This window comes from Brugia malayi, assembly GCF_000002995.4.
Source record: "Brugia malayi strain FR3 genome assembly, contig: Bm_v4_Chr2_contig_001, whole genome shotgun sequence".
Classification (NCBI taxonomy): domain Eukaryota; kingdom Metazoa; phylum Nematoda; class Chromadorea; order Rhabditida; family Onchocercidae; genus Brugia; species Brugia malayi.
The window spans coordinates 13,044,662-13,107,898 of record NW_025062476.1 but is presented as its reverse complement, the minus strand read 5'-3'; the positions used below and the strand labels follow the sequence as shown (position 1 = coordinate 13,107,898).

Sequence of the window (63,237 nt, the reverse complement as noted above, 5' to 3'; positions counted from 1 at the left end):
GAAATAATAATAAATAATTGATTTCTTGAATGGTTTATAATTTAGAGATATATCATTGTAAATTTATAAATGAACAAATATATGGGTGTAATTACTAGGTAAAAGTAAATAATATGCAAAAGAAAATGTTAGCTAATCGATTAGCATAAATTACTTTCATACAAATTATAAATTAATTCCATGCATTTACTCAAATTTACCTTTGATTATATTAAATTTTATATATTGCATGCAACTTATTTATATTTTACATATTTATTTCAAAATATTTCAAAAAAAAAAAAAACATTTCAAAACATTTCAAAATAATAAACGAAGGAAAAGGAAGAAAGAAGTAAAAATAGAACAAAAATGAAAAGAATTTAATTAAACTTTTGATTTGTTACATTTTGAAAAGGAAATTTTTCTTTATCAATAATCATATCAATTATTGATAAAAAATAAATTGAAAAAAATTAAATATTCATTTTATTATGAATCACATTTTCTTAACACCTATTCAAATTGTTAAATTTTCATTTTTTCATAAAACTATTTGAAAATTTCATATTGTCAAATGTGTTTACCTAAAAAAAAAAAAAGAAAAATTTTGCAAATTTTATTTCTAAAGAAAATTTTTCTTAATGCAAAATGTATTATTTGCAAAATATATAAAATACATCGATGAAAAAAAAAAAAAAAAAAGAAAAAATATGTTATTAACATTATATTTAGCTTTTTTTTTCCACAAATATGCACAAAATGAATTAATATTATTGCTAAGAGAGAAAAAGCTGCAAAAAAAGTGAAAAAATTTTAATTAATTTTATTTTGTCTTTTCTTTTGCAAAAATGAAAAAAAACTTTAATTATTAAAGTTTATAACAACTAAATACTTAAATATAATAAATGAATGAATGTAAAAAATGAAAATATAATTTATTGATTTCCTATTTTTTTTTTTTTTTTTTTTGCAATTTGTGGTTTAGCTCAATTTCATTGCAATGATTGAAATAATACTCATTGTTTATTTTTTTTTTATTATTTGATGCCTTAATTAATAGTGTGATCAAAGATTACTAAATAATTGAAATATTACTTATTGTTATATTTACGATTCATTAATTAATGTGTTATTAAATATTACTCAATGATAGAATTATTATTTATTATTTTATTATGTAATTTATCAATTAATATATTTAAATGACAAATTTATAGAGCATGTATAATATTAGTAATAATTAATTTTAAAAAAGAAAATCAAATTTTTTAAAATATTTTTTTTAATGAGCATTCACTATTTCCATTGCTAATTAATTAGCTGTGTGGATACAAATATTTCTTATCTATGTTATCATTATCATTAATATGTTAAAATGATAAAATTATAGAGTGTGCATAAAAAAGTTCCAAAATTTAATCTCAATTTTAGGTTTTTTTTTTTCTCTGTTAAAATTTGTATTTCATAAATGAAAAAAATATGTTTTTTAATTGTGACATCATTGGGACAAAAAAGCAACAAATATTGCTCAATTATAATAATAATTAAATAATTAACAAAATCTAAAGCTAAAATTTACAAAATATTAATGTCTAAATGAATTTGAATTTTTATTAATTGTATAAATAATAAATCAAAAATGATTAAAATTTGCATTTGTATTGGTATAATGAATAAAATTAAGTTTAAAAGTTAATACAATTAATTGTATTCACTTAGACGAATTTAAATTTGAAAATGAAAAGGATAAAAGGTTAAAAGAAATTTGTGCAAATATGAAAATAAGATATGAAAAAAGCTTTTGAAGTGCTATTTGAATAAATTCTAATAGCTTTTTAGCTTTTGCGAAAAAAAAAAGAGTAGAAGTAGAAGTAATAGTAGTAGCATTTGCTTTAATCGATCTCTCATAATTAGCAGATTTAATTGGAATAAAAAAAAAAAAAAGAAAATTTTAGAAGTATTTACGCATTTTTTTTTTTTTTTAATATTAAGCATATAACTATTAAAAATTAAACTGGTAGGGAAAATTCTAAAATTTAATTATTAAAAAAAATAATTAGTATAATGTTAAAATGTTATTTTATAAATATTTTAAATTGATATAATTTTTTTTTTATTAAATAAAATTTTATAATTTTGAAGAATTTTCATTGCTTTAATTTTTTGTATAACAATCATATTAAATTATTACAATTTCTATATAATATATTATATTTCTCATTTATTTCAAACTTTTATTGCAATTTTTTTTTTTGCTTTTTAGATTTAAATATTAATATGAAGAAAATGAAAATTTTTACACAAATAATAATCGAATGCTAAAAAAAAAAAGGAAGAAAAGAAAATGAACATTAATATTTTAAAAGTATGAAAAGTAAAGTTGAATTAAAAATTAAAATAATCTTTTTAAAAAAAAAAAATAAAAATTAAAATAATCTTTTTTAAAAGAAAAAAAAATAGAAAGAAATCAAAATTTTTGAATAAAGATTTAACAAAACTGAAAAAATTTTCCATTTGCAAAAATGCATGAAAAAGTAAAACTAAAATTTTGAAAGATTGAATGAAAAAAAAATTTTTTTTTGATTTTATCAGTATATTTTTGATAAAAAAGAAAGCTCTTATCATGCTGTAATCAAGCAGCCATAATCGGTTCATCAAACTGATAAACGAATGATTGCTTTGGGTCTATTTGTCGCTTTAGCTTTTGTTGACACTTTTTGATCGTTAACTTTTTAGCATAATCAATTCATTCGCTATCACATTATCAGTTTGCTTTTAAAATATGCAATAGCAATAATTGTATTTCTGTGGCAAAAAAAAAAAAAATGTGCAAACGGGTGTAATGCGTCCTTATGCAGTACACGTTCACGTGATGCGTCTTTATCCAGTACACGTTCACGTGATGCGTCTTTATGCAGTTTAGTGATGCGTCCCTATGTAGTTCATGCTTACGCATCATGTAATCACGTAATGTGTCACGTAATGTTTCCATATGTAGCGCTTGCTTACGTGACTTTCCTTATGTAGTTCATGCTTACGTGATGCCTCCTTACAGAGTGTATGCTTACGTGATACGTCCTTATCTGGTGCATGCGTACGTGATATGCCCTTTCGGAGTGCATGCTTACGTGATGCTTCCTTACAGAATGCATGATTGCGTGATGCTTTCTTACATAATGCATTCTTACGTGATGCTTCCTTATAGAGTGCATGATTACGTCATGCTTTCTTACGTAATTCATGCTTACGTGATGGTGATAAGTACATTCGTGTCCATACGTGAGTAAATGGATTATTTATATAGCGTCTGGTTATGATTTTGGAAATTTTAGTGCATTTTTCAATTAAATTAACTTACAAAATGTTAATGATTTAAATAAGTTAACGCTAGAAATTATAGTTTCAAATTTGAATTGTCATTTAAATGGATGAATTAATTGTAAAATTAATGCAAAACATAAATGATATGAATAATTTCATTTTACTTTTCCTTCCTTTTTCATTTTTTTTTTTTAAATTCAGAAATATCATTAATATATACAATGTTTGTTAATTAGCACAACAAACAATTTATTTTTATTCAATGCATTAAACTTGAATAACATTTGCTATCTTATCATTAATTAGTATTAATTACATGCAAAAAATAATAGCGAAAAATCCAAAGAATTATTTGACAATTTTATATAATTTAAAATACTTAACTTAATTTCATCAATGATACTTAAACGCTTTTTGTTGTAACATTAAAATAAATACACTTAAGTGAATTAAAATTAATGATATATTCGATTGAAGGGCAGTTAAAATGTAAATAATTATGAATAATTCAAATTTTTTTTTTCGATTAAATTTTATTTACTTCATTCTGTAATATTACTTCTAATAAAATTTGAAATCAATAAATGATTCATAGTGATAATAAGAAAAGAAGAAATGTCATTTATTATAAACAAACAATGAAATATGATATATATGAAAATGAAATTGAAATTGAGCTAAGAATTGTAAGAATTTCCTGCAAGTTCTCAATTTCAGACTTTATCATTATCATTATCATTACTATCATTATTATAATCATTATCAGTGCTTCTTTTTAAAATAAATTCAGCAAGAAAACCAGGAAATTTTCAATGTATAAAATCAACTAATGCATACAAATGGACAATAATATATGAATATGCAAATTTGATATTTTATTAAATTGAAATGATACAAATGATCATTGATCAATTAGTATTAGTTTAAAATTTTATCACTTTTTACAATTAAATATGATAATACCTTATTATATTATAATAAAATGATAGGAAAGTAATTGTATTGCAATTAGTAATTTATTTAAAGAATATATTTGAATTGAAGAAAATAAATTGTCAAAAGTTAATTGTTAAATTACCTGGTTTTTACAGGTAGACTAAGCTTATTTTAGTATGATTATAAGTTATTTGGTAATAAGCTTATTTATTTATTTAGAAAAAGAAAATATTAATCTATGAAAATTAATCGAGAATATATGCAAGAGAGAGGGAGAGAGAAGGAGAGAGAGAGGTAGATAGTTTGATCAGCTGAAAGTATTTGCTAGAAGTATCTATTATAGTAATAAATTGTGAGCATTTTATTTATTAAAAACAATAATTCCACTTGCTCCCATAATTTTATTTACATAAACCGTAATCAATAATAATACTGATAAAATATCAAATAATAACTGATAGGAAGCAATTAATTATGATAATATTTAGATGGATAAAATAATTATATTAACTTAGTATGCCTTTTTAATTTTTTAAAATATTTTATAAATTTAAACTATTTTACAAACTTTGAATTTTTGTAATTTATGTAAAGTTATTTAAAAAAAAATGGTTGGAATTTTTGTGTTATGAATTTTATTCAAAACAAAAAAAAACATTCATTTGACTAAATTTGATAATAACAAAAAAAAATCCATGAAATTTTTTATAATATTTTAATCGTAAAAATTTAGTTTAAAAAATATGATTACAAAAGATTAGGGAATTTTTTGAGAAAAAAAAATGTTTTATAAAAGTTAACAAATAAAACTTAGAAAATTTCAGAGTTTTATGTTTTTCTGTTTGTTAGCATTATTCATAACAAATAACAAATTTGAAATGAGAACAAAAAAAAAATTTTTTTTTCTTTTGAAACATGCAAAATTCAATGGCAATTAATAATCAGTGATTTAAATTAATGAAAACAAAAATTATAGAACTAATTAATTTAGACAAAAGTAAGAAGTAATTAATAAACAATGAAAGAATAGTGAAATTTGATCTATTTATTAATTTTTTGTTATTTATTTAATTTATTGTTTTGATCATTTTAATTTACTTTTTACAACTGCTTTTGTCAATTTTATTTTTACAATTATTTCATTTTACTATTTTTTTTTTTTTTTTATTTTGATCACTTCATTTTAGTATTATTTAAATATGATAATGCATTTAGCAAATTACAATTTTGCAATTAATTTTAACTAATTGAAATGTGCACAGATTATTAGATTATTTATTTATAACTATTAATAATTCCTTTTTATATTTCTTAAACTTAAAATAAAATTTTTTTATAATAATATTTGCAGAAAAGAAATGAAATTTGTATAATTTTGCAAATTTTATCTTTCAAAATTTTTTAAAGTTTTAATTTTCTTCGTTTCTTCTTTTTTTCTTTCCTTTTTTTTTTCTTTTTTCAAAAAGAAGCAATTAAACATTGCAATCAGTTTCTAAAACATCGTTTATTTGTTGCTATAAGTTTTTTCTTTTTTTCTTTCTTGTTAAATTTTATTTTTATTTTTTTTTTCTTTGTGATATTTCATTTTTGTGAGCTTATTTAAACTTTAAAAGTTCGCTCTTTTTTTTTTCAAACAAACAGAGAAGAAAGAGAGAGAGAGAGAGAGGGAGAGAGAGGATGAGGGAACAGTTGAAATTCTAAAAAAAAAAAAACAAAAATAAAGTTTAAAAATTTTTTTTTGAATATATAAAAATATCATTGAATAGCAATGATAGTTACTAATTTCAATTAGCATTTATTGCAAGTTTTATAAGCCAAAAATGTTTTAATCATAAATAACTTACATTGATAGAAATTTTTACGATAAAATATACCTATAAAAATAATTTTGTTGAATTTGAAAGTTTTTTTTCTTCTCTTATTTCTAATTTGCTATTATTATAATTGTTGTTTTAATCAAAATAAAAATAATAAAATTATTAAAAATAGTAAAATAATAAAATTATCTAATTATAATGAAAAGAAATTTGATTAAATAATTTATCCAATTTATTAAAATACTTTTTAAATATTTTTTAAATAAGTTAAAGTGTTTTTTTAAGCAAAAAGTTTTCAATAATTGTATAATTAGTTACAAATGATTTGTTCAGTAAAAGTGGAAATTAATATCAAATATAAATATGAAACATGTCTAATCAATTCATTTCATTTCTAATCTTTACTTAAATTGATTATCTGGAAATATATAAGTAAACCAAAGTATTACTTTTACACAAAAAAAAAAAAGGAAAAAAACATGATATGAATTAATTTCTCAAAAATTTCCACCCTGTTTTATTAAAGTATTACTCCAAATATTTTATTTTTAGCTTTCGTTTATAAAAATATTCACTGGCGCATTTTGTTGCATAACTTTGATATAAGCAAATAAATATTGCTGAAAGATAAAAAAACAATGAATTTCAAATTCAAAAATTTTCCAAAATTGTTGCCTTAGTATTAATAATAAACAAATAACAAGGATAATGATAAAAAGAATTAATTGATAGTTTAAAGAACAATCAAAGACAATTTTATAATGAAATGAGAAAAAGTTTTTTAATTTTATTTAATTTTATTTTTTAATTTTTATTTTTAATATCAAATATGAATATGAAACATGTCAAATCAATTCATCTCATTTCTAATCTTTACTTTTAATTTTATTTAGTTAAAAAAAATTTTTTTCTTGCAATTACAAAATTATCAAGTTTTATTCAACTATTAAAAGAAAAAAAACCAAAAAAGATTTCTTTTTTTTTATCTCAACAAAATTAAATATAGTTAAATTATTCCATTTAAATATGCTTTTAGAAAACAAATAAAAACTTTATTACGGATAATTTGTAAATTGTACAAATAATTTAGAGAAAAAAAAAATTAACTTTGTTTGTTCTCTTTTTTTTTTTTTTAAAGTTATAATTATTGATTAGGTATTAATGATATTTTAAGGATTGCAAGAATTTGAAATATAAAATGAAAATCAATGCTGCAAATTATTTTGTTCAAATATTTCAACAAAAAAAAAATTGAACAATATTATTTGTATGCCATGTTATCAATTTATGCTTTTTGCTTTTTTTGGACAAATTCAAATTTTCAAATTTTTTAAAATTTAGCAAATTATAATTAGCATACTTTATCATAAGCTATGACATTTGAATTCGTTATGAATTAAAGAAAAAGCCTATAAATTATAAAAATAATTTTATAAAAAATACAAGTTACTTCCTCTATAATATTATAAATGGATGAAATTGTCAAAAGAAAAAAAAAAAAATAGAAAAAAGGAAAAAAAAATCACGAATAAATTTAAATTAATGGATTAAATCATTGAAAAGCATAATAGAAGTGAAAATATTTCATCAAATTTTTTCGTTTTAATTTTAGAATTTAAATGAAAGAAAATCTTTTGCTCTCCCTTTCCCTCTCTCTCTCTCTCTCTCTTTCTTTTTTTTTCATCAAATTTCAATTTTTATTATTTCTATCGTTTATTTCGTTTCAATTTTCACATATGAAAATGAAAAGTGTGTGAAACGAGAATATAATTATTTGCTCATTTGTTGAAATATAATTTATTTATTTAGCTAAATTATATAAAAAAAAAAAATTAAGCAAATCATTTCAAATATATTTAGGAAATAAAAATATAATTGTATATTTTGATAATTGTTTTCTTATTTTTTTATTTCTTCTTCCTTTTTTTCTTTTTTTTTTTTAAATCATATTTATATTTAATAAAGTAAAGTGCACAAAAAGAAAAAAAGAGAAGAAAAAAGAAGAGGAAACAGAAAGTGATGTATTACAAAAATGTCGCAAATTTTCTCGACATACAGCAATGGTGACATTTTAATCGTAATGTTGACAGTTAAATAATTTTGTACTATAAAAGATTGTGTTTGTCACCGTTTGTCAACAAAATGTCATTATTTCTCGGATGCATTTGTAACGTTTTATGTATTTTCTAACAATTCGTTTTGTTAAAAATTTATTTTAGCAAAAAATTTTAGATTGTATTAAATGCATTTCATTTCATTACTAACAATAATTGAACTATTTTTGATGATTCATTATTTGAAATTAAAAAAAAAAAAAAAAAAATTCAATGAATCATTACTAATTGAATTATTTGATGATAAATGCATTATAACTAATTGTTTAATAATAAAAGAAATGCATTATAGTTATTTATTTCAAGATTTTTTTTTTTTTACTATGATTATATTAGTTAAATTTCTTTGATTAAAGTAGGTAAAAAAAAAAAAAAATATTTTTTCTTTAAAAATAAGAATTCATTGAAATTTCTAAAATTCCTTTTATCCTTTCATACATCTATTTTTCATAATTCCTTTTATATGTCTACTTTTCATTTTTTAACAGAATTTTACCCTTTTTTTTTTTCTTTCATAGGATCTAATATTTTCAAAACATTGAACAAATTAATAAGTTTTTCAAAATTTTAAATTTTATTTAAAGGAAATTACTTAGATATATATACATACACAGACATACATACATACATGCACACATACAAAATCACATTTAGGTTTTTTTTTCTTCAATAGCCAATTTTTGAGCAACAAAATTCGCATTAAATGTCCAAAGCTCACAAGAAATTATGACTCCCTCCCTCTCTCTCTCTCTCCCTCTGTCTATCTCACTCTGTTCTTCTTCTCTCTCAAAAATTTCATGCTGTTATCTTTTTAGTTTTCCCAATGTTTTATTACATTTTTAAAAAAAAAAAATGTTTTTTTTTTTTTTATTTATAAAATGTAGTTATCGTTTGCAATTATTGATTTGCAAGAATTGCTTGCACTGCAAATTAAATTGATACTGCATCAATTGCGACACTAACTCGTAAAGATATCGATTTGATATTGATTTGCAGCAATCAATTGCGAGAATTAAAGTTGCAATTATTGATTTGCAGCAATCAATTTGTGAGAATTAAAGTTGCAATTATTGATTTGCAAGATTTAACACATATCATATTTATATTGCAATATTAATTTGCATCTATCAATCGATTGCAAAAATTGATTTGCAGCTGTTCATTTTGTACTATCAATAATTGCGACACTAACTCGCAAAGTTATCGATTTTGCAGCAATCAATTGCAGGAATTAAAGTCGCAGCTAAATATTATTCCATTGCGACGCTAACGCTTATCTTTTTGAATTGCAACACTAATTCGCAAGCTATTGATTGCGACAATTAATCTTAATTTGTTTGTAATTCCATTTCATACCTCTTTTTCTGTTATGATAAAAAACATTTATGATATTATTTTACTCGTTTGAAAATCGTTATTTTCTTCTCAATCATTCTCATTCATTTAGTCGTATTTCGTTACGTGGATTACGTGAATTAAGTATCAAAATAAATGATTAATATTATTGCAAAAATCAGTTTTCATATATATATAAGTCAAATTTTTTTCTTTCATTCATTATTTTTATGATTGTATTATTCACAAAACAAAGTTGAAAAAATTTTTTTTGAAACAATTCGAAAACAATTTTAAGAAATTATAAACAATATTAAATGATTTCGCAATAAATTTTCCATACTTCAATAATTTTCGAAAACAATTGGCCACGCCCTCCCCAAAAAAAAAATAAATAAATAAATAAATAAATAAAAACTATTTCAATTCTATAAGAACAAATATTTCGATGATATGTTGATGGAATAGATTTTCCCGCAAAAAATTAACATTTTAGAATGTCTACTTGTTGAAATCTTTAATTTAATTAAAGTTTAGCATAAAATTTTTAATATTTTGATACGTGCTATTTGCTGTGATAGAAACTTTTCTTCTCTTTCATTTTGCAAAGTTTATAACTTGTCAATTTCAATCAAAACATAACTAAATGATGTATGGAAAAGAAACGAAATAAAAATTTCTTATAAAATAATTTCAAGAAGAAATTCGTTGTTTAAGCGCATTAATTCTTCTTCAAATTAAAATTGAAATTGATGCTTCTTTTTTCTTTTGTGATTTTTTGGTGAAATGAGCAAATTGCTATTTTTTAATTTTTCTCATTTTTTTTTTTCTCCTTGTTAAATTTGTAATTGAAAAATAAAAAACTACAATATTTTTTTTTCTTTTTATAAAAAAAAAAATTTTTTTTTACAATTTTTTCTTGCTTTTATAAAAATATTATCAGTTATCAGTTATTTTTGATAAGTTATTTCTGAAATAAATGATATGATATGAATTTAAATTATACTTTAATAAACAATTATTATTCTATTCCTAAATTCAAAGACATTTAAATTTTCTCCAACATTTACTAAGAAATTTTAAAAACAACAATAACGAGAAGAACAATGACAGCAATATCAATAACAATGGAATTATAAATATTTGAAGCAACTAAATATGCCAATTCAATATTTCAGAGCTAACAGAGAACTTGAAAAGATTATTGTGAGTTAGTATTAGAGAAGAAAATGAAAATAAAAAGAAGTGAGAGATATGAATTGGATTTTGCCAAAAAAGCTTTTTTTATTCTAAATTCAGTCGCAGCATTGGAGTGGGCAATGTCTTCTTTGCATGTTTTAATCGATAGATTAGATAGATAGATAGATAGATAGATAGATAGATAGATAGATAGATAGATAGATAGATAGATAGATAGATAGATAGATAGATAGATAGATAGATAGATAGATAGATAGATAGATAGATAGATAGATAGATAGATAGATAGATAGATAGATAGATAGATAGATAGATAGATAGATAGATAGATAGATAGATAGATAGATAGATAGATAGATAGATAGATAGATAGATAGATAGATAGATAGATAGATAGATAGATAGATAGATAGATAGATAGATAGATAGATAGATAGATAGATAGATAGATAGATAGATAGATAGATAGATAGATAGATAGATAGATAGATAGATAGATAGATAGATAGATAGATAGATAGATAGATAGATAGATAGATAGATAGATAGATAGATAGATAGATAATAGATAGATAGATAGATAGATAGATAGATAGATAGATAGATAGATAGATAGATAGATAGATAGATAGATAGATAGATAGATAGATAGATAGATAGATAGATAGATAGATAGATAGATAGATGGATAGATAGATAGATAGATAGATAGATAGATAGATAGATAGATAGATAGATAGATAGATAGATAGATAGATAGATAGATAGATAGATAGATAGATAGATAGATAGATAGATAGATAGATAGATAGATAGATAGATAGATAGATAGATAGATAGATAGATCAGATAGATCAGATAGATAGATAGATCAGATAGATAGATAGATAGATAGATAGATAGATAGATAGATAGATAGATAGATAGATAGATAGATAGATAGATAGATAGTAGATAGATAGATAGATAGATAGATAGATAGATAGATAGATAGATATAGATAAATAATTAAATTAATAATCAATGAATAAATGTTTTTATTAAAACTCTTTTTAATCTTTTTTCTTTTCTTTAAGTATTAAGAAGTTTCGTATAATTTTTAATATTTGAAGTACTTTTCATAGTAATTTTTGTGAATTTTTGAAGAGTTATTTTGAAATATTAATTGAACTAAAAGAAATATTATTTAATGAATATTTCGTTCCTTTTGATTTTTTTAAAAAAAAAAAAGAAATTTAACACTATCTTTAATATTTCATTTATTTTTCAATTCATTTGCAATCAATAATATTATATCGTTTGGTTTGAAATACTTTCATTCAATTTAATTTTTTGCCAATTGTTATTTTTATAAAAAATTCTGAATAAACTTTTTTTTTCACTTTTTGTAAATTCTAACAATTTTTTCAATAGCAAATGATTCATGACCGATCGATTGATATCCTTAAAAAATCTTTCAAAATTTTGTTCCAACAATTATATGATATATGCTTAATTAATTAGCATTTGAGGGAAAAGAAACAAGCATTTAAAAAAATTTTAATTTTATTTTTGTAATCAAATTTCTAAACAGAATATTGTATAGGAAAGATAAATTATTTTAGTAAAAAAAAAATAATTGAAACTATTATTTTTCATTTTAACACTTCATTAAGCAAATTATAATTTGAATTGAATGAAAATGTTATTATTATTGGATGTAATGATAAACTGAAAATGATAATTTTAATTACTTTAAGTTCAATGCCTTTCTTTTTGATAAAACCAAAAACGTTTAAAAATTTGAAATATACTAATAAAACCTAATTAAGTAGCAATAAAAAAAGAATTCGTTTTTTTTTTTTTTGATTTATTTTCTTTTTTAATATATTTAAATGATTTCATCTAATTTTGTTTATTACTAACACTTATTTTCTTTATCAGTATTTCTCCTTTTCCTTTTTATTAAAGCAATGATATAAACTTTTTTTATCAATAATTTTTAATATAAATTTAAATTAACAATAAAAAAAAAAAGAAAGAAAGAAAGCATTCACTAATAAATATAAATTGAAATCTTACAAAAGATTCATTGCATAAAATGTAAACAAAACTACGTTTACACTTTTAAGCAATAATTGTTTGTTTTGCTAAGGTAAATAATTAATTTGAGTTGCAGTCTTACTTATAAATATAGCAATATGATAATATCAACTAATTAACTTTAACAATAAACTATATTTAAATTAGCATTAAAAATTATTCTATTTTTGCATAATTTAAAATTTAAAAATATAAATTAAAAAAAATAAATTAAAATTCAAATTTATTCATGTATTTAAATTAGCATAAAATTTTTGCTATCATTTTTTTTTTCTTGAATAATTCAAATTAATATGTAAATTTTTTTAATAAAAATAAAATACATCTAAATTAGCATGAAATTATTATTATTTGTTGTTGTTTTTTTTTTTTTTTTTATTTTTGCATAATTCAAAATAATATCCAAATTTCTTTTATAAATTTATTATTTCATCTGTATAAGTTTTAAACAATAATTGGTTGTTTTAATTTTAAAAGTAATTTTAACTTTTCCAATTGGTCCGTTTTTTTTTTTTCTTTTCACCATTTGTTGCAATATCTTTTGTCATTTTGCAAAAAAAAAAAAAAAAATGTTCTAATATTTATTAATTATTTGATAATTTTAACAATATTATCATTTTTTCTCTCTTTTTTTTTTAATCCATCTTTTTAGCTTTTCTTACTTCATTTATATTTAGATAAAAGTTTATGATAAAATTATATTACATTAATCATTTTAACACGCTTTAAAAAATAAAACTAAGTTGTTAATAATTAATTTCATATTTTAAAAATGAAAATAACTTGTCATGAACAGTGATAAGTTATTGTGATAAAAATATATTAAAATAATTCTTCTTTCTCCCTCTTTTTTTTTCTGGAATTTATTATGATATATTCTTTTAAGATAAAATAACAAAGATGTCCTTAGTTTGAAATTTTGATCTTTCATTTTACTTTTATCTTACTGATTTCTTATCAGTTTACAATGCCATCATTTCATTCTTTTTATTTTTTACATGTTTATCTTTACTTTTAATATTTTCATAGTAATAAGTTCATAGCTATTTGCTTATCATTCTAAGATTTTTAGTCGTACTCATATTGTTCCAATTTCAATTTCAATTTTTTTTTTTTTTATTTTAACTTTGATTTAAATTCATATTGTAAATGATTGATTGAATCATAATCATTCATGAATTTAGTATAATTTCGTTTTTTTTTTGATTTTGATTTTAAATGTTAGATTTTTCAATTAATTGTAATGGCTAGCAATTTGAATGATTATTTTGAATACTTGAAAGAACTTATTTCAAATGAGAAATGGATCATAGATATATGACTGACAACTATGAGAGAAAATTTTTAATTATAATTTCTTAAAAATAAGAATTTTTTTTTAATTCAGTAAATTCATCATCATAGTTCAACTGCTGTTTACATTTTACTCTTTTTTTTGTCAACTTTAATTACTCATTATATTTTCTGCGACAACTTTTTATAATTTTTGTAATAAACAATCAATTTGTCACCACAATTTCTCTTCCATCCTTTCTCTTTTTTTTTTTTTTTTTCGTTTTTCTAATCATATGATAATCAATATGATTAGAAAGCAGTGTAAGCAGTGTATATTACGCGCTTCATAGATCTCAAAGTAAATTTTTAAATTTCAAATGGTATTTTAAATTTTTTTTTTGTTTTCAAATTTTTTTTGTTTTCAAATTTAAATTTCAAATGGTATTTTAAATTTTTTTTTTTCAAATGGTATTAAATTTTTTTTTTCGAACTATTCCATTTGTAAATGTTTATAATCGCTTGTTTATTTAAATAAATTTCTTATATTTCATTATGAATTTATTCTCATTTGTTTTTTTTTTTTTTTTCTTTACAGTTAAAATTGATAAAACTTTTTTTTTTGATTTTTATCAATTTCGATGACTGTTATATTGATAAAATCATTAATTAAACGATGTTTTACAACAGGTCCAAAACGAACAATTATTGATGGTAAGTATAATAAATTAAATTATTAGTATTATTTTAATTAATTTTTTTTTTTTTTTTAAAGTAAAATGTATATTTTATTTCTATAGATTTTAATTTATGGCAGATTAGATTGAATTTACACTTACATATGATCAATTTTTTTCTTAGACTTTTCTAAATTAAATTTTTGTCTTCTTGAAGTGTTTATTTTTTATCTTAAATACTTATCAGTTGAATTATCAACAAATTGAAAGTTTATTGAAAAAAAAAAAGGTGAAATAATTGACTTTATTTTCGTATTTATTATTATATTTTATTAGAATTTCTTATTTCTTATATAATTATGATCTTATTATTATAAGTTATTGTAAGAATTTTTTTCATATAAAATATTATGGAGTACATATATTAATTAAATTTCTTGAAATAGCATTAATAGATAAATATTTCTTTGGAATATTTCATACGTATATAAGTGATATTTCATTTTATTCATTCATATTCCTTCAAAATTTAAGCTAATCTAACTCTTATTTTAATTCATTCATTCATTCATTCATTCATTCAATCAATCAATCAATCAATGAACCAATCAATCAGCAAATCAAAAATCATTGATATTATTATTATTATTATTGTTGTTATTATTATAGTTCAGAAAGCTCTTGAAAAACATATATCGATTATCAAACAGAATGATACAGCAATAAGGTATGTACTGATTATTTTCAATTTTTATCAGTAATAAATATACTAACTGGGATAGTATTACTGTAATATGAAATTTTAATTAAATTAATTTTCATTGTTATCATTCCTAAAATTATTTTACACTATTAATTTGCCTTATTCATAAATATTTCCACTATTTATCATTTTATTTGTAAAATTTTATCTCAATATATTTCATAAAATGGGAAAACTCTATGATCTAAAGAATTATCAAAAATTAAATTGTATTTCAAAAAAAAAAAAAAAAAATGAATAAGGATTTAGTAAAGTGGAGAAATTTCAAAGTCGAATGATGAATGATAGCCGTGATCAGGTATTGATCCCATTAAGCTTAAAAAGTTCAAATATAGAATTTCATACTAAATACATCAATTGGCGTAATCACGTACGCTTTGGTATGCTTCTCGAAGATCTTGATACATTTGCTGGTTTGATTTTAATTTCTCAAAAAAATTTATTTATTATTAGTGTGTATTTTATTAGTTATTAAAATATATACATTTTTTTTTTATATATTTCATTAATTATTTTAAGAAAAAATAAATAAAATTATTTATTATTGATATGTATTTTAGTTATTATTAACTATTTTAGAAAAAAAATGTTTTATTCACCAATTAAGCAAAAAGGAATGATTTATTACTTTCACTTTTTTTCAATTATTTTAAATTTTTGTTGCAAAAATTTTAAATCCTTTTTTTTTTCCTTTTTTTTTTTACTTGAAATAAATTAAAAATATATCATACTTTAAGTTTACTAAAACAATAGCAAATTTTATTTTCCTGCTAATACTTTTATAAATATAACTTGAATCACTAAAAAAAAAAAAATCAAAAAATGAGAGGGAGAAAAAAATGTTTTGTTACAAAATTTAACAAATGAATCTTACAATCTTACATTTTTAAATTATTTTAAAATCATTTTTTTTTTAAATTTTAATTTGAATTTAATATTTAACTCTGTTTGATTAAAAAATTTCAGTTTGGTTAGCTTATCGACATAATCAAGGAGAGATAGGTGTGCATTCGAATTCGAATGATTTCGAACCGATCACATTTGTTACAGCATGTGTCGATCATATTAGTAATTTTCAACTATAATAATATTTTATTTAATTGTTTTTTTCTTTTTTAGTTATTATTAATTATTTTAGAAAAAAAAATGTTTTATTAAAATGTTTCATTAGCTAATTAAAAAAAAAAAAAAAAAAGGAATGATTTATTACTTTCACTTTTTTTCAATTATTTCAAATTTTTGTTACAAAAAATTGAAATCCTTTTTTTACTTGAAATAATTTAAAAAAATATTCTTATTTATTGTGGTTATTAAATCATGGTTAATTAAATTGTAAATTATTGTTTAATTTCTTGTAAAAATAAGTGAATTTTAATTAGAGCTTATTTTTTTTTTTTTTTTAAAGTTTAATTTTTTTTAAATGCTATTAGGAATGGATGATAAATATGATATTGTGCTTGATGAAGATATTTACATGGATGGTTTTGTAAGTTGGGTTGGCAGATCAAGTCTTGAAACATCAATGCAACTCTCACAAAAAATTGTACAAATTTGAAAAAAACTTTATTTTCTAAATTTTTTTTTTTTTAAACTGCGACATAAAATTGCTCTAAAAAAAAAAGAAAACGAAAAAATTTAATTTAAATAAAAATTGTTAAATTTTATCTCAAAAAGGAAAAAATCTGGTTTTTTTTTTTTTTCTTTTTTAAAGTGTAACATAAAATTGCTACAAAAAAAAAAGAAAAGGGAAGAAAAAACGAAGAAATTTATTTTAGATAAAAATTGTTAAATTTTATCTCAAAAAGAAAGGAAAAAAAAGATTAACAAAATTAATTATTGTTGTAAATTGTTGTAAAATATTTTGCTGTTAGATTATTTAGGCTAAATTAATTTTTTTTTCATCTATTGTTTTTTTTTTTTAAAAATTTTAATTAATAAAATTAGAATTTAGAATTTCATGTTAAATATATTTAGAATGGTGTGACTAAAAAATTTTTACAAACAAAATTTGTAATTGTTGCGCGTGATGCAAAAGGTAAACGATCAATACCTAATGTTCCATTAATTGTTACAAATGATAAAGAGGAAGCAATTTTTAATGATGGAAAAGGTATGTTTTCATTTACATTTATACATTTCCATCAATTTGTTTTTGTTTTTTTTTGAAATATAAATAATAGTTATTAATTAGTGAAATAAATATATAAATAAGTAATATTTGCAATTTTCATATAAGTTTTTTCCCTTTTCTCTCTCTTTCTCCCTCTCTCTCTCTCTCTCTCTTTCTCTTTCTCTTTCTCTTTTTTGCCATTTCCGATATTTTATCTTTATTTTTTTATTATTTCAAAAAAAAAAAACCAGGAAAAAAAGTAGAATAACTATATAAAATGAGGAGAAAAAGAAACAGCGAAATCATATGAGTAAAATTAACTTTTCAAAATATTTATTCGTCTTTCTCTTTTTCCTTCCTCAATTAATACTTTATTTATTTATTTAGTTTTTTAATAAAAATTCATTTCTATGTAATGTTATGCTACTTAACTTTGATTAATTGTAGATTACTTCAGAAGGTCAAAGGTTGCGTAAGTTAAATGAAGAATGTTCGTTGTTGAAAAGGCCACCTAATGAAAGTGAAATCAAAATATTGCATGATATTTTCAAAAAAAATATTCAATCTGGGTTAGATTTTTTTTTTTTTTTTGTTTTTACAAAAGTTTTTTTTTATTTTTTGAAGAATTTACTAGATTATAAATTTATTCTTTTAATATACTTAATTATATAACTTCATTTTTAAAAAAAAAAAAAAAAACTTGTCAATTTAAATTCAGAAAAAAAATTACTTTGATCTGGATTAATACTCCTTTTTTGTAAATTTTTAACATTAGCTAATAAAGGATTTATAGAGTGTTCATTGAGCAATCAATAATATAATTTATTAAATTGAAACTTTAAACAATTTAAATTCTTATAACTCTCAACAATTGTCTTTTGCATATATTTTAAACTTTATGATTATTGCAAAATTTAAAACATATATAATAATTTCAAATCTAATCAAACACCAAAAATTCAATTTTTTACAAATACAAAGCTATTATTTGTTTTTTTTCAATAAAATGAAATATCTATGAATTTATTAAAAAAATTTATTATATCAATTCTAGAAGTCATAGTCGAATTTTATTCAATAGTCTTTTGCACCTTTTTTTTTATTTTTTTTTTAAAATTATATTTTTAAATTTTATGATTATTGCAAAATTAAAATATATAACTAATTTAATGAAACAATAAAAATTCATTTTTTACAAGTGCAAAGCTATTATTTGTTTTTCAATGAAACAAAATATCTATGCTTTTATTAAAAATTTATTATTATTCAATTTATTGTTCAAAATTTATTATTCAAAATTTATTATATTTAGAAGTCAAAAAAGTCATAGTCGAATTTTACCATTAAATCATGTATGGATTCATGATGCTCATCTTAGTGATACCATTGTTTGTTTTCCAATAAAACGAAATATTTATGGTAAAATATTTGGTGGTTTTCTAATGCGAAAAGCTTTAGAATTAGCTTGGTCAAATGCATCATTATTTAGGTAATTATTTTTTTAAATTAACTTTTTCTTACTTCTTACTTATTTAGTTACTTTATTTTTTTATTCATAGGTTTATTCATCTAACTTTTTTTTTTTTTCATTAATTTTTTCTAATTATTATTTAGTGAAATTTATATTCATATAGATTAAATTAATAACATATTTTAGTGGAAATCGTTGTCGTATATGTGGTGTAGATGATATTATGTTTCGAAAAAGTGTTGATGTTGGTTCAATTTTATTACTTTCAAGCCAGGTAATTTCAATAAATTACCTGAAAAATTTTTCTTTTTTCGCTTTTTAATTAAAATTTAATATTATATTTTAAGTTTAATAACGATCATTTATTATATTTTCAAATTTCAAACTAATTTTTCCTTTTCTTTTTTTTTTTTTTTTTGCTCAACTTTTATTTTGTAAAGATTTTCAAAATTAGCATATAAAAATAGATGTTTGCAGATATGATATTATTCATATATCATATCATATCACATCCAGATTCTTCCTGTATGATTTATCTCTTTTGATTGCATGTTTCATTTAAATTTTTCTTTTTTTTTGTTTATTTATTAATTCTCAAACTCAAAAATATATCGTTCACTTAAGATATGTGTAAATAATTGAATTAAATTGCTTCCTAATTGATTATTTTTGATTAAATTTTAATGCCAATTTAAAATGTGAATTAAACATTTACATCTACTAAAATTTTTTATGCTCCATATAATCTATAATTTTCACAACAATTTTTTGTTTATACTTTTTTCAAAGTTTCTTACATCAAAATATTCAATGTAATAATTTCTTTTTGATACTTGGACTGAATTAATTTGAAAAACTATTCTTCTCGATTTAACTTTTTTCAATGCTTCTATAATAAGTTAATCTAAAAAAAAAAAAAAAAAAAAGGATGAAATCGAAACTTTTTTCAAGCAATTTCTAAACTCTTACAAATACTTTCATATTTTAGTCACTGTAATCCTCATACTTTAACAAATATTAAGTTAGCTTTTTAAAGAAATATTAAATATTATGCATCGCTTAATTCAATGCAATTAATTTGGGCATAAAATGGGTAAACGATGTTAATTTGCTTCAGTTTTCTCATTATTTTTTAATTAGTTGCATAATTTTAAACTTATATATTTAAAAAGGAATCAAAAAAAGATTAAAAATAGGCAAATTAATTTCAAATAAAAGATTTAAAAAGAGAATCGATTTAAAATTTGGGAGATTTAAAATTGCTTCATTGTTATTTATACGTATGCATCAAATCATTTACATTTTATACTTTTGCTTAAGTAATTTAAAATGTAAAAATTAAAAAATTTAAAGTATTCCTTTGCAATATCCAATGATTATATGATAGATCAATAGATTGGTCATAATTTTTAAGTGATAAGATATAATAATGATAATATGATTATAGGTTTGCTACAGTACTGATCATTACATGGAAGTTCTTGTTGATGCCGAAGTTTTAGACGTTGTAACCGGAAATCGTGAAGTAATTTTTCTTTTATAATAATTTATTCAATTGAAAAAAAAAAAAAAAAAAATGTAATATTGTTTTTTAATGAAATTGCAATATTTAAGCATTTTCATTTTCTTCAATCTATCATATTAAATTATTCGATGGAAATCAAAAACAAAATTTTTTATAATCATTTTTCTGTGAAAGATAAATAATCTTATCGTAAAGAAATATTTTACTGATAAATGCAAACATCAAAAATTAATTCGAATTTTTTTTGAAACATATATCTAATATATCTGCTTAAATTAAATTCAATTAAATCATTAAAAATTTCAGTTAACAAATACATTTTATTTAACATTTCAATCGGATCGTATTGTACCAACTGTTGTACCATATTCATATTCAGGTATATAATGTATTACAAATTTTTTTAAATTCTTTTTCAAAGATATTTTATGAAACTATTAATGATAATGAGATTATAATTTAATTTTTCCTATATTTTTCCCCTCTGATTAATATTGTAACAATTGTTATTTTCAAGAGAATTTTATCCTTCAAACATATGTATTAATTAGTATTTTGATTATTTATTTCTATTCTTTCAGGAAATCTTAAACATAAATAGAAGTAACATTTAAATTTACTGATCGAAGAGTGATTTAAAAATGTAATAAATAAATTGTAAAATGATAAATTTGATTGCATTTTAGAAGGAATGCTTTACTTAGATGCAAAACGACATTTCGATGGATTTCTTTCACAGCATCACAAAGTAATTCAATAATGTTATCTTTTTGTTTTGCTTGAAAATTGTAATAATTATGCAAATGTGAAACATATATATGTAAGAATTGAGTGAGATTTAAAAAAAAAAAAATCATAATATTTTATTTTTGAAATTTCATTACTGCATATTTTTGTCACTTAAATAAAAAAATTTTCATCCTGTATGATAAATTTTATTTTCATGCATACATTGCATAAATTATTTATTTTTTTGCTGTTGATCTAATTTGAAACTTTTTTCAAATTTAATTTGGAAGTTTTTTTTTTTTTTTAAAGAATTATTATTTTATGTTTGTATCATAAGATAAGATATATGTCATTTAAAACTAAGATTAGAAAATTTGATCTTTTAATATTCTATGTTATAGTGAGAAAAAATCACTATAACAAATATTAATGTTTAATTATAGTTATTATAATAATGATATGCTAAAATTGAAAGCATAATAGAAAAATGTTATCATACTTATTGACTCATTAATTTGCTCCTGTTACTGAGAATCAAAAATAATAATCATGCAATCAAAGGACTTATTTTAAATTACAATTTAAATTTCATTAAAATGTGTTCGCTAAATAACTAATTAAAATTAACGCTAATTGAAAATAAAAATTAAAACTAAAATAATACTACCTGTGTCGAAGATTTTAGTTTTTTTTTTCAAAGAATTTAGATTTATTATTATTATTATAATTATTATATTTATTATTATTAATTATTATTATTATTATTTCCTGAAATGTTTGAAACTAAAATCTAAAATCTTTGAAATGATACATAAAGTAAAAATACAAAATACAATTTTGTATTAAATCCGCGAGGCACTAAAAAGATTCAAGTTGAAATACAAGAAATTTTCGAAATGACTAAAATATTCATACAACATCTAATGCTATCGTGAATTCCACAAATTTGAATTGTATAAGTAAGTTTATGAATTTTTTTTCCTATGCAGTTAAATATTTCAAGAGTTAAAAAAAAGAAAAAAAAAGTTTCTGAAAATTATTGATAGATTACATCTAAATGAAATCACACTATGTGATGGATGCCAAAAAATATAAATATTAATTGAACTGCTGATAAGATAATCAAAAAAAAAAAAAAAAAAAGTATAGCAATGTTACAGTTTGTTATTTTTAATAATAATATGTTGAAAATGATATTAAATGCGGCACTCTTTGAAATATATAATCAAAATTTATGGTTGATATGACTTTTAGTTTGCTAGAAAGAAGTCTGATAAATTTGATATCATTCACTGTTATCTTCAAGAATAGAAACAGAACGTTAAAATATCTCATTCTGTGTTATCTTTTTTTTTTAAAAAAAAAATTAAATATAATTTGTCATACTTACTTTTCAATAGTAAAAATGTATAAAAAAAAAAGCAATAACAATTGAAAATCAAAATGCCACAATCGTTAGAACTTTCATTTTCATCCTAAAAACTCATCCAAAATTCAAGAAATCTTAGGTATATTATTTGAGGGTGACAATATCAGTGCAAATAATTTCTATGACAGTTGCAGAAGAATTGAAAATATCATTTAGCGATCAAATTGCAATTGCTTCTTAGACATTAATAAACTTTGATCATCGACTACAATTACTTTTTGGGAACTGAAATCCTCAATTCTCATAGATTCAAGAATTAAAGAATTAAAAAAAGAATTAAATCAAGAATTAAAATTTCAAGCTAATTTGAAGGCTGAAATATTTTTTCTTTCCCTATGCTAAAATATTATAACATTTTTATGATAAAAATAAGAAAATGTATGAAATAATAAGTGGAAATTGTTAGATTTAAATAGAATTAAATCATTGATTTTTATTAATTTTTCTTTTTTTCAAACATTTCTAGCAGTGATTTTTATGTTAAAACAGAGAGAATGGATTGATATAAATTTTCTAAATTGTGATTGTTTAAGAATATAACATATAAAAATTTTGTTTGCATTATATATGCATAGATGAAAATAATAATTCGTTTGCATTAAATAAAAAGATTCGAGAATAACGATGTTTTCTAGATGAAGTGATCAACGCAAGATCAAAATATTTAAGATCAAAATATTTTCTGAATGAAATATTTTGATTCTGGATAAAGTTCTGGATAATTTTCAATTTCATTTGTTGTTTTAATTCATTAATGATTTTTTTCTTTTAAATTCAAATTGAGAATTTATATTCTTCTAGGTGAGTTAATTGTTATGAATATTTTAAAAAAGTCATAAAAAAATGAAAATTTCGGTTCCTTTTATCAGTTACAGATTAGTAAAATACATTTTTATGATTGTTATTAAAAAATAAAAATAAAAAATCATAAAACAATTTTAAAAAATAAGCAATTCGTTTTCCTCGATTTGTCATTTTATTTGATGGAGGAAAAATGTCACTAAAGATGTTGTATTTTTAACTTTATTTATAGCTTTAATTCATGAGAGATTTTTTCTTTTAAATTAAAGTTAGGAATTTTCGTATTTAAGTAAATAATTTAATAGCGATTATTTATGAAGACGAGTGTGTGTTGAAAATTGGTTTAGATGTGAAAGTGAACAGATCTGAACAGAAAATTATTATTGAATGTTAATAACTTTATTGGAAGAGAAGAAATACTTCAAAGCAAGCTTCTGAGATGACAGTATAAATTGAAATGCTTGGTGCAATGAGTGCTTCTTTTAAATGAATCGACAAGTAAGTTAGTTTTATATTAGTAAGTTAATTTTTTTTTTTTTTGTTAACCATAAATATTTACATATTGATTACGAACATCAAAAATTTATTGGTTGTTTTTTCATTTTATTAAACCAAATCTTTTCTTATTATTGTCATCTCAAAATGACTGTATCTGTTATAATTTGCAGCAAAGAATATGTATAATTGTTCTTAAATGATTGTAAGCTTCTTGTTCAGTTTGATTTTTTTATTATAAAGTAATCCAACTTACAATGCTGAATACTGTAGAGGTCTCTCAATTTGACAGTCACTGTTATAAGCAATTGTAATGTTATAAGTCAAATTCGATTACATCGATTAAAGATTATTCATGTATGATAGTTGTTTACTCTTTTTTCAAACCATAATCATATAATCATACACTTTGTTGTAAACCAATGTTAACTATAAGAGAAGTAAAAACTTCCGGTTATTTGGGTTCAGTTTCCAAGTATAGCAAACTTCGATTTGATTTATCTGGGGAAATCACTCACTCACTCATTCAATTTACTTTCAAAATAGTGGTAACATAGTAACAATAACACTATGAAGCAAAAGAATGATATTTCAAAACTAAATTACAATAAATTGGTGAATATTTGATGGACTGTTGGTATAATTTGATATTAGCTTTGTTTATTTCTTTCCTATTATTCTATAAGCGCAATATTATATGATATCGTATAAAAAACAGTAAAGTTATTGTCGATGTTGTGCAGAAATTTTTGTAAACATTTTGTAAACAACAAGTATTAAATCTTTAACAATATCCTAATTCTTTCTATATTGTTGATATAAAAAAAAAATTACAAAATCAAATACAAAATCCTACAATCATCATAAAAATAAATAATAATAATAATGATTATTAGAGAGGTAATGTCAGTTAAAGCCATATATTGTTGAAATAAATAAAAGCCAGTAATGTAAGAAATATACCTTTCAGAATAGTTTTAGCTAACTAAGAACAAACAAACAAACAAACAATAGATACAATGCTTTCTAATAAAAAATATTTTTGAAAATTAGAGGTAACAAAGTTTGCTTGATGTTTTCTCAACCTTATAAATTTTTGTAAAAAATTTATTAAAATTAGACCGATCATCAGAATAGCCAGGCATTTAAATCTCTCTGTGGATTAACCCCCATCATGATATATGCCGAAATTGAAACAACCGAATGCAAAAGATGGAAATTGAATTAATTAAAAGATGAAAAATTAAAAGACAAAACAATTCTACACCTACACTTACATTATAAAAGTCATTGATAACAAATGTGCTAATTTCAATTTTTAAAAATATTGCAAAAAAATAATTCCAAAAATATCATTTATTAATTTAGGCCACTGTTGCTACATTCACATTGTTCCTTGCATTCCAGCATACCTTAGATGATGGGTTTATTTCTAGATGTCCCATTTTCAGTTGTAACCAATGATATAAATGATATTTTACAATAGTACGTGATTGTTTACTGTAAGTGAAATGAACAGTAGGCAATACAGAGCAAATGAAAATGATGTAACAATTTATGAAAATTCTGGATGGAAGATCAGCTTCTTTACCGAAAATTTTTGTCAACAATGGTGACACAAAATTATAAATAAAAACGCCAATTTCCAATACACCACAATTCCATGAAGCCTGAATAAGCATCGACCACTCATAATGAGGAATTTTCATCGCATTACTTCTATGTCTTGCACCAGTGTTCATAATATCTGAAGATACTTGATAGTTAAGCAATGAAATATGCAAAGATTTGAGAGTGAAAACTTTGGAATTTAAAAAATTTAACAATTTAGAATATACCAGTAAATTTTATTAATTACTCATAATATAAACAAATAATTCAGCAGCACAAACGTTGCTTTCCATTGTTATTTATCGTAAAATGACGTTTACGACGTATATTGTAGAATATCGCGATATACATAACGAACATTACACTAGGTATGAGCAATGCATAACGATAATATATTCTAAAATATTTAAGGAAATAATTTTTATTAATCATTTTATAACCATGTAGGACATTTTGCCATAGCTAATAAATGAAAAGACATTGGCTATTAAAATGTTTTGGTTAGGATGTGTTAAACTTGACAGTAATGCTTTGTTACAGTTTAGTGATTTCATTAAATTAAAAATTTGTTAAGAATTGAAAAAAGAGCTTTAAGTGATTACCTCCACCAAGTTTTGCTCATTCCGCTTGACTTTGCACAATTTGCTTCCCAACTGAGATTCCACACAAGGAATCTTCTGGTGCAATAATAAAAATCGGCAGATGTGATCACTGAAAATTAGCACCAAACATTAACAAAAATTCAAGAAAATCAGATGTAAGTTAACTTCGATAAAATTGGATGCCCAGAATCTCTACAAATAATAATGGCATAACTGGAAATCATTTTGATCATTATTTAAGGTACATCAATGATTCATACCTAAAACTGATAACCACACAACAGCAATTAGAAAATACAGCTTTGCTGATTCGAACAAACTATAGTATTTTGGTAAAATTAGTGCCACAAAACGATTCAGCGTCAACAAAAGTGAAAAATGAAGTATGGAAAAGAATGAAAAAGTATTTAAAGTCGAGAATGCGCGATTAATCCACGTCGTTTCACTTGCTGAAATTTAAGCAAATTAGTTATTAAACAAATAATTTTTGTATTAAAATGACTCTTTTAAAATAATAACCTAAAACACTTACAGTATGAATTATTTTTTGTTTTAAATATTTCGGGCAACACAACAAGTATTTGCGGGAGAAAAGCCGTGAAATTAGAAATAATCACTTGTAATACAATAAGAGTAAATTCACGACTGTAATGATTATTCCGATCCTTACAGAACAACACGGTTGCCATAAGTGTATTACTTATAATACCGTAGAGCAGGAGTATAATAAAGAACAGAACTGCTATGTATTTTGCAACTTCGTAGTCTTTGTTTCTTATGTCGGTGACAACTGTCGCATTTCCTTCCAAACAGAATGAGGGTAATATCAGAAATAATATAATTGCATAGTAAGAATAAGTCATTTTGTTAACTGACAGTCTTTTTCTAGCATAAAACTTCAGCGCAATAAGAAGGGAACAATTTCAGCAGGTTGGAATATAAATTGACAAGCAAGAATTAAGAATTCGAATTCCAAAAGAAAATAGTTGATAATGAAAATGTAACAATATTTAAAAAGCAATTACAATTTGACCATGAAATGAGTTTTCTACTTCTTTTGCAACTGTCATGGAAACTGCTTATAAAAATATCGTCATCGTTTTAATTCATATAATCAAATGAAGTAATATTTTCTGAATCCAATTTGAATCATAAATTGACTTTTACTCAGTTAGCTAATTCAATTGATACGGCAATCTCTTCGTTTGTTACGCAAGTCTCTCAGAAATAATGAACTAAATGCGATATATAAAGCAAAATAAATTGAAGAGAAATTAGCTAATTACGATGAAAATTAAAATGACTGAAATCCACTGCTCTATCACTACTGAACCTTTCAAATATTATACGCTAATATTAAATCTTATCTTGAATCTTCCTGATATATCCTTTCAATAATATGGTCGCAATAAATGTATCACTATTAACACTGTAGCGCAAGAAAACTTAGAACTGCTGCATATTTTGTAGTCCTATAATTCTGGTCTCTTATCTCAGAAACATTGGTCTTTGTTTTTATCATAAACTTCAATATGATAAAAATGAAGCAAATTCAGCTAGCTGAAATACAACTTTCCAAAATTTGCAAATTTGAATCCTGAAATAGTAAGTGCAATCGACTGTTGAGAGTTTATTATGATTTTAGAAAGCATTTGTTTACAACTGCTATGGAAACAAATGCAGTATGTCTAAATGAAAATAACAATTTTTTCTCCTTTCTTTTGTATGAACATTAAAAAGATTTGGAGTACAAAAAACATGAAATTTTCGGTCAAAAAATCTTAATTTCAGTGATTATTTTTGTCAATTCATTTCTCATTTTAGATCTTATTGTATTAATCAGTCTTTTTTTCTTTTTTTTTTTCTTGTTAAACAAATAGAAATGTCTGTGAATAACTGTACTTACGTTTTACGATTGATATGAAATGAGTTATTTTGATCTTTGATTTAAGTTATCAAATAAAAATAATGTACGCAAGGTTTGGTTGAAAATGTTTCATCTGTTTTTTTTTTTGATAGATTTTTTCAGTTTGTCCTTCATCATTGTTCTAATTCAATGATCATTATATAAGAAGTAAAAGATCAATGATCATTGTAAAGTTTGTCATCGTTCAGTTTTCGAGTACAGCAAGCTTTGGTTCAAGCTTCAACTCAATAATCATACAATTCAATTCCAAAAAGCTACGACAAATTAGTGAGCATTTGATGGACTGTTGGTATAATTTGATATTCAGTTTGTTCATTTCTTTCCTGTTTTATTGTTCTTGTGCGATATGATATTGAGTAAGGAACAATAAAGCTGTTGTTGACGTTGTGCAGTGTGTATTGCTAGAACAATAAGAAATTTTATTCAATCTCTCTGCAATATGTTATACAATGAATCATTGCAATGGTTTGAAAACAAGGATAAATTTCTATCGAAATGCCCTGTTATCTACGCTTTTTTGAACTTACATAGTACTGTAAAAGCAAATTTAGACTTTCTTATTGTCCTGTTTCCTTGTGAAACAAAGTAGGTTTCTTTTCTTGATGGTTCAGATCGTTGACTTCTTGGTCCTCGATACTGGTAGAATCTCGAATTTGTACTGGTTCCGTTCTATGTACGTGTACTGTGGAAGCCTTCGTGAAATACTTTATTATTCAAACCTCAAACTTGGATAATTAAACCACAGATTGACATAAAAATTGTGCAACATTACAATAATAAATTGACACATAACACACAAGTGTAACTTATTTGTAAAACATTTAAAGATATAAGCAAGCTAGACACCTCGCAATCGAGCCATACCAAACAAAGAACTAAAATGGATGGCTTTGTAAGGAAGAAAATTGGGAGGGATTTTATGGGTGTTAAGGTTACAAAGTGGATTAAAATCACTTAAAACAATAGCCTTCATTAGGTTATAGCTTCGCCATTGTGGCGACAAGTACATAGAAAGGTGGAAGTACCCAGCAGACGCTATTAAATTTAATCGTACAAAGAGCAATGTTAAATTATATGTTTAAAAAAAATTAAATTATAAGTTTTTAGAAAGATAATACTAAACAGTATGCATGGATATGTTGTGGACAACAAAAAAGAGGTAATGGGTATACAACTTTAGTGAGAATCAGATTTTCTACAAATTTAAATTGATTAAAGACACTACAAGTAGTGTTGTTTCTTGAATATTATTGAAAATTTGACAATCTATGCTTTTGTAAGTTCGCAAAAGCTCATTTTCAATCAAAATTTCTCAACACACTTCTCAGATAAAATTAAAAATGCTGACAGAATAGTATCAATACAAACTAAAATCAAATTAGAATCACACATCATTACAAAATTCGTGACGACACTTCCATTACTACAATTTTTATTCATTTGGTGTGTAGAAATGTTTGAAATATACCAATAAAAACAATTTGACTTATAAAAAAATTGATTTAACGCTTTTTCGAACATTAGAAAACTTTCATTATATTAGTGAGAATTATCAATTATTTTGCTAAATTCTATTTAAATCTCCTTGTGGAATTATTAGGACGATTGGTTATCATAATATATGAAAAGTCTTGAGAAGAGGCAATAAAATCAGATTAAATCCATGAATTATTTCAAAACTTACAATAAACCAACTTTAAAGCAGTTTTGCCAGTTTAATTTTTATTCAATGTCACTGATCCATTATCTAATTATCTGAAATATGAACAGTTCAACTTAATTTAAGGTTAATAATCATAATAAATAAAATGTCTTTAAAAAAAGTAAAAAAATGTTTACAAAGATTAAGGATGACTAAGTTGAATTAATATTTTTTCAATGATATAAGTTTTCGTAAAAACATGAATTAGTTCTTATGGATATATGTCAGAAGTATGAAGAGAGTCATATTTTGATTAAAAGATTAAAATTATGGACAGAAAATTTCACTACATGCTTTATCAGAAAATCACTACACTTGAAACAATTGGTTTCAAATTATCAATCAGTTGAATTTTTATTCTTAAAAATATTACCAAAAATGTTTTCAAACATATCATTTTGAGCTTCAAGTTAATTACCTCTTTTGCACCGTAATTGGCTACTTGTTTTTAATTTAGCTTACTTATATTGTCATAATTAGCTGATTGCTTCTGAGCAGAAAACAGATTACCGTTAAAACTAAATTAGCTGGTGCACAAAATTAATTCTTAATTTGCAAGTAAAGCTCAGAAATGATCAATCCAAGTATTTGATCCTATGACAACGGTAGCGATATTAATATTAATAGTTTCCGTGATAGTTGTAAAGCATGAAGAAAAATTTTCACTGCATGCTTTATCAAGTAATCACTATGTTTCAGGAGTGGTTTCAAACTATAAATCAGTTAAATTTCGCTTCTTAAATATATCACTAAAAATATTTTTAAATATATCATTTTAAACTTCAAGTTAATTACCTCTTTTGTATTGCAATTGACTACTTCTCTTCAGTTTATTTTGCTTATATCGTCTATTGACCACATTTACTATTTCAGAATTTAAACTTGCGAAACTTGGCAGTTTGCATTTCAACCAGCTGAATTTCTTTCCTCCTTAAAACACAACGATTAACGATTAATAAAATGATTCCTAGTTCTTACTGCATTATCATATTAGTTTTGATATTATCCTTAACTTATCAAAAAGTAAATACGACACGTGTGTTTGACGTAAGAGACGAGAATCAAAAAGCTATTAAATACGTAGCTTTTTTTACTGTCTTTTTGTTCTACGGTTTTATTAGTAATAAATTGGTCGTATTATTGAGGGAACATATTAAAAATATTTAGTAATAGTAAGACAATGTATGAAAACGATGACAATATTCTTGGCATTTTTAATAGCAATTTCAATGACAATTGCAAAGTAAGTAAAAATAATTCATTTCGTAGTCAAATTACAAATTTGACTTTTTTTAAGAAAAAAAATTATTATTACAATTTCATTGTTGATTCCTGGCAATTCTTAATTTCTTTTTATATTTTAATCAACTGAAATTCTTTTCTTGTTACTATGCTAAAAATTTGTGATTACATATATAATTTTTTTTGTGAAACTATTTCTTTCTTGACAGGAAGACAGCTGATTTATAAAATGGCTCCTTCTCACTATATAACTGTGTTATTTCTGATAATATCCCTTATCAGTCGATCAGGAAACACGACAATTTCCAGTGATATAAGAGACGAGAATCAAAAGATCACAAAATACACTGCATCTCTACTTTTTACCGTTCTCTTATTTTATGGTATTATTAGTAATACATTAATGGCAATTGTATTATTCTGTAAACGAGAATATAATCATTACAGTCGTGAATTTATTCTTATCACATCACAATTAATTATTTGCAATTTTATGGCTCTTCTCCCTCAAGTGATTGTTGTTTTGCCGGAGATGCTACAAGCTAAAAATAATTCATACGGTTTGTTTTATTTGTATTCGCTTAATTTATTATCTCTTTGTTAACATTCATTCATTAATAATTATTTAGAAGAAGAGAAACGACAAGTGGTCTTGATGAAGCATTTGATCAAATTTAAAATGATCAAACTGAATAAATTGCCGCCATTGTTCCTTAATGAACAGAATATGAATGTTCATTGTCTGAATAATTCTTCTGTTACAAAATATATTTAAATTTCATTAATATTCAATTACTGTGGTATAAATCCATAAAAATCAGTGAATTAACTTTCTTGAGTAAAATATGCTGAAATGTTTTTTTTATCAACGAAAAACTGTTTTATAATTTACTAGGACTAAACTAATTCTATTGTAATACTTAAAATATTTTCATTTTGCAGAAAATAATTTTATTTACAGTGAATCAAACAATATGGATTAATCATACATTATCATCTTTTAATAATTTTTCACTCTTCGCGGTACTTAATTTTTCGTTTCTACTAACAGTGAATCGTTTTGTGGTGATAATTTTACCGAAGTGCAATACACTTTTCGAATCAGCAAAATTATATTTCTTAATTATTTTTATATGGCTGCTAACATTAGGTATATATTGCTAACTTCGTGATTTCCAACGCCTAATATTTCTAACTTTAGATAGGATTCGTTAATATTTCTTAATTTTTTTTTTTGTGATAATAATAAATTTCTAATAATACAATAACTGGCATTGAGTTCTGGAAAAATTAGTAGTCGAAATATTAGGCCCCAAACATTTATATTTTCATTATTTGTAGTTTATTTCATATATATTAGAATTTGTCCATTTTTATCTATTCTTAACACTTTACCATCAATAAATTTCGCGTTAGGTAAATCTAAATTGTATCATTTATTCATTTATTATTTAAGTTAAAACTTAAATTTGCAGCATTTTCAACTATTGACTATTATTTCTGCATCAGAAGTTTTCACGTCTCGGACTTACACTGGATAAGAGATTGCACAAAACGGCCAAAGTCAATATTTACAAGGTCCAATTTATGTGTTATTTTATTCTTTCACTTCTAACAAATATGAAAATTTCAAATGACTGTTAAGGCTTCGAAAAATGTGTCTCTATATTCACATTACTCCAATAAATAACAATTAATTTTCGAGATATTTCATGAAATTTAGTAATAATCAAAAAATTTTAATATAGCAGGTGAATGTCCTTTTATTATTACATTAAATATACATTTAAAAATTATTTCACTTATTTCCAGTATTCATTACATATGGTCATCAGTGTCACCTATTGTAATGTTTATTATGTACATTGCAATGTTCTATAATATACGTCGTAAACGTCAGCCTGTATTAATGATTCAGCATAATCAAAGTTAGTGTGATAATATTATTACTATTATTATTATTGCTAATGTCATCATCATTGTTGCTACAATTATTATCATTGATTATTATCAAAAATAACCATTAACAAATATCATTATCACTATTACTACTTATAATCATTTGCCACTATTATTTATCATTTATTATTGTTATTATCACTACTATTATCATTATCAGTATCATTATTTGTTGTTATCACCACTTACTATTATGTAATTTCAATTATTATCAATTCTAATTATTATTATTAATTTTAATAATTATGATGATAAATATTATTACAATTACAATTATTATTTTTATTATTATTACATTATTGTTGTCAATTTCTTTTTGACAGCTTAAGTAATTAAATTTTTATTCTGACATAATAGTTAATACAAGAACTCAGCAATTACAATTTTAACACAAAGGAAAGCGAAAATCACGTCAGATTTTCCAACTAACCGATCGAACAAATCCAAAGGATTTTATAAAATGAATTTGATGGATAGGATCGTAAGTTTTAAAGAATGAGAGGAAATAGTACCATTGTATGATGACAGAAAAGAATCTTCAGGATACGCATATATATATATTACTGTATTTGTTATGAGGTAGGGTCTATCTGATTCGAGTAGATTTTAGATTCGAATAGTTTTTGCTTTGATTAATTTTTGTTTTATTCTGATAAAGGTTATTTCATAATAATACGTATATTTACAATATCGCAAAGTAAGTCAGCTAAATAAAATGCTGATGTAATGCTTATGAATTCCTAATTTAATTTCTAATGGATAAACAATGAAAGAGATTAAACAAAAGAGGTCAACTAAATAAGGAGCTAATAATTGTAAAACGATCTAATTGATGGCAAATTCCAACATGCATTCTTTGCTAACAAACTTTGCATGATAATGGGACATTTGTCTGAGAAATTTTCGTGTGAGACAATTTTTAGTTTTAATACAATTTTATCGGTTTTTCCAACAATATTAGAAACATTTACTGTCCGAAAATCTAAGCATTATTAACCATTATTGATAACAATTATTTATTATTATTATTATTGTTGTTTCAACTGTTATTATTTCTTGCATAATGAATTATCGTATTTATTTTTCATAATGATTTATCGCATTTATTAACTATTCCAAATAACAGTTTTCAAATAATTTTTGTTTTAAAAGAGAACATTCTTCAAAATTCTCAATTATTTCTTTACTTCTCTACTGATCATTTTATTCATTTTTTATTTAGATAGCTCAATGTCAATCAAACGTAAACTGAATATGGCAAGAAATAATATTTATGAGCGATCCATGCTAGTTCAAGCAGCACTGACCTGTGGCGTATTTGAAATCAAGCTTATTATTGTTTATCTTTTGCCACCGCTTATAATTAAAATATTTGGTGAAGGAGCTCATATTCCATTAAGAATTTTCATTAATTGTTATATTATCTTCATTTATGCTGCATTACCCACTGTTTATTTCCTCTGCAACAATCGAGCTCGTAGAATTTTAAAACATCATTTCTTCCAGTTAAGACATCAACATTTAAACGATCAATTCGTGGAGTTAAGAGATCAGCATTTCAAAGATCAACATGTCAAAAAAAAATATAGTCATTGTTTGAATCTATGATTTTATCAGAATGCATCTATAAGCTTAAAATATTTTACTTGAAGCATAAAGTTTGAATAAATTGCTATGCTAATAATGCATAATAAGTAATTCGAGAATTAAATTTTTTTAGACTATTCTTAAATTTCAGAATTTACTGTGTATTTTCAACCAACTAATTTAGCAGCTGATGATATGTTTCTTTCCAATGGCTTAAGTAAATAAGTGCAAGATTTTTATCGATATTATTTTGCTTAATTCATCGTGCAATTTCGATTTATTGTTAAATATATTTATTCGACTTTCCTAAGACATTTAAGAGATGAAGCATTATTATCAATATCAATAACTGATAATAGTTCACTAACATCTGCAGGAAAAGGAAGGAAATTGCAAAAGCTATGGATTAAATTATAACTAGATAAAATTTAATTATTTGTTAAATTTAATTATTAAAAAAAAATTTTTTATTCATTTCAAGTATTAATTATTTGCATATTATCATGTTATTAATATGGTTGCGAAAAAGTTACGTGTAAGTTATTTGATAATATAGTTTAAATAATTAAGTCCACAGTTTTTTACGATATTGTTTCGCTTAATTCATCATTCCATCATGTAATACTATCATTTTTTTTTTTTTTCGTTTTCGGAACTATTAGTTTATCCATTATTCATTTGGCAGCAATAACTTTAATTAATGATAAATTCCATATTATATTTTTATGGTTTTATACTACTCTTTTGCAGTTGCATATTACTATACTATATGTTATTATCAAAATTTAAATGCTTAATTTAATACAGATTTAAACAGCGAAATTTTTCACATAAAACTATGGTAAATACAAAAAGGCTTTTTAGGGATTTGCTAAAGTATAAATAACTTTGATAAAATAATAGGGAGGATTTGTTACAGTAACTATCATATTATAATATATTTTATATAATATCATAAGGGACAAACATTTCAAAAAGAATACAGTCATTGTTTGAATCTATGAATTTATCAGAATGCACCTACAAGCTTAAAACTTGAACATTGCCATTATTATCAGATTGTATAGTACAAAGTGAAAAATGCTTCTATCAATTTGTAACGCAAAAGCACTAATGAAAGTCTGAAATTTGCTCGAGGATTGAAAATTTCTTAGGCAATTCACAGATCATCCACATATAATTCTTAAAGTTGTCTTATGAATTATAAAGTTATTATAAGTTACATTTTCTTCGCTGATGAAAAATAAATAAAATAATAAAGTGAGAAGAACAAAAAAAAAAGAGCTTAAAAAAAAGATCAAAATTAGGAAAAATACAATTTACTCCAATTGTCTTCAAATGAAATTTAAATAAAAAACATATGAGTGAAAAATATGTTCTATGAAATCTTTGCAACGATACTTTTATATTCTTTGCTTCAATCTCATGGTTAGGCTATAAATATTTCACATATTGTTTACGCAGTATAAGCTCCTCATTTAGTTGACCTCATTGTCGTAAGAACGACATATTTAAATTACATTCAAATCCTAATATTTTTTGCCAGATGCGTGATGAGTCAATCACCAAATATTTTTGCATTCGTAATTAACACGTGTCTAGATCTTTAAGCGATTATGCTAATTACTTCCTCTCTTCTCACACAACAAAAAACTAAACTTGTTAACAATTTTTGTTTATATTCATGCAAATGTTTCCGCCGGTTTTCGGGTTCTGTATATAAACTAACCAATCTTCCCTTTTTTACCGTTATTCATTCTACGTTTTGGGGTGATTTTTGGTGGGTGTTTTAGTGCTTTATAATTATAACAAATCCTTTATAATATCTATGTGTTGCGCGTTGTTATAATGTTGATTTTTGAGTTAATGTTAATTTTGTATGGTTTAATTACCCAAGTTTGAGGCAAGTGAAATATCTGGCAATCAATACATTCCACAATACTCATTGTTGTGTCGCCACTATTTGTAAATTATCCTTGAATTTATGAAGTCAACAACTTTTTCTTAAGAATTAAGTTTTTGGTGCTTGTTCAAAACCGAATTTTGTATCTAGGAATTAGCAAGTCGATTGGAGCTACAGAAGTCAGAAGAAAAACAGTTAAATATATCGTCATTTTAGATATAAAATTATAATTTAGGATCTTACTGCGAAATAGAATTTAGAATAAGAACTAAGGAATCAAAATCATGATGGTCAGGGCCAATGTTGTAGATTATTTGACGAGCAAATTGCAAGTAATCAAGTTAAACCATTATGATTTTATGGTGAATCAATTAGTTAGATAACGAAAAGAAATATTAGAAACAGCCTGATATATTTGTAGAAGCTGACTACTTCATTCAATCAAATGGGGCCTTACAAATCTTGATTTCAAACAGAGTTAAGTAAAAGTTTTTTAGAGTATGCTTGCCTATCATAGAAAAAGAAAGCATTGGTTCTATTTCTAACTTTGAAAATAGAAAAAGCAACTGAAAATCTATGATAAATTATTTTTATTGTATTTCAACAATTTGCAAATATGGATGAGAAGAAAAATTAAATGTTTCATGCCAATTGTTGAATAATTATATAATTCTATGCAAATCGCGTAATGAAAGGGTTCATGAAATGATATATTGTGATTAACAAGAATCTTTTTTTTCCCCAAAAATTTACTTCCACGTTATTTATATGCAATAATCAAAGGAGGAATACAAATGAGCAATCTCATTTCATCAGTAATTTAACAACAGCGATACTTACTTACTTACTTTCTAGTTTTTCGTGCATAGCATGCATAGTTACTTGCAAATAAAATTAATGGAGGAATTTAATGTTGAAAAAAGTATTGCACGAAAAACAAAAAAGTAACACTGATATGTGCAATATGATAACTTATCATTAAAAAAGGAATAAGTAACAAGAATTTAAACAACAGAAAATACAAATAATCAACAACAGAAACAGCAGAGGGCTATACTTCTGTTTAAAGTGCATAATTTTAATGACTGTGCATGTGCGATTTCAAACGGTATTTACTATAAAAACCTTTACTGCATACAGTGCAGTTATGGATAGGTCTATTCTTGTCATGAGTTGCCATGTGAGACTGCAAACTGTGTTTTCGTACGAAACTTTTTCTGCATACCGGACAACTGTACGGTTTCTCACCAGTATGAATTATCATATGTTTTTTCATACTGATGGACTGAGTGAAATTCATTTTGCATATCGGGCAGCTGTGCCGTTTCTCACCGGTATGAACAATCATATGCCTTTTCATACTATTGGAGCGAGCGAAATCCTTTCCGCATGTGGGACAACTGTACAGCTTCTTACCGGTATGGGTCATCATATGTTCTTTCATATTTATTACTTCCTTCCCACACATATTGCAAAGGTGCTTCTTTCTGGTCTTTTCTTCTTGCTTCGATAGTTCTACTACTTCCACCAGTGTTTCGATTGGAACGAGCTGACGCCGCGATTCAATTCGTTTATCACTCACTCCCTCCACTGATAAGCCTTGCGATTCATCTCCTTCCTTTTCCATTCTTGGAGCTGATAAATCTAGGGGTTTTGTTTGAAACACTTGCAATCCAATCTCTTCTTCATCCTCTCTTTCCATTGATAAGCCTTGTGATCCATCTCCTTTCTCTTTCACTTTTGATATTGATAAATCCAACGGTTCTGTTTGGTCCGTTTGCGCTTCCTCAAATGATATGAAATTATCAGTCTCTGCTGAATTTGAAATCTCCAAGGTATTGCAGCGCTGTGTTGATTTTTAAAATTTAAATGGACTTACGATAGTTTGAATATTGCTCAATTGGAAGAGGAAGAAGAAATAAACGAAATGCATGTCAATGAGAATAATTTCTTGTTAATTCTGGAAAACATTTAAATTATTGGACGGTTGCTCATAAGAAATTACACCGCTTTTGTTTGACAGATGCCTATAAGAGAAATTTCTCCATGTAAATGTTTTTCCCGATATAATGGATCATTTACAAATTTATAATTGAGTTGTAAAATCCTTTTCTTATGTCAAAGCTCTGAAAAAAGGTAACATCCTCTGCCGAAAGAAATGAAATAGACTTACTGAATGAAATTTGTTGAAGAAAATTTGGTAGAAGTTACCCGATCAATCTGTTAGGGTTGCCGGAAAATGGTATGTATAAATGCACATTCAGATGGGAGTGGCCAAGTACGTGTGCTAATAAGTTACGTCCACGTATAATAATAGAGGTATAGTAATGATAACAGAATATATAATATTACGTATAATAATGTGCAATCACTGATTAATCCCTTACATTGAATAGTTTCATTTAGTTGTTATAATGCATTGTTCAAAATAATTTATGCAAAGCGGATGTGACATTTTTTGTAATTTTGTTTCATTTAGCTTCAATTTTTTCACATTTTCAAATCTTTGAAATATTAGCGAGAGTTTAAAGCTACATTGCTGCATAACATATAATTGAAATATTGACTTATAAATACTAAATGATTTCATCAAACTTTTGTTTGGACTCCATTTCTTAATCTTCAAATTTGTTTTATCGAAAAACTTAAACGAAATGAAACAAAACATATAGTTTAACTGTTTAGTTTAACTGTTTGTATTGCTATTAAATTTTTTTAGCGTGAGTTGAAAACTGCATTGCTATATCTCTTATAATTGATAATATTAGCTTATAAATGTTAAATGATTTCAACAAATCTTTCTAATCTTTTGCTTGCTCCATTTTTAAACTTAATTTTCAAATTTGCTTTGTATATATATGTGTAAATTAAGCTTATTAAATTTTTTTTTTACAGTCATTGTATATAACATATTGTGTGATGAACATTTTAAGCAATCCTTTGTTAACAGAAGTTTTTCAATTTGTTGCAAATTATCGATCAACTAAATTTAATATCAATACAACCAATTAAACTACGTATAACTTTTTCGACAAAGCAAATTTGAAAATTGTCACATCACACACAAAAAATGTCACATCCTAAAGATTTGAAAATGTGAAAAAATTGAAGCTAAATGAAACAAAATTACAAAAAATGTCACATCCGCTTTGCATAAATTATTTTGAACAATGCATTATAACAACTAAATGAAACTATTCAATGTAAGGGATTAATCAGTGATTGCACATTATTATACGTAATATTATATATTCTGTTATCATTACTATACCTCTATTATTATACGTGGACGTAACTTATTAGCACACGTACTTGGCCACTCCCATCTGAATGTGCATTTATACATACCATTTTCCGGCAACCCTAACAGATTGATCGGGTAACTTCTACCAAATTTTCTTCAACAAATTTCATTCAGTAAGTCTATTTCATTTCTTTCGGCAGAGGATGTTACCTTTTTTCAGAGCTTTGACATAAGAAAAGGATTTTACAACTCAATTATAAATTTGTAAATGATCCATTATATCGGGAAAAACATTTACATGGAGAAATTTCTCTTATAGGCATCTGTCAAACAAAAGCGGTGTAATTTCTTATGAGCAACCGTCCAATAATTTAAATGTTTTCCAGAATTAACAAGAAATTATTCTCATTGACATGCATTTCGTTTATTTCTTCTTCCTCTTCCAATTGAGCAATATTCAAACTATCGTAAGTCCATTTAAATTTTAAAAATCAACACAGCGCTGCAATACCTTGGAGATTTCAAATTCAGCAGAGACTGATAATTTCATATCATTTGAGGAAGCGCAAACGGACCAAACAGAACCGTTGGATTTATCAATATCAAAAGTGAAAGAGAAAGGAGATGGATCACAAGGCTTATCAATGGAAAGAGAGGATGAAGAAGAGATTGGATTGCAAGTGTTTCAAACAAAACCCCTAGATTTATCAGCTCCAAGAATGGAAAAGGAAGGAGATGAATCGCAAGGCTTATCAGTGGAGGGAGTGAGTGATAAACGAATTGAATCGCGGCGTCAGCTCGTTCCAATCGAAACACTGGTGGAAGTAGTAGAACTATCGAAGCAAGAAGAAAAGACCAGAAAGAAGCAGCTTTGCAATATGTGTGGGAAGGAAGTAATAAATATGAAAGAACATATGATGACCCATACCGGTAAGAAGCTGTACAGTTGTCCCACATGCGGAAAGGATTTCGCTCGCTCCAGTAGTATGAAAAGGCATATGATTGTTCATACCGGTGAGAAACGGCACAGCTGCCCGATATGCAAAATGAATTTCACTCAGTCCTTCAGTATGAAAAAACATATGTTGATTCATACCGGTGAGAAACCGTACAGTTGTTTAATATGCAAAAAGAATTTTACTCAGTTCGCGAATATGAAAGTGCATATGATGATACATACCGGTGAAAAGCCATACAGTTGTCTGGTATGCAAAAAGAATTTTATTCAGTTTAAGCACATGAAAGAACATATGATAATTCATACTGGTGAGAAACCGTACAGTTGTCCGGTATGCAGAAAAAGTTTCGTACGAAAACACAGTTTGCAGTCTCACATGGCAACTCATGACAAGAATAGACCTATCCATAACTGCACTGTATGCAGTAAAGGTTTTTATAGTAAATACCGTTTGAAATCGCACATGCACAGTCATTAAAATTATGCACTTTAAACAGAAGTATAGCCCTCTGCTGTTTCTGTTGTTGATTATTTGTATTTTCTGTTGTTTAAATTCTTGTTACTTATTCCTTTTTTAATGATAAGTTATCATATTGCACATATCAGTGTTACTTTTTTGTTTTTCGTGCAATACTTTTTTCAACATTAAATTCCTCCATTAATTTTATTTGCAAGTAACTATGCATGCTATGCACGAAAAACTAGAAAGTAAGTAAGTAAGTATCGCTGTTGTTAAATTACTGATGAAATGAGATTGCTCATTTGTATTCCTCCTTTGATTATTGCATATAAATAACGTGGAAGTAAATTTTTGGGGAAAAAAAAGATTCTTGTTAATCACAATATATCATTTCATGAACCCTTTCATTACGCGATTTGCATAGAATTATATAATTATTCAACAATTGGCATGAAACATTTAATTTTTCTTCTCATCCATATTTGCAAATTGTTGAAATACAATAAAAATAATTTATCATAGATTTTCAGTTGCTTTTTCTATTTTCAAAGTTAGAAATAGAACCAATGCTTTCTTTTTCTATGATAGGCAAGCATACTCTAAAAAACTTTTACTTAACTCTGTTTGAAATCAAGATTTGTAAGGCCCCATTTGATTGAATGAAGTAGTCAGCTTCTACAAATATATCAGGCTGTTTCTAATATTTCTTTTCGTTATCTAACTAATTGATTCACCATAAAATCATAATGGTTTAACTTGATTACTTGCAATTTGCTCGTCAAATAATCTACAACATTGGCCCTGACCATCATGATTTTGATTCCTTAGTTCTTATTCTAAATTCTATTTCGAGTAAGGCATAATTTACATTTTTTAAATTTAGATATCCTATATAGTAATTAGATATCTAAATTGACGATATATTTAACTCTTTTTCTTCTATCTCTTGTAACTCCAATCGACTTGCTAATTTCTATATACAAAGTTCGGTTTTGAACTAACACAAAAAACACACTTGAATTTCTGTCACTTCTGTCACATTTCTTGAATTTCTGTCACATTTTGGTTAAACAATCTGACTTTGTTACATTACTACCTTGACTTTTTAATTTCTTTTTGGAACTGTCATATTGATTTTTATTGGTTCACTGGCCCACAAACTATCCTTATATTTGATATATTGACACAGGCGTGATATTACAAACTTTACAATAAAAATCTAAATGCTTCCTTTTATCGCATTTCTTCGCTATACGTTATCTTCTCTCAAATGTTCCATTCATTGTTTGTAGTGAAACAAACGGATGTTAGCCAGTAGTCCTTAATATAAAAGGGCATGGCTTTTTTTTTTATCGTTAATTTTCTTTTCTCGGGAAATATCTGCAATTATAATACCACGCGCACGACACCTCAAGGCACCAAAATATATCGTCGAAGATTTGAAAATTTATTTTGGGAAAGATTGTTGATTCCAGGGAGATTAGTTGGATGTAAATGTAAATATGCGAGGTAACAGAGGAATATAATAATCCTTTATTAGCAAAAACAATAGTGCAACAACTTGGTAGAGAAGAATTGAAATTGAACTCTCTTGGTTCTTGGTAGAAACACACAATGCTCTTTTCAACAAGGGTTTCAAGCAAGCAATATGCATAAACAAAGTGATTTACAACAAGAGATTGACCTGCCGAAAGAGTAATCGATCTAACAGAGAGCTGTTAACCTGGTTTGCAAGCAAATCTAATTACTAGTTGACTGGCCGAAAAGAACATCAGTTAAGCAAGAGTTGTTAACTTCTAGATTCAAGAATAATTTACAATTAGTGGCGACACAATAATGAGGTCAACCAGATGAGGAGCTTATACCATGTAAAAAATATATAGAAGATTTACAGACTAACCATAAGATTAAAAACAAAGAGTCCAAAGCATAAACACTATTTGCAAAGATTCTCAACTCTCATGTAATATTTAAAGTTTCGCGATATTAAAATCCGCGATAATAATGCCATACTTCAGGCCTTCACATTGTTCCGTGCGTCCCAATAGCCCTTGAAAGCAGTCTTGTTTCTAAATGTCCCATTTTCAGTTGTGACCAAGCATTTAAATGATGTTTTAAGATATCACGCGACTGCTTACTGTAAGTGAAATGAACAGTAGGCAATACGGAGCAAATGAAAATGATGTAACAATTTATGAAAATTCTGGATGGAAGATCAGCTCCTTTGCCGAAAATTTTAGTCAACAATGGTGACAGAAAATTAAAAATAATAACGCCAATTATCCATACACCACAATTCCATACAGCTTGAATTAACATTGACCATTCATAATAAGAAATTTTTATGACACTGCTTTTATGTTTCGCACCCATGTTCATAATATCTGAAGATACTTGATAGTTAAGCAATGAAATATGCAAAGATTTGAGAGTGAAAACTTTGGAATTTAAAAAATTTAACAATTTAGAATATACCAGTAAATTTTATTAATTACTCATAATATAAACAAATAATTAAGTAGCACAAACGTTGCTTTCCACTGTTACCATATATTACAAAATGACGCCTACGACGTATGCTGTAGAGTATGGCGATATACATAGCGAACATTATATTAGGTATGAGCAATGCCCAACGGTAAGATATCCTAAAATATATTAATATCCATCTAGAATTTTCTGTAGCGGCTAGCAAATGAAAAGACATTGGCTATTACAGTATAAAATTTTTGGTGTTAGCAAATATTAAATACATTAAAGACGAGTGACGTTTTGGAATAACACGAATGAAGAAGTTTGCATGGAAAAATTGACAATTTAGTGGTTTAATTAATTAAAGAATTGCTCAAAATTGGAAAAAGAACTTTGAACAATCACCTCCACCAAGTCTGGCTTATTCCGCTTGACTTTGCACAATTTGCTTCCCAACTGAGATTCCACACAAGGAATCTTCTGGTGCAATAATAAAAATCGGCAGATGTGATCGCTGAAAATTAGCACCAAACATTAACAAAAATTCAAATAAAATTGGATGCCCAGAACCTCTACAATAATAATGGCATAACTGGAAATCATTTTGATCATTATTTAAGGTACATCAATGATTCATACCTAAAACTGATAACCACACAACAGCAATTAGAAAATACAGCTTTGCTGATTTGAAAAAAGTGCGATATTTTGGTAAAATTAGTGCCACAAAACGATTCAGCGTCAACAAAAGTGAAAAATGAAGTATGGAAAAGAGTGAAAAAGTATTGGAAGTTGAGAATGCGCGGTTAATCCACGTCGTTTCACTTGCTGAAATTTAAGCAAATTAGTTATTAAACAAATAATTTTTGTATTAAAATGACTCTTTTAAAATAATAACCTAAAACAACTTACAGTATGAATTATTTTTTGTTTTAAATATTTCGGGCAACACAACAAGTATTTGCGGGAGAAAAGCCGTGAAATTAGAAATAATCACTTGTAATACAATAAGAGTAAATTCACGACTGTAATGATTATTCCGATCCTTACAGAACAACACGGTTGCCATAAGTGTATTACTTATAATACCGTAGAGCAGGAGTATAATAAAGAACAGAACTGCTATGTATTTTGCAACTTCGTAGTCTTTGTTTCTTATGTCGGTGACAACTGTCGCATTTCCTTCCAAACAGAATGAGGGTAATATCAGAAATAATATAATTGCATAGTAAGAATAAGTCATTTTGTTAACTGACAGTCTTTTTCTAGCATAAAGCTTCAGCGCAATAAGAAGGGAACAATTTCAGCAGGTTGGAATATAAATTGACAAGCAAGAATTAAGAATTCGAATTCCAAAAGAAAATAGCTGATAATGAAAATGTAACAATATTTAAAAAGCAATTACAATTTGACCATGAAATGAGTTTTCTACTTCTTTTGCAACTGTCATGGAAACTGCTTATAAAAATATCGTCATCGTTTTAATTCATATAATCAAATGAAGTAATATTTTCTGAATCCAATTTGAATCATAAATTGACTTTTACTCAGTTAGCTAATTCAATTGATACGGCAATCTCTTCGTTTGTTACGCAAGTCTCTCAGAAATAATGAACTAAATGCGATATATAAAGCAAAATAAATTGAAGAGAAATTAGCTAATTGCGATGAAAATTAAAATGACTGAAATCCACTGCTCTATCACTACTGAACCTTTCAAATATTATACGATAATATTAAATCTTATCTTGAATCTTCCTGATATATCCTTTCAATAATATGGTCGCAATAAATGTATCACTATTAACACTGTAGAGCAAGAAAACTTAGAACTGCTGCATATTTTGTAGTCCTATAATTCTGGTCTCTTATGTCAAACACATTGGTCGCATCCCCATTTCTGGCAGAATAAGTGGACAAATAAAAGAGTAATAATGGGTACGCAACTTCAGTGAGAATCGGATTTTCTACAAATTTAAATTGATTAAAGACACTACAAGTAGTGTTGTTTCTTGAATATTATTGAAAATTTGTCAATCTATGCTTTTTTATATTCTCAAAAGTGCATTTTCAATCAAAATTTCTCAACACACTTCTCAGATAAAATTAAAAATGCTAACAGAAAGTGCAAAAACAGAATAGCATCGATGCAAACTAAAATCAAATTAGAGTCATACATCATTTTGAAATTTGTGACGACACTTCTATTATTCCAATTTTTTATTCATTAATATTTCAAAATTTATTGTCATTAATGTGTACGAATATATCAAATATACTAATCAAAAACAATCAAAACAAAATTAATTTAACATTTTCTCAACCTTAGAAAATTTGGTAAAATTTTAGAGAAATGAAATCCGTTACATCATAATTACAACCAGTTATTTTACCAAGTTCCGTTTAGATCTCCTTATGGGATAACAGGATTAATTGATTATCACAATAATATGCAAAAGCTTTGAGAATAAATACTCAATACTTAATACTCAATACTTACGGTAATATTTTGAAAATCGAAACTATAGATGAAACAATTTTGCAGCTAAGTTTGCTGAGAAAGTCATAACGTTACAGAAATGGTTTCAGTTCAAATGAATCAAATTTCGATTTTCAAAAATATGCAAAAAATATATTCAAAATCATTTATCGAAAAGAAAAAAAAAGAAATTTCAAAAAACTCAATCTTTATTGTAGTTACTTTATAAATAGTGGTCATATTTTTTTAACGCTTCAACTTTCTATAAATGACGTCCTTATGATGTTACGTGACTGATTACTGTAAATAAAAGAAGGATAGATAATAGGGAATCATAATTGGTGACACGTAGTTAAAAAGAAACGACTTCAGGCTGCAATATACTAAACGTCTAAGGTATTCTTTAATTCAATTGCAAAATAATTTAAGATTAGAGGGAAGGTTTTAGAATTTAACAAATTTCATAAAAAACAAAAATTTTCCAAACTGACTTTGAAATAATCGGCAGATCTTATTAGCTATTTTGTTATATAACGAATGACAATTTAGTAGTTCGTGCTACTTGATTTTCAATGCTATTTGTTGTAAAATAGTATTTGCGAACATATAGGTGTACAATATTGCGATACAATTAGATATGGACAAAGTTCAAAAATGACGAATGCTGAAGAGCAATAAACAAATAATTGTTTTAAAGTCAATAAGAAAAAAAAAAAAAAAAAAATATTGTGTTATTGGTTTGGCGTTTGGCATTCCAAGAAGTGAAAAGACAGTAGTCAGAGAAATTTCTATTATCATTTCGGAGTAGCAGAATGCAAGAAAATGCTATACCTCAGTTATTTCAATTTTAAATTTAAATTTAATGAAAACTGAAAATATTACTAAGAGATGTCTTCAACCAAGATTCATTTGTTTTTTCAATTTGCTTTCGAGCCAAGTTTGAGACAAAAAAATGTTCTGCCGCAACAACAGAAACTGGTAAATTGTAGATAAGATAATGATAAATTTCGTGAAGGACATTAAGATTTCTAATTGTGTCAAATAATAGAAAAAAAAAATAAAATTAAATAATTTAAATTTGAATAAATCTATTATCGAGGAAATCCTAATTTTTTCTAGAATTTAGTGTCAATAACTTTAGTAAATAAATTCAGGAATCTCAAAATGTTAAATTCATGAGTGCAATTACTGTAACTAAGTAAAAATAATGAGAGAATATAGCCGTGCTGATTCGAAAAAAAAAGAGTAATATTTATGCCACAAAACGGTTCAGCGTCGAAATGATATCTGGAAAAGTCTGGAAAGTTGAGAATGCACGGATAAATCATATCGTTCGAATTACTGAAACACAAGCAAGTTAGTTACTCAACAAAAATTTTTTTGCTAATGAAAAAATGAAAAAATATTGCAGTATAACCTGAATTTCAAGAAAAAAAAAAAAAAAAAAATTATAACGAGAGGACACTTTTATTCAAATGTATTATAAAATACCATTGAAATCTTTGCTGTACAAAGTTGAATTATAAATTTTAGTAAAAAATAATAAAAATTGAATTTTACATACGAAAATGATTACTGTTGAATTTGAACAATTGAATAGCATCATCTTAAACATATTTACTATGTTTCAATTCCATTTTCTTCACAATAGCATTTTTAGATGAAATACTAAAATCAATACTTAACTGCCACTACAATAAACGATATTTTAGGAATGTGAATAAGATAGCTTACTGTATGAATTGTTTTAAGTCTGTAATATTCCAAGTAATATAAGAATTATCTAGAAGAGAAAAAACATCTGAATGGAAGTAATCAGTTGTAATGCGATAAGAATAAATTCATGACTGTAATGATTATCTTGTCCTTTACAGAATAGCATGATCGCCAACAATGTATTACTAATACAATAAAGGAAGAGGACAGCAAAAAGCAGAATTATGTCGTACTTTGTAGTTTTCTGATTCTCGTCTCTTACATCAAACACATCTGTCACATTTATTTTCTGACAGTTACAGGATAATATCAGAAATAATACAATAATATAGTGTAAATGAGCTAACATTCTGTTAGTCGTTTTGAAGGAAAAAATTTCAGTTTATTAAAATACAAGTAGTTGCCAAAATTTGCAAGTTTGAATTCTGGAATAGTTATTGGAAACGATGGCGAAAGTTTATTACACCACAGTTTTACGAAAGGGTTTATAATTTAATCACGAAATGATTTTACTTCTTCTGCAACTTTATAGAAACTGCTAATAATATTATCGCTATCTACTTACATCTGTAATTGTCAAACTTTAATGGCAACTTATTTTGTTTGCTATATAAGCTTCTCAGAAGCAAATTAACTAGTTAAGCAAAATAAATCCAATATCTTGCTTATACCCTTCCAAGACACTACTGCAAATTTCATGCGTAATTTCAATAATTTTTGAATCGCCGACATGGCAATGTAGCGAATTTTCAATACATCTTGATCAATTTTTTTAATTTGTTTTCGTTTATATTATCACAATTGGTTGATTACTTTTGAGAGACTTACACGAAATGGAAAATAAACTACGATAAAAGCTTAATTGAGTAGCGAAATTAAATCCATAATTTGCAAATTAAGCTCAGAAAAAACGGCTAAATCATTAAATCATTCGGATGAAAGCATTCACTTTTCGGAATTCTAACCCGTAATTCTTGGCACTGAAGCTTTACTAAAAATGAATCTTAAAAACTGATTTATGCCAAAAACAAACATAATGATGATCTGGTTCACATCAAGTTAATTAGCGGGTTTATATTAAAAACTTAATAATTTGTTCATATTAAAAGCAGAGGCAAACCTTAGAATCCTGAACAGATTGCATTAGCCGCATTAAAAAAAAAAAAAAAAAACTAAAACAAAAATTACTACCTAAACAGAAATCATTCAAAAAAAGCTTTTTGATTTTATTCAAAGCAACATTCATGAGTTAAAATTCGTCTGTCAAATTTCAGATCCCAAATCAAATTATTGGTCAGCAGCTGCAAACAAAGTCTTTTATTTGCAAAAAACTACGAAAAATAAAAAATTGTAAGGTACATACTTCAGAATACTTTTAAGAGATTGTTGTTTTAGAAAAGATTCGATAATTAAATTGAAAGCATTAAATATGGACAGGCATCAAAAGCAATGGAACTTAAGAGAAAAAAAAAATGAAACTCATTCAATTCATTTCAAATTATAAACCTGAATGTTTAAAACGAAGAAGGAAAATGATGTGAAGAAGTCCTTAAACTACAGTACATGATCAAAAATAATAATATATATCGCTGATAACACGAGTGGAAATAATAAACAAACAGTAATTCTCTTTAAAATCAGATACGATCATAATTTTAAATCATAAATATAATGAATGCTTTATCATTTCATATCACGCTAACACAAAGCACTTTACGAGTGTATTCAAGTCCTGAAAACGCTGATTTTTTTTTACGCTCCCATTCGTTAAATGGTTCTCTCTCTACCCATCAAATTCATTTATAAAAATCTTCTGGGTTTGGATCGGTTTGGTTGCAAATATTTGACGTGATTTCTTTTTGTGCTACTCTTATCGTCGTTAAAATTGTCTTATTGAAATTCTAATTGCTTATTAACCATTTTGAAGGTTTAATTACCCAATTTTAGGGCACCGAGAACTGAAGAAGCAGAAACTACCTTCTGAGTCTTTGTTGATATTGGAAAAAAATTATTGACAAATTTAGGATCTCGGAAAGCAGTTGAATCTGTAGTGCTCAGTTTACGAAAAGTTTTTTTTAAAAATTGTTTATTTGGACAGTAAAAAATCTTATGTACGATCTTCATAAAAAATAATACATAAATATCGGAAATCAAATTGGTTTTGAGAGAAACGGGAAGTATTTGTGCAGAAAAATGCAAGAATCAAGTAATGAAAGCATGTTGGATATACATAGGAAAAGGAAGAGCACTCATGAATGGATATTAAAAAAAAAATTGAAGGAATCATCTCCAAAGGAAGTTTATTAAAAAATAATATGGTCTGTTTAAGACAAAGTAAGAGATTGTAGTAAGGCCGACTTATATATATCTGGGAAAGCCAGAACCTTGGAATCTATTTGTAAGCCTGTTTGAAGAAAAGTTTTGAAGGGCTACGAGGAAGAAATTTGTACACTTCATGGGATGTTTAAAAGAAAGGATATTAAAACATATAAGCTAACTTAGCTTTGGCTATAACAATACGGCAACAAATAAATAACAATGAAATTGTACATTATACAGAAATTGAGGACAAACTTTCAGAAATTCAGAAAATATGACTGTAATGATAAGGAAACTACTGGAACATTCTCTCTCAATTAAAAACATTGGAGGAAAACATTAAGACAAATCAGAAACATCAACTGTAAAATTACCGGATTATCTCTTACACAACCTGATAAAAGGTTACTGTATTTTTAAAAGTATATGAAAATTACAGAAATATAAAAGTTACAAAACGAATGCGGTAAATGGAGATTCAAAATTGTCAACAAAGCAGTTTTATTATCACCAAAGAGATGGGATACGAAATAATAATGATTAATTGTAATCCTGAAACTTTTTCAACTGATTATGGTACTGTCTAATCGTTTGTATTTTACTCCGTTAACTATAGAGGATATACTTGAGAGATACTAAGTAAAAAACAAGTAAATGGTACATTAGTAGGAAATGAATACATCATTCAGCTGCTCCCAGAATATAAAGTCTCAACCTAACTAACAAAAAATTAAATGGATGACTATTTGCGCGATAACACTCAATCCTCTTACTAAGCAAGATTATGGAAGAAAGCTTGTGTCTTCTGCTTGAGTGATCACTGGAACTCCCCACAAGTACTAGGAAAAACTGAAAGATTTGAGATTTACATAATCTATGCTTAAAGAAATTCATTCAAACAGAAAAATGTGTAAAGTAAATTATGACAGTGTGCACCAAAATGGATAGAAGGGGAGGAAGTTTCATCGAGATGGAAAAGAAATCTCAGGAAAAGCCGAGAATGAGAATAGCAATAGGAAGTTTAATCCATGCAAACGAGAAAAATCCAAACGAACATTAACCTTTTTGGATTTGAGAAACAAATGCATTCTGATCACTGCAAGTAATAACGAAGAAAATGAGTCTCTCGTTAGAGAAACCTAACGATAAAATAAGAAATACAGATGTTGCTGGTACTAAAGGTTGCTCTAGCAAAGTGACAACATTTTAAATTGGAAAATTACCGAGAACTACAAAGATTATTCAAGTATATCTAGAGAATCGATTATTGATGGAATAAGATACATGCAAATCGACATAGTCGGTGAATCATAACAGAAATGAGATCACCGGAATGCACTATCAGGAATAGGAACGATTGCACAACTGGCAATTAGGAACTTATTGAAAGCAGAAGAGTTCGACTGGATTGTAATGGAGATAGGAAACAAAAAGTAGTTAAGAGATCATAACCAGAAATATGTCAAGATGAAAGCGGCAATCAGTATCATGTAAAATAATGGAGTCTGAAATATAATTAGACAATCAAGAAGGAGTAATAACTACTCAATCTCTTAGAAAAAAGAGATCACTAGAATCAAATCAAAGAATTGACGACAGCTAAACAAAACAGTAAAGCACTAAATGCTTTTAAACGAAATTCATAGTAAAAAGGTACAGAAATGTCCTAGAACGTCGAAGTGGTTAAAATGCAAGAAAGGAGAGAGAATAAAGAACGAACGTCGCATCTTCAGCAGGAGGTGATAAACTTGCAGAAAATTGCTACGAAACTGTAAGTACTGCTTGATCAGGAAAAACAGAACAAGGCTCATCATTAAATTAATTCTTACGGAGAGGACCAATCATGTTGCCATCACTGGTAGAAATATGTCACGCAAGCACGTTACGTAATAATGACATATATGGAAAAATGATACGTATATTATAAATAAGACTACAGGATGTCGCTAGATTCCTGTGGTTAGAAGATATCGAGAATGACACCAGAGAATTATTTCCCGGTTTAAAAGAGTGCCGCTTGGAATATCTTCACCATTTTTATTTTCTACAATCATATCTATTCCACATGAAGAAGTAACAAGGAATCTACTTTGATAACATAATGTTAACAGCGATATGGAGAAACTAGAATGAATTTGAGAGAATTTATGCGAACTTAGACATTAACAAAAGAAATCAGTCAGCAGAAAAAATTAGGATTTATTATGAAAGTTTGGAATCAAGTAGAATAGAAAGGATCTACTAAAGAAAGTTTGCAAATAAGATGCTAAGTACTATAATTTTCAGCATAAATTTTTGATCCCTTAAGATTATTATGTTCTACCAGAACAGTATGGAAAATGCTAGAAATATACGGCAAAATATATTGCACAGGTTGGAAATATAGGATAAATATTATTGTGAGGAGTTGATTGAAGCATTCATAAACATACTAGAAATTAGAATATCACAATCGGTTCTAACAAAAAATCGAGATCCCCAGATTTTCATATGTATCTCAGTCAGGTGGCGTTATATGCGAAAAGAATGAGGAATTCCTAGTAAGTGTGAATCACCAGCTCACATCGATTAAGTCTTTTTTTTTTTCAAGGTAAACGCAATCAATCAAGGTAACGTATGACAATAGAATTCAACTTACAAAAAAAAAAAAACTGCCTGATCTTCGGAGAATCAAGACCAAAAGAAAGAAGCCAATAACAAATCTGTTGCAATTCCCCAATTGGAATTACTGATAGTAACAAAAGAAACAAGAATAATATAATTTTTAAGACGAGAAACTGTGTTAGTGAATGCTTACCATGAATCACAGTGCCTATGCAATACACTGAATGAAGAAAGATATACAATTAATAACTGAAATAGAAAAGTCGAAGATGTCGCATTGTGCCATGCATGTCACGAGAGCAGACAATTCTTCTGATCTAGCTTCTCGAGGAGTGCTACTAAATTAACCGAAAGACAGCTCGCTACGGTGGAACGGACCAAAGTATCTTAAAAAGTCCTTGAAAGTGAAGATTACAAGCGCGACACTGATGGCCACTGGAAGATTCTGGAAAGATTTTGTACAGTCTCGATCAAAAGTAAGGCATTTTATTTGTAGAGGAAGAATTGCGGAGTTGAAAAGTGTCATAAGGCAGTGTCATGAAAAGATGTTCCACACCTCCGCCAATTTCTTTTGTCAGTTTCACTTAAATCAAAGCTTCTTGCAAAATTTTGTAAGAGGTGGAATGCTATACTCTTTGAACGGTCAGAATTTCCACCTTATCCACTAGAAAGGATGAAGATGAGCAGATCATTTGAGAGAAGCCAGGTAGATCTTTCAGGTCCTATATGAGTAAAGAAGAACAGCATGGTATCAAAGTTTTTGTGGCTCTATTCATGTGCCTAATTACAGGAGTCACATTCACAAGTCATTTACAGTCATTAGAAACACCTGAAACTTTCATGTAGGATTTATTAGCTGGAGGCTACGTTCAAAATTTGTTGTATCCAGTAACGCCAAAGACTTTAGTATAAGAAAATAGCAGTTAAGAACTAGAACTAGACCAGTTAAAGTGGTCTAAAGCTATCAGCCCAGAAGCTCCGTGAATATGTTTATGAAAGGTTATGAAAGCAATAAAGATAATTTCACAAATCAATTCTCATGGAAGGAAGAATTCACCACTATTATAACCGAGATTGAACTCTTTGGTAAATGGAAGGAGCATTGGCAGATTATGAAAAGGATAGAGAGATAGCATTAAGTCTAGGGATAACTCTTTCCTGTGGTCTGGTTGTAACCAATAATTTACATGAATGACAGAACGAAAATTTCAAATATTTTATTCCTTAACAATCAGCCGCTACAGGAACACTTGGGAAAGATTACAGTGCTTGTTGGAAGATAACAAGAGGAATATTTGGAAGAATTAAAAAAAAGCAAAATCCTTGCAATCGTGTACAACACAAACTCAGTCAATGACAAAAGAGAATGTACTTGAAAAATAGGTCAAACTGATTGAGAGGAAAGACTTTGTTTAATCAACAAAGTGTTGATCTGCTACTGTTGAGATATCGAACTACATCTAGTTGACTCGTAGTGTGGGAAATGTGCCCACTAGAGATAGGCTCATGAAGCGCAGGCGCAGTTATCTTATCTTACTTTGACACTGTCGCGAGTGGGAACAAAGGGACAGTAGTCCTCTTTGTTTAAAGCTATCGCTTTTTGTTACTGATATTGTCTTATGGAATTGTGTAATTGTTGAGTTCATTGTTGTATTAACTTTCAAGATATCGAGAAAAGAACTAAAGAGGCAAAATGAACTATCTCAGTTTTCATCGCTGTGAGAAAGGAATTGGGGTAGTGTAAGAAGAAGCAATGAAATAATCAAGAATTCGTTAATCTAACAATCCAATAAATCATTTCCATCATTCAATTTCCAAAAGTGCAAAAGGAGTGGAAATTAAAGAAATAAGTCAGCAAATCAATCGCAATAAATGCATTGGAGCTGAAATTGCATTCCAACCTGAGACTAATCGATTGACTATATAAAACAAGTTGATTTGAATGTGGGATGAACTCATTTGTGTTGAATTTATGTAATAGAAGATGACAGAAACCAAGTACCTGTCACGTGTTCTTTTCATTTTTGCAGTTTTTGCTGAAATGAAAAGATAAGTTAATTCTCACTCTTTCTGCCAACCAACTACCTACATATTTCTGTGAAGGAAGAGTAGTTAACTGTAATGTGACCCGAAGATAAATGGAGGGAGGGGGAGATGGAAGATTTCTTGATCTTCCTTGATCTTATGATTGATTATTGGAAAGGAGGGTTCGTTCTGTACTTGTAATCGTTTTCTTTTTGGTTAGTCGAGAAAGCAATCCTAAATCATTCCTTTAGTTTTCTGGGAGATACCTGAGGATTCCCGGAATTTACCAGTTGTTGTTTTCGTTCTGAACGAATATGAAAAGTTTAGTTTTTATTTCAACATTTATTTCTTATTCTACATGTGACATGTATAGATCAAGACACACCATTTAATGCACAAATTTTCTTTTTATACACATTAATTGTAAGAATTTTGGATCTGCTTTCCTTTCCATTATTTTTATCGTCATGACAGGAAGTGTTATTTTCTGAAACTAGCTGTCCTGATTTCTGTTGACACAGTTTTATTTTTTGCACTTGTAACAATTTTATTTTTGATTAAGAAGTGATATGGTTTGAAAATTCACAAAAATGGTTCTCAGAGTTTTAGTAATGTTCAAGAAACAACACTGTTAGTAATACCTGTGAGGAGGATTTGTAGAAATTTTGATTGAAATAGATAACAATTGTTATCAATATCTATTTTTCCGCCTACATATATGAGCTCATCATACCCGTTTGATACTGTCTCTCTGACATGTAATGAACAATTTAGAGGAATTAAGATGTAATCATTATGATAATTTGTTCTACTAGCATACAATATTTTCATCCAATGTGCTGTCCTCTTATGAACATATTCAAAATAATCAATAGAGATTCAAAAATTAAAAGATCAAACACTGATCAAATGGCTTTTTTGTAGTAATAAAAACAGATCTATGTATTAAACGATGCAGTCCGGAATTACCAGCCTGATGTAATGCTTTTAAAATCAATAAGAAATATGAGTTTAAATAATGATCTATTGGCAAGTAACAGCTAAAGATTTCTACCATTCCTGAACCTTAGCACTACTGTACGGTTATCATTATTACTATTAGCAGTGGATTTCATACGCATTTAACTCATTTCCTGATGGAATAAGCGTTGACACGTAAGTTTTTTCCGAAATAGTTTGATTGCTAATGGATTCAATTCCGGTGCTTCCATCATTTAAAAGGCTTCGTAAAACGTTAGTTATTAAAATTGAATCGAAAAAAAAAAAAACATAAACAAACAATGATACGAGCTTATCCAATGACAAGTTTTGCATGCTAAATTAACTATCTCTCTGATGCAACTTTATCTTGTCACAATAATTATATTTCAGTGATCCCAGCTATTTCCTAACCTGAAATCACTATGTTACTCTAAAAACATTTAAAAATAGTGAGAAAGGAAAAAGATCTAAATGGTCTTACCTATACATGTGACATATCGAATAAATATATGTACAAATAATCTGCAAATATCTCCCAAAAAACTACTAGAATGATCTAGAAGTGATTGTTTCTTCTTTCCAACAACAATCACTCTCTCAAGGAATTCTCCGTTACCCATTCCCTCCATCATTTCTCTCCGGTTCATATTACAATAAATGTCCTTCCTTTAATATCATGTGATTTGCAGGGAGAGAGAGAGAGAGAGAGAGAGGATCATTAATCTATCTTTCTATTCCAGCAAAATTGCAAGAATGATAGTAACATGCAATAACACACGGGAAGCATTCAGTTCCTGTTATCACTTATCATTACGCAAATCAGTTAATTAATCGTTAAGTCTCTGCTTGAGATACATCTTGATTTATTGCGATTAATTTCAGTCAGTTTTATTAGTTTAATTTTTATCTGATGTCACTGATGTATTATTATATAAATATCTGAAATATATTTATCAAAACAGTTTAACCTAATTAAGGATCAATAGCGATAATGAATAGAAGACAAAATTGAAATTGAATTGATATTTTTTCAATCATATAAGTTATCGTAAAAAGATTGATCAATCATCATGATATATGCTAGAAGCTTGAAGAGAGTCATATAGTATGCTTTAATTTAAAAGATTGAAAATATGGACGAAACAATTTCATAGCATTAGGAATGGTTATGTTTCAGGAATGGTTTCAGGTTTATAAATCAGTCAAATTTTAGTTCTCAATGATATTACCAAAAATCTTTTCAAACATATTATTTTAAGCATCAAATTAACTACCTCTTTTACATCGCATTTGGCTAATTGTTTTCAATGTATTTTGCTTATATTACCTTAATTAGTTGATTGCTTCAGAAAGTTTTACACAAAAGAATATAATTGACGTAAAAACTGAATTAACTGATTAATGAATTCATAACTTGAAAATAAAGCTCAAAAACTTCAAAGCATTTGATGCTATTAATGTAAGCAATGACGATAGCAATATTTGTAGTTTTCATGAAGGTTGAAAGATTGAGTTTCATGAAGGTTGAAAGATTGAAAGAAAAGAACTCATTTCATAATCAAATTACAATCTTTTCATAAACAAATACCGTACCCATCGGTGTGCATTTACTACTTTAAAATTATAAATCGCAACTTTTACTAGTTTGTATTTCAGTCAGCTGATTTCCTTTGTTCTCATATCACTGAGGTTTGTGATGGAAACAAAGATTAATGATTAATAAGGTGATACAATATACTATATAATTGTATAATTCTTGCTATATAATTGTGTTGTTCCGGATATTATCCTTTATCAGGAAATAAAATGACAAATGTATTTGATATGATAGACGAGATGCAGGAGGCTATAAAATATGAAACAATTCTGCTTTTCACTTTCCTCTTGTTTTACAATGTTGTTGGTAAGTTATATATTAAAAAGATTCAATAGTATGAGAGCAGTGAATTTCTTAGTCATTTTAATTTCCACCGTAAATTTTTTTAAAATTTATTTTACTTTATATCTCACATATAGTTGATCATTACATAATAAAGATGCTTATCAATTATCAATTAAACAAGTTAAAACGAAAAAGTCACTTTATGTTTCTCAAATTAAATTCAGCAAGTACCACAAAATGAAGATGATGTTGAAAATGACAATTTCAAACAAAAAAATTCATTTTGTAGTCAAATTATAATTGCTTTTAAGTATTATTACATTTTTATACAATCGATCTGTTTCAGAATTTCAATCTCAATTTGTAACATCAGCTTATATATTAGCTAGTTAAAAATCATCTCTTCCTACTGTGCTAAAGTTTTATGATTGAATTTCAATTCATTCTTGATAGGAAAGACTACTGATTAATAAAATGGCACATTCCTACTGTATAATTATACTACTGCTGGTATTATCATCAACCTGTCAAGAAAGAAATACGACATCTGAAGCTAACATAAGAGATGAGAATTACAAATTTACGAAATACATAGCATTTTTGCTATTTATTGTCCTCTTGGTTTACGGTTTTATCATTAATACATTGATGGCAATCGTATTCTATCGCAGACAAGACAATCATTACAGTCGTGAATTTATTCTTATCTCATCACAGATAATCATTTGCAATTTTACAGCACTTCTTCTTCAAGTGATTGTTGTTTTACCAGTGATATTACGAACTAAAAATAATCTATTCGGTTTGTTTTATTTTTATCTCATCTCTCCGCTCTCTTCCAGATAACATTCCCTAACTGTTAATTCATTATCATTCACTGATAATCATGTAGAAGAAGGGAACCAGATATTATTCCCTAATCATTGATAATTATTTAGAAGATTGAAAATGGCAAACAGCAAACAGTTTTTAAGATATTAACTTTTAATTGATATCAGTAATCAAAAACTTGCCGCTATTCTTGCCCAATAAAACAGATAGTGAGTTTTTTCTCACTGATAAATTTTGCTATGATAAAATACACACTTGAATTTTCATCAGTATCTAATAAATTTACAGTGTAGAAGTCTACATCAATGGTTAACTCTTTAAGGTATGTCAAAAATTTTTTTTTGTACTGCTTTAAAATATATGACAGCTAGACTAATCCTACTGTAATATTTAAAAAATTTTTTTTAAATTAATTTCATTTGCAGTGAATCAAACAATATGGATTAATTATACATTCTCATCTTTTAATAATTTTTCACTTTTCGCTATACTTAATTTTTCATTTCTACTAACAGTGAATCGTTTTGTGGTGTTAGTTTTACCGAAATACAGTGTATTTTTCGAATCAACAAGATTATATTTTCTAATCATTCTCGTTTGGTTGTCAACTTTAGGTATATGATTCATTGATATTTCTTAAATAATAAAGCATTTCTAAGAATAATTAATTTTTGATAACAATTTATAATCTCATTTTGCTACAGTAACTAAGATCAAGTTCTGGCAAAAAATCATAAGCATTAGATGTTGAAAGTATATATAATTTTATCAGCTATAAATTAATTCATAAATATCAAAATTTATTTGTACTTATCCATTCTGAATACTTTGTTACCAGTAAATTCTGCATTAAATATAATGTGAAACTTATTCATTTATTATCTATAATGAAGATTAAATTTGCAGTATTATCAACTATTGACTTTCATTTTTGCATTAAAAGCTTTCACATTTCGAATCTGTGCTGGATAAGGAATTGCAGAAAACGGCCAAATTCAGTATCTATGGGGTTAAACCTCATGTGTTGTTTTATTCTTTTAGCTTTAATAAATATTAAAATTTGAAATTTCAAATTATAACTTTTTGTATTTGTATTACTCCAAAAAATACTAACTAATTCATTAAAATATCATATGAAATCTGGTAAACAACAAATTTTCATATTACAATAGGTATAGGGAAAATGAAAAAATTTTCATTGCTAATTTATTTAACAAACTTTCAGTGTTCATTACATATGGTCATCATTTCCACCAATTGCAATGTTTATCATGTACATTGTAATGTTCTACAGTATACGTTGTAAACGTCAACTTGCATCAAAGATTCATTATAATCAAGGTACGCATTTGCTTATATTTAAATATATTAAAAAATGTTTCCGGAAAATTTCCATCATAAATTTTAAGTTTTCAAGTGTACATTTTAAATTAGCTAAGATTATTTAGATGACTTGGTAATATCAATGAAACGTAAACTGAATGTGACGAAAAATGGTGGTTATGAGCGATCTATGCTAATTCAAGCAGCATTGACATGTGGAATATTTGAAATGAATTTTATTCTTTTTTATTTTTTACCACCGTTTATAATTAAAATATTTGGTGAAAGAGCTCTTATTCCATTAAGAATTTTCATTAATTGTTATATTATCTTCATTTATGCTGCATTACCCACTGTTTATTTCCTCTGCAACAATCGAGCTCGTAGAATTTTAAAACATTACTTCTTGCAGTTAAGAAATTAACATTTAAACGATCAATTCGTGGAGTTAAGAGATCAGCATTTCAAAGATCAACATGTCTAAAAAAAAAAAAAATATAATCATTGTTTGAATTTATGATTTTATCAGAATGAATCTACAAGCTTAAAATATTTTACTTGAGTAAATTGCTATGCTAATAAAGCATAATAAGTAATTCGAGAATTGAATTTGATAATTAGACGTGATCTTGATTATACTTAAATTTCAGGGATTTTTTTTTCTTAGAATTTGCTGCATATTTTCAACCAGCTAAATTAGCAGCTGATAATATGGTTCTTTCCAATGGCTTAAATAATTAAGCGTAAAATTTTTGTCGATATTATTTTGCTTAACTCATCATTATTAATGCAACATACAATTCCGATTATTACTATTAAATATATTTATTCGATTTTCCTAAGATATTTAAAGTATGGAACATTATTATCAATATCAATAACTGATAATAATTCACTGATATCTACAAGAAAATGAAGGAAATTTCAAATACTATGGATTAAATCATTAAATCAAAATAAAAGTTATCAATATTTGTTATTTTTTGGTTTTTAAAAAGATAATTTTTATCTGAAGTATTAATTATTCACATATTTTGCTATTATTAATATGATTGTAAAAAACAATTATGTGTAATTTGTCATTTTCTTTTTTCATATATCATTTATTCATTTGGTAGAAATAATTTTAATTGGTAATAAACAATTGCGTGTACTAAGCGCTTTGCCATATATGTTATTTTCAAAATTTAAATGCTTAATTTAATACAAATTAAAAGAATGAAATTTATTTACATAAAACTTAACTAAATATGTTAAATACAAAAAAAAAAAAACTTTGCAAGGAATCGCTAAAGTATAAATAATTTTGATGAAATAACACAAAGGGAAGTTGTTTTAGTAACTATCATATTACAGCATATCTGATATAATATCATATCATATCAGTTAGCAAGTTATTATTGCCAGGTTTCAAACTATAAATTAACAAAAAAAAAATCTATCAAATTGTAACGCAAAAAGCACTAATTAAAATCTGAAATTTGCTCGAGAATTGAAAATTTTTTAAGCAAATCAATGATCATCCATGTATAATTTTTAAAGTAGTTTTATAAAGTTATTATAATTTATACTTTATTCGTTGATGAAAACTAAATAGGATAGTAAAGTGAAAAAAAAAAAAAAAAAAAACATAAACAAAAGATCAAAGCTAAGAAAAAAGACAATTTATTCCATTTTATTGTGCTCGAATTAAAATTTAAATTTCATTAGCATTAATTGGTCGGACAATGATTTCCGGATTCCTTAAGGAATGTTGAAACATGATCTGCGAACCATCGTGGATATTTAATGTGAAAATCATGACCACCAAGAAAATGACCATCAAGTCTAAAAAAAAGAATGACCATAAATCTGAGAAATTCTTTGTGTATGCATAAATCAGTTTGATTAAGAAATGAATAAAAACAAATAAAAAAATAAATTAAAAAACAAATTGTAATATGCTGAAGACAAATTATAGTATGTAAACAAAAACAAATGATAAATATAATAAATAAAATTTAAATGGAAGCATTAAATATTATTATAGCATATCAATATTTTAGTATAAGGAATGGAAATTTTTAAGTTTTTTAAATGCAGAAAAAAAAATTATACTTGCAATTGGGAATAACGGTTGCAAAATATTTCGGATCGTTACAAAATCTATCCATGCCACCATTTAGAACAAGTACAGGAATTTTTAAACTTGGTAGAATGTAATCTGATGGAAAACGTCCACCAAGTAAATCATAAACTCTGAAAATTAAAAAAAAAAAAAAAAAAAGCAAATATCACTATTCAAATAATAATGTTATGAATTAATTTTACAGTTTAACGGTGAATAAATATGGTTATTTGAAATGAAAGTAGTAGTTTTTAAAAAAAAAAATATGTCGATGAAAGAGAAAGTTAAAAAAGAATTTATTTAAAATCAATTCATAACATTATTATTTATTTTTACTTTAGGCAAACATTCTATTTTTATCATTTTTAGATAAAAGAAAAATTCGTAATTTATAAATTCTAATTTTTGATAAGTAATACTATCGCTAAATTACTTACTGTTGAATTACATTACATAAATCTGTCCATTGTTTTTTTACGAATTCTTCCGGATAATAAGGCAAAAATGCTTTCATAGTATCCGGTAACCATTGATCTGTATTACGCATACCTGAAAATTTATATTCCAATCAACCGTTTTGAAAAAAAAAATTTAATTAAATTAAAATGTGAATAAAAAAAAAGATTTAACTGTGACCTCCATTTAAACATAAAATTATTATTATTATTATTATTATTATTTGATTAGTTTCCAAGAAAATAACGAAGAAATTTTAGCTAAAAAAAATGAAAAGCTAAGATAATTTATACCATAAGTGACACGTGCAGCACGTGAATCAATACGTGTAGCTGCAGAAAGTAATATCATATTGTTAACAAGTTGTTTACCACGTGCAGCTACGTGAATTGCTGTGCGACAACCTTCACTCCAACCCAATACTGTGAAAGGTGTTAAATTTAATTGCTGAAAATAGAAAAGAAAAATACATCGAATTTTAATGCTTATTATTATTTATCTATAATCAAAAAAAAAGAAAAAAAAAATGTAAACGTTTATTAAATTATAAAACTCAAATTTCAATAAAATTTTCCAGAAAAAATACTAATTTAACAAATTTTTATTATTTACAATTTTTAATTATTTCTATTTATAATTATTTACATTTATAAATACATAATATTTATAAATTCACTCAATTATTGATTTTAATTAAACAGTGAACCTTTATAGTACCAATAAAATCTGTTAATGATATTTCACACAGTGATATTTGTGATAAAAGAATGGAAAATAAATTGCACTAC

The 63,237-nt window shown here is 25.6% G+C and overlaps 7 protein-coding genes across 8 annotated transcripts in view; 3 read left to right on the top strand and 4 right to left on the bottom strand.

The window, feature by feature from the left end:
* Positions 1–14,700: 14,700 nt before the first annotated feature.
* On the top strand, positions 14,701–21,365 carry Bm17573 (Uncharacterized protein; the record flags this gene model as incomplete). Its single annotated transcript, XM_043079414.1, has 12 exons — positions 14,701–14,773; positions 15,406–15,463; positions 15,749–15,912; positions 16,466–16,567; positions 16,930–17,042; positions 17,474–17,609; positions 18,067–18,178; positions 18,922–19,098; positions 19,267–19,354; positions 20,528–20,605; positions 20,912–20,984; positions 21,292–21,365. 12 exons carry the CDS (start codon positions 14,701–14,703, stop codon positions 21,363–21,365), a joined length of 1,248 nt encoding a protein of 415 aa, XP_042935348.1.
* Positions 21,366–25,423: 4,058 nt separating this feature from the next.
* On the bottom strand, positions 25,424–26,961 carry Bm1190 (Uncharacterized protein; the record flags this gene model as incomplete). Its single annotated transcript, XM_043079413.1, has 5 exons — positions 25,424–25,806; positions 25,952–26,067; positions 26,273–26,381; positions 26,533–26,721; positions 26,805–26,961. The coding sequence occupies 5 exons, from the start codon at positions 26,959–26,961 to the stop codon at positions 25,424–25,426; spliced, it is 954 nt and encodes a 317-aa protein (XP_042935347.1).
* Positions 26,962–37,670: 10,709 nt separating this feature from the next.
* Bm17572 (Uncharacterized protein) lies at positions 37,671–39,943 on the bottom strand (the record flags this gene model as incomplete). 2 transcript variants are annotated; one of them, XM_001894492.2, is made up of 2 exons in its annotated part: positions 37,671–38,378; positions 39,905–39,943. In XM_001894492.2, the coding sequence occupies 2 exons, from the start codon at positions 39,941–39,943 to the stop codon at positions 37,671–37,673; spliced, it is 747 nt and encodes a 248-aa protein (XP_001894527.2). The 2 variants fall into 2 exon arrangements, with proteins under 2 accessions (XP_001894527.2, XP_042935346.1); XM_043079412.1 differs by lacking the exon at positions 39,905–39,943 and having other exon boundaries at positions 37,759–37,778; positions 37,925–38,294.
* A 306-nt stretch (positions 39,944–40,249) lies between these two features.
* Positions 40,250–41,272, top strand: Bm17571 (Uncharacterized protein; the record flags this gene model as incomplete). Its single annotated transcript, XM_043079411.1, has 2 exons — positions 40,250–40,303; positions 40,397–41,272. 2 exons carry the CDS (start codon positions 40,250–40,252, stop codon positions 41,270–41,272), a joined length of 930 nt encoding a protein of 309 aa, XP_042935345.1.
* Positions 41,273–43,276: 2,004 nt separating this feature from the next.
* Bm271 (Uncharacterized protein) lies at positions 43,277–44,795 on the bottom strand (the record flags this gene model as incomplete). The annotated part of the gene is made up of 5 exons (XM_043079410.1): positions 43,277–43,638; positions 43,784–43,902; positions 44,132–44,240; positions 44,366–44,554; positions 44,639–44,795. The coding sequence occupies 5 exons, from the start codon at positions 44,793–44,795 to the stop codon at positions 43,277–43,279; spliced, it is 936 nt and encodes a 311-aa protein (XP_042935344.1).
* A 14,988-nt stretch (positions 44,796–59,783) lies between these two features.
* Bm14142 (Uncharacterized protein) lies at positions 59,784–60,310 on the top strand (the record flags this gene model as incomplete). The annotated part of the gene is made up of 2 exons (XM_043079409.1): positions 59,784–59,904; positions 60,012–60,310. Coding segments are annotated over 2 exons (420 nt in total), but the record flags the coding sequence as incomplete, so codon positions are not given.
* A 1,288-nt stretch (positions 60,311–61,598) lies between these two features.
* The window catches only part of Bm8972 (Alpha/beta hydrolase, putative), a gene marked incomplete at both ends in the record, with an annotated part of 2,713 nt that continues 1,074 nt past the window's right edge, over positions 61,599–63,237 (bottom strand). The window contains 4 exons of the mRNA XM_043079408.1: positions 61,599–61,713; positions 61,984–62,124; positions 62,431–62,542; positions 62,743–62,896. Coding sequence (XP_042935342.1) covers positions 61,599–61,713; positions 61,984–62,124; positions 62,431–62,542; positions 62,743–62,896 — 522 coding nt within the window. The remainder of the gene's footprint in view (positions 61,714–61,983; positions 62,125–62,430; positions 62,543–62,742; positions 62,897–63,237) is intronic.